Source organism: Hemitrygon akajei, unplaced genomic scaffold (assembly GCF_048418815.1).
Source record: "Hemitrygon akajei unplaced genomic scaffold, sHemAka1.3 Scf000055, whole genome shotgun sequence".
Classification (NCBI taxonomy): domain Eukaryota; kingdom Metazoa; phylum Chordata; class Chondrichthyes; order Myliobatiformes; family Dasyatidae; genus Hemitrygon; species Hemitrygon akajei.
In genome coordinates this window covers 6,647,274-6,713,536 of record NW_027331941.1, presented here as the reverse complement: position 1 = coordinate 6,713,536, position 66,263 = coordinate 6,647,274, and the positions used below count along the sequence as shown (strand labels likewise).

The 66,263-nt window shown below is 45.6% G+C and overlaps 1 protein-coding gene and 2 pseudogenes across 1 annotated transcript; all 3 read left to right on the top strand.

The window, feature by feature from the left end:
* Positions 1 to 5,993: 5,993 nt before the first annotated feature.
* Positions 5,994 to 17,915, top strand: LOC140721458 (erythroblast NAD(P)(+)--arginine ADP-ribosyltransferase-like; annotated as a pseudogene).
* A 712-nt stretch (positions 17,916 to 18,627) lies between these two features.
* LOC140721453 (erythroblast NAD(P)(+)--arginine ADP-ribosyltransferase-like) lies at positions 18,628 to 35,301 on the top strand (annotated as a pseudogene).
* A 10,348-nt stretch (positions 35,302 to 45,649) lies between these two features.
* Positions 45,650 to 56,419, top strand: LOC140721431 (erythroblast NAD(P)(+)--arginine ADP-ribosyltransferase-like). Its single transcript, XM_073036253.1, has 3 exons — positions 45,650 to 45,773; positions 54,298 to 54,470; positions 55,181 to 56,419. Exons 2-3 carry the CDS (start codon positions 54,410 to 54,412, stop codon positions 56,002 to 56,004), a joined length of 885 nt encoding a protein of 294 aa, XP_072892354.1. The 5' UTR covers positions 45,650 to 45,773; positions 54,298 to 54,409; the 3' UTR covers positions 56,005 to 56,419.
* Positions 56,420 to 66,263: the final 9,844 nt, after the last annotated feature.

Here is a 66,263-nt window from a genome sequence, read left to right as displayed (position 1 = left end):
TGACAAGGGTCCCTGCCCGACCGCCGACACTGTTTCTTCCTACAGATGCTGCCTGGCCTGCTGCGTTCCACCAGCATTTTGTGTTTGTTGCTATTCGGTGTCCGTGACTTGTCTTGGAAACAAACTCGACACCGATACCATTTAACCGCCGTGCTGAGCTGCCCTGTAGTTGGGGGTGTTTATCGTGGACGAACTGCGACCAACCCACCGGTTCACCCACACCTCTCAACATCCTCCCAATCATGCAAACCCACAAGTGATCATTGACAGTTCACCTTCTTTTTTAAACCGCGCTCCGAAACTGAGGAGTCCAGTACCTACAACGATAAGGAGTGTCCATCCAGTTGACAAGCTCCCGCCCAAATCTTCTGTTTTTATCCTCGCTCTTAAGTAATATCTTTTTGTTTAACCAACACACACAAAATTCTGTAAAAGGGAGCTCCCAGTGGTTGGAGTACGCGACCAGCGAGCGGCGGTGGAAGCATTTATTTTTTTAAATTGTCTTGTTATTTTACAACACGGGCAATACCGTCCGCGGCCCAGATTCTAACCAGCGGAGGGGAAGGTTTTACCCATCATGGACTGGGCCCTATCCACAATTCTTGCAGGAGTTTTCCTTCAAGGGCATTCGTTTTTCCATGTCAGACCGTGGTGCAGTGTACTCTCCGTTACATGGCTATAGAACCATAGAACATAGCAGCACAGAAACAGGCCTTTCGGCCGTTCTTGGCTGTGCCGAACCATTTTTCTGCCTAGTCCCACTGACCTGCACCCGGACCATATCCCTCCATACTCCTCTCATCCATGTACCTGTCCAAGTTTTTCTTAAATGTCAAAAGTGAGCTCGCATTTACCACTTAATCTGGCAGCACATTCCACACACCCACCACTCTCTGTGTGCAGAAGCTCCCCCCCTCCAATGTTCCCTTTAAACTTTTCCCCCTTCACGCTTAACCAATGTCCTCTGTTTTTTTTTTTTCTCCCCTGGTCTCAGTGGAATAATTCTGCTTGCATTCACTCTATCTAAACCCATCGTAATTTTATATACCTCTATCAAATCTCCCCTCGTTCTTCTATGCTCCAGGCAATAAAGTCCTAACCTATTCAACCATTTAGGAATTTTAGGAATCTCTTTATCAGATGAGCTGGGCAAGTGTAATTCATCTTTTCGGTATTTGTAAACTTACTGAAGAGAGATCAGCCATAGACCCATAGAACCATAGAGCATTACAGCGCAGAAACAGGACTTTCGACCCTTCTTGGCTATGCTGAACCATTTTTCTGCCTAGTCCTACTGAACTGTACCTGAGTCATATTCCTTCATACACCTCTCATTCATGTACCTGTCCAAGTTTTTCTGTAATTTTAAATGTGAGCCCGCATTTACCACATCGTATGGCAGCTCATTCCACACACCCACCACTCTCTGTGTGAAGGAGTTCCGCGTAATGTTCCCTTTAAACCTTTCCCCCTTCACCCTCAACACATGTCCTCTGTTTTTTTTTTTTGTCTCCCCTAGCCTCAGTGAGAAAAGCCTGCTTTCATTCACTCTGTGTATACCCATCATAATTTTAAACACCTCTATCAAATTAGACTTCATTCGTCTACGGTCCAGGGAATAATGTCTTAACCTATTCACCCTTTCTCTGTAACTCAGTTTCTCAAATTCCGGCTACATCCTTGTAAACCTCTGCACTCTGACAACCCTATTAATATCCTTCCTTAAGTTGGTGAGCAAAACTACACACAATATTCCAAATTCGGCCTCACCAATGCCTTACACAACCTCAGCATAACATTCCAACGCGTATACTCTGTGCTTTGATTTACAGAGGCCAATGTACCAAAAGCTCTCGTTACTACCTTATCTACCTGCGACGCCACTTTTAGGGAATTTTGGATCTGTATTCCCTTGAGCATTCAGCATCACAAAAGAGTGCAGAACGCTCTACGTCCCAATGAGACTATGCATAAGAGAACCAACCTCTTAAGAAGAAACACAGCTTCGCTTGTCGTGAGAAGGCCGCGTTTGCAGGAGAAAAAAAGTTCCAGCATCTCAATAAAACAAGCCGAGATCACTGGGTGCATTTAAACACAAGATTACAATAATGAAGGATTTGGCGGCCAAGAGGAAGGGGTCGGTACCATTCAGCAGCAGATCAGAGACAGTGAATGGGGGAGGGGGGCAGGTTCGATGGCCGAATGTCCCATTGCCTCTGCAGCCGCCACAAGAAGAGGAGGTAATGTTGCAATTGATCTGTCATACTGCACCACGGGCCAGGCTGGACGCCGACGTGCAGACCCGATTCTAGCAGCGGATCTCAGAAAGCGTTTTTCTCGAACTGAAAACAAGAAATGCAGAACAAACGATTCAAGACGAAAGCGGGCAAATCCAACAGTGTCGGTTCCTGCGTTGCTGATTTCGAAGTATTTTCTTGCAGCAGGAGTTTTGCTTGTGACAGCTCCGTGTAAGATGCCGAGAGACGCACGATTGGACCCCCAAAATATTGATAAACGCAAAGCAAAGGCGGGCTACACTGTGGAAATGTTTGCGATCGATAATCTGCTCCCCAGAGCTGTCTGCACTAGGTGCATAGCTATAATGTACACACAATTGCAATATGGACTGGAATGTTGGGGAAATGCCTGACAAAGAGTCAAATTGAAAAGAAAACATTAGTTTGACAGCGGGAGGCTGTCCTGAGAGGCAGGACTTATGAATGTTTGGAGAGCTATGATGTGATTAGGAAAAGTCAGTATGGCTTTGTCAAAGGGAGTTTGTGCCTTACCGGCCTGATTACATTTTTTGAGCAGGTGACTAAACATATTGATGAAGTTAGAGCAATAGATGTAGTGTATATGGATTTGAGCAGGGGACTTAAAAATTTACCTCATGCAAGGCTTATTGAGAAAGGAAGGAGGGATGGGATCAAAGGGGACCTTGCTTTGTGGATCCAGAAATGGCTTGCCCACAGCTGGCAAATACTGTTTGTAGACGGGACAGATTCTGTATGAAGATCGGTGACCAGTAGCGTAACTCGGGGATCTGTTCTGGCATCCCTTTTCTTCCTGACTTTTACAAATGATCTGTATGAGTAAGTGGGAGATGGGTTAGTAAATATGCTGATGGTAGACGGTAGGGGGTGTGGTGGACAGTGTGGAGAGCTTTCAGAGGTTACAGCGGAATCGATAGGTTGCCAAGCAAGTTTGAGAAGTGGTAGCCAGATACGCGTGAGGTTCCTCATTTTGCTAGGTCAGACATGATGGCAGAATATGGTCATAATGGTAAGACTCTTGGCAATCTGGAGGATCAGCGGAATCTTGGAGTCCAAGTCCACAGGACACTCAAAGCATCTGCGTAGGTTGACTGTGTGGTTAAGGAGGCCTACGGTGCATTGGCCTTCATCAATCGTGGGATTGAGTTTAACAGCCGAGAGGTAATGAGAGGTACACATAGGACCCTGGTCAGACCCCACTTGGAGTACTGTGCTCAGTTCTGGTCGCCTCACTACAGGAAGGATGTGAAAAACTATAGAAATGGTGCAGAGGTTATTTTCAAGGATGTTACCTGGATTGGGGAGCGTGCCTTATGAGAATAGTTTGAGTGAACTTGGCCCTTTCTCCTTGGAGCGACGGAGGATATGAGGTGACCTGATAAAGGCGTATAAGATAGTGAGAGGCATTGATCGTATGGATAGTCGGAGGCTTTTTCGCAGGGCTGAAATGTCGAACACGCGAGTGGGCAGTTTTAAAGTATTTGGAAGTAAGTACCAAGGAGATGTCAGGCGTAGTTTTTTTTTACGGAGAGGGTGGTGAGTGGGTGAAATGGGCTGCCGGCCACGGTGATGGAGGCGGATGCACGAGGGTCTTTTAAGAGACACTTGGATAGTTACATCGATCTTAGGAAAATAGAGGGCAATGAGTAACTCTAGTTATTTTCAAAAGGCAGTACATGTTCGGCACAGCATTGTGGGCCGAACGGTCTGTATTGTGCTGCAGGATTTCTAAGTTTCTAAAATTCCGGATTTTCATCGCAAACCCTTTATGAAGACGTATGACTGCTACGTTCTGTGTTCATGCTCTTAAATGCAGAGAGCTGTCATGCATTTTCACAGCGAGTTAATTTTTCCGAGTAAAAAGGACCATTAGGCCTGGCCGGACTATGTCGTAGGGCATTAACCCGTCTAACTGTTGACAGAGACATTCGTCGTGAAATGCTCCCGTTTACGGGTCAAACCTGAGCAGAATCTCAATGAAACCATTATAATAATTGAGGGTGTTTGGAAGCGTGTTTAGTGAGAAGCGCGATTCGAAGTACAAGCGGAACGGTTGGGATCTGGTTTGAGGCAGATCAGATATGAATAGAAGTCCAGTTTCGTGGGAGAGAGACCAAGCCTGCTCTGAAAACAGAACCAGTAAGTGAAGTGTCATGAAAATTGTTTTGACACATAACACGTCGGCATCTTGGAAACGAGGAACCGAAAGTAAAAACAGAGCAAGTTATTCAACATGAAAGTTAACAAAGCAGCCAGAGCAGAACAACACGCTGCGGCCTCGAGAGTAAGGGGCCTGAGAGAGTCAGGGAGATGCGGTGATTAAATCGCAGGGTACCTTGGTAATGGCAAGCAGAGTGTGATGGTGTGTGGATAGCTTTCCACATGCTACCCTGTGAGCGGGAACACCCCGCTGCAGCCGATTCAGGGCGCCTTGTTATTTCTTACGCACCTCGACTGTATGAATTATGAGTTTAGATTACGCTCAGTAAGGAGCCCGGTGAAAAATGGTGCCGGTTCCAACTGCGAGAACTGCCACCGCCTGTCTCAAAACAGAATGTCCCAAAATTAAAATATGTCCGAAGGTTTTTCCATTTGCTATCTTAAGAATTGTTCTTTTGCAATAAAAAAGAGAAAGTACATTAGAATTCATCGACAAGAAAACTACAGATAAACATTGAAGACACAATGTGCAAATAAAAGTAATACCCAGAAGGTCAGTTTTAAAGAGTTTCTATAAGTGATTATGTAAGTGGACGAATCAGTTCGGAGCAGAGGTGAGTGAAGCTATCCACTCTATTTCAAGAGCCTGTGCTTCCCAGCCCAAGAAGGGCTCCCGAATACAGAAATCTGGGTCTCAGGGCGCCTTTATCTCGTGGCCGATGGCAGTCGCGAGAACAGGGTGTGACTTTAACGGCGGAACCCCTGGATGATGGACGCTGCTCTCTCGGGACAGCGCTCAAAACAGATATTATCCTCTGAGAAACGAGGTCATTGTACCCCTTCTATTGTCGCCTGATTCAAAAGTCAGACATTCAGATAGCAGCGTGATCCACAGAAACTCCTGTCGGTTTAAAGGCGGGAGATGATGGCCATTGAAAGGAAAATATGGAAGAAAATATCGGACTGCAATCGGGCAAGAACAGTGAAAGCAGACAGGCCGGTTGATGTAAGCCTGAAGGAATGGGATCTGCCATTTTGTGAAGCTACCTGGCGAGATCCATTTTGCGAACTGCTGGATAAATCGGCTCTTGCTCTTGGATAACTGAAGCAGAGCGATTGAACTCGTGCTCAGGGAGTTTCTGCTATTGGTCTGATAAACCCGAGATCGATCTCGGTAAAAGGTGTATTGGGTGCAGTGGTAGATGTGCCGAAGATCGTGGCGAGCGTTCGTGGAAAGAAAAATCAGAAACCGTAACAGAAAACGACGCAAAGCAAAGTATTAAATAGTTCTCCATTCCAGAGACCTGCAGACAATGGCGGGTTTGCTGAAGTGATCTCATTATCTCGGCCCAGTGGCTTGTTGACCGGGTTTACTGGTTTGGGCGAGGTCCGACAGAACTAATCAATTCGGCAAAGGGGTGGAATGGGTTAACCTTACACCACATCCAATCGCAGAGTGTTTCAGGCTGGTCAGGTGACTTCGTACCAGCAATACTGTATTGCGTCATTTGAACTCATAAGGTGTGTTTTAAAATCAGGAAGTTCAAATGCAAAGCCCGGAGAACTCCGGAGATCACCCATCGCAAGAAGGAGCTCCCATGCCAGAGGCTGGAAAAGGAAAGGAGACGTCGTCTGGCCAACGGCAGGTTCCCTCCTTCGATGTTATAAATTGGAAGAGTGGACTGAGTGAGTACAGCGTGTTTGCCAAACTCGTTCAGTTGATGAATGAAGGGAGACAGATAAGTAAGAAGGCAGTATCTTTTTCTACTCCCCCCCCCCCACCCCGAGGGTTGACATGTCCCATCCCCGAGTTCACGCAATTAAGGTGAGAGAGTATAATTTCAAAGAGATGTGATCGGCAAGTTATTGATACAGAGTGCCTGGACTGCGCTGCCTGGGGTGGTCGTAGAGACTGAGGCATTCGGGAATTAGAAGAGCTGTTTGACAGGCACAGAAGTGTGAGCCAGTGGGAGGATGTAGACATTATGAAAGCAGAAGATGTTGATTGAGTTGGAAGTTTGATCACTAATGTCTTTCGGTTTTCTGAACATTCTGGGACGAAGGGCCTGTTCCCGTGGGGTACTGCTCGGGTATAAGCTGTCACGGAGAGGCCCGTCAAAGCGGAACGGCTTCGCAACTTAAACTGACTGTGAATTGGCTCACACGGTCCAACAGGGGAGAGAACACGAGTAAAATTAATATAGAAATGTTTGGGCGTAATTAGACATGGGCGGACAGGGTTCAAAGTCCCGGTGGAAGGGGTGAATGGATCTGCGAACTGTGAGGCAGAAATCATTCCACCACAGCGGAGGATTGAAACAACAGGAGACAGTCAGAAAAGAACTAGACACTGGACATTAGAATACGACAGCACAGTACAGGCCCTTCGGCCCTCGATGTTGTGCCGACACATATATTCCTTTAAAAAAGTACTGAACCCACATTCCCCCGTAACTCTCTGTTTTTCATTCATCCATGTGCCTGCGAAAGAGGCACATAAATACCCCTAATGTTTTAGCTTCCACCACCATCCCCGGCAAGTCATTCCAGGCACACACCACCCTCTGTGTAAAACACTTACCCCTGATGTCTTCCCTAAACTTTCCTCCCTTAACTTTGTACATATGCCCTCTGCTCGTTCCCTGGGAAACAGGTCCTGGCGATCCACTCCAGCTATGCCTCTCATAAGCTTGCTCGCTTACTCATTAACACAAAGGGATCAGATCAAACAGAGCTACAGACATTCCGACTCCCTTCGCTCACAACCTCCGGAATGAATGAATATCTGTTCTATGGCCAGTGTGTTTGAGAATGAGAGGCTGCAGCTGTCGGCTGCGCAACCGTGCCCGGCGGCTCACGGGATCGGACGGGGAGACAGTCAGACTTAGACTTCCACGGCTAGCAGGTGTTTAGGGCTTCGTGGTGTAACTTCCTGGGTAGGTTGAGAAGGGAAGTCCGAAATGATAGCGGGGGAGGCGGGGGTGAGCTGTGCAGTCAGGGCAAAGAAGAGTGGGAATGAGAGGGGCTTGTAGTAAAGGGGAACATTGATAGAAGACATTGATAGGTGCGCCAAGATAAGCAAGAGAAGGAGCAGAGATAATCAGGGAAGGGAGGCAGAAGGAACGGGGTAAGAGTGAACGGAGTGAGCGAGCAAGGAAGACAAACAGAAGAAACATAAGGCAAGTCATTGTTATAGTGATGAAGAGATACGAGATGTCTGCAGTCTTGTGCAGTTCACTTCTCCTCGCGGTATTTCGGGACCAGGGAGTTCGGGCCGACAGCCGGCTAATAATGCAAACAGGATTGCGAGGAACAGTTGATAAGTTCAAATTTCAATGTAAATTTAAGTGAACCAAAGCTCAGTGATGACACCACATACTAACCCGAGTTTCGTTATGTTGCGGGTATTCACAGTAAATAGAGAGAGAGAAAAAAAACAATCTATGAAAAACTGCTGAAAGACGGGCAAACAAAGAAGCTGAAAGAGACACCAAAGGATATAAACACAAAAATTGAAAAATAATAAAGTAACAATAATTAGATTATGTGGAAGTTGTATTCCAATAATTTGTTCCAATAAAACTCTTAAATTTGTCCGAAAAGGTTGAATTTTAGAACAAGACCAGCGCCCTTATTTACAAAAGACAGGATTAAATATATAGGTGCTCCGAAGATGAAATAATTGGTTACTTGGGGAAAGAAATAAATATATATATATACTAAAGTTATTACGAACTCCATGGAGCATGTGGGGATCTTTCAATATCCTTTTTTTTTTCTTTCTTTCTTTTTTTCTTCTTTTTTTCAATAGGAATGTTAGGGGGAGGGGTTAAGGGGAGGGGGGATGGGTAACACATATTTTCTTTTTCACACACTTTTATTCTGTAACTATTTGAAAACACAATTAAAAAAAGTTTTTTAAAAAAAGTAACAATAATTAAAATACATAGGTAATAAATTTTGATAACATGAGTTATGGAGTCCTGGGTAGTGAATTTCATCGGCGTGGTATCAATTCAGTATTGGAGTGTAAGGACGTAAGATGAAACCATAAGATATAGGAACAGAAGTAGGCCATTCGGCCCATCTAGTCTGCTCCACCATTCAATCATGAGCCGATCCAATCCTTACAGTCATTCCCACTCCCCTATGTTCTCCCCATACCCTTTAGTGCCCTGGTTAATCAAGAACCTATATATATATCTCTCTGCCTTAAAAAAATTCCCAATGACGTGGCCTTTATAGCCTCTAGTGGCAACAAATTCCATAGATTTAACACCCTCTGACTGGTAATGTCTCAGCATCTCTGCTCTAAATGGATGTTCTTCAATCATGAAGTCTTGCCCTCTTGTTCTAGACTACCCTACCATGGGGGAAAAAAAACTTTGCCATATCGAATCTGTTCAGGTCTTTTCACATTCGAAATGTTTCTATGAGATCCCCCCTCATTTTCTCGAACTCCAGGGAAAACAGCCCAAGAGCTGTCAGAGGTTCCCCATACGGTAACCCTTTCATTCCTGGAATAATTTTCGTGAATCTTCTCTGAACCCTCTCCAATGTCAGTATATCCTTTCTAAACTACGGAGCCCAAAACTGCACACAATACTCCAAGTGTGGACTCATGAGTGCCTTATAGAGCCAAAACATCACATTAACGCTCTTATATTGTATATCTCGTAAATGAACGCCAACATTGCATTCGCCTTCATCACCACCGACTCAGTCTGGAGGTTAACCTTTAGGGTATCTTACACAAGAACTCCCAAGACCCTTTTTTTCTCTACATTTTGAATTCTCTGTGCAGCTAAGTAATAGTCTGCATCTAATAGTAATAGTAATAGTAATAGTAATAGTTTTCAACTTTGTATTTCACTTGCCACTTCTTTGCCTAAACCCCTAACCATCTAATTCTCTCTGAAGACTCTCTGTTTCCTCAACACTACCCACTCGCCTAACTATCTTTGATTCATCGGCAAATTTAGCCACAAATCCATTAATCCCATAGTCCAAATAATTGACATACATCGTGAAAAGCAGCGGTCCCCACACCGACCCCTGTGGAGTTCCACTGGTAACTGGCAGCCAGCCAGAATAGAATCCCTTTATTCCCACAGTCTCTTTTCAGCAGATCAGCCAATGCTCCAGCCATGCTAGTAACTCCCCTGTAATTCTGTGTGCTCTTATCTTGCTAAGCAACGTCACGTTCGGTACCTTGTCAAAGGCGCTCTGAAAATCCAAGTATATCACATCTACTACATCTCCTTTCTCCACCCTGCTTGTAATTTCTCAAAATATTCAGTATGGTTGTCAGGCTGGATTTTCCTTTCAGGAAACTATGCTGGCTTTGGCCTACCTTGACATATGCCCCCAGGTACGCCTTAATCCCACCCCCAGCAATCGATTCCAACAAAATAGCGGAGTAACATTTGCAATTTTCCAGCCATTCGATACAACGTTGAAGATGTCGATTCTTGAAAGATCATTGTTATTGCTTTCGCAATCTCTCCTGCTACTCTCTTCAGAATCTAAGCGTGCATTCCATCAAGTCCAGGAGATTTATCCACCATTTAGCTTCCTGAACACCTTTTCAGTTACAATTGTCAGTCAAAATACTTCACTTCCCTGACGCTCATCTTTTCCTTCCGAATGACCTTCTTAGTTTTCTGCTGCAAGTTGTTCAAAGGTTCCCAATCCTCTATCTTCCCACCAGGTTTAGCCCTCTCTTTTGCTCTTTGGCTCTGACTTCACCGCCAGCCACTGTAGTGTCTTTCATCCATTCAAAAATTTCTTCTGATTTGGATTATATCTGTCTTGCACTTCCTCATTGTTTTTTATTTGCAGCAACTCCAGCCTTTGCCATTCTGCTGTCCTACCTGCTAGTGTCCCTTTCCAGTCAACTTTGGCCAGTTCCGCTCTCATGTCATTGTAATTTCCTTTAATCCACTGAAATATCGACACATTGTTTTGTAGTTTCTTCTTCTCAAAGGTCAAAGTGAACTCGATCATATCGTGATCACTGTTCCCGAAAGGATCCTTAACCTTCGGTGCTTCTATCAGCTCCTGGACATTGCACAAAGTTTGTAAAGTGAGCCTGGTGCTTTAGCAATAACAATTTTCCGTAAGCTTGCTGGTGTCGGATTTAAGGTTCATTATCTCCTTCCTAGCAGCAGGCGCGAAAATAAATTATGGCTAGGATGTTGGGGGTCATTGTTGGTGGATGCCATATTTGTCAAGGTTTATGTTCGGATACATGCGCACGAAAACATGGAGACTCGGAATGATAGAGTTAAACTTAGAGTTTAATTAGACAGATAAACTAAATCAAACATTGAATAACCCAAATGCAGGGAAAACTAAAACCGAAGCCAGAAACACTCCAATCTAAGATTACCATCGACGCATTACTCAACGGATAGCATTGCCCTTTTAAATACATCCGAGGGCTGGGAGGAATTCGCACTCAACTCCCAAATATTAGACAAAAATAAACCACAAAAAAAATTCAGGTTAATGAGGGCGTAATGCTCGGCCAGCCTGACCTCCGCTAAACGCAAACAAGACAAAGATACTATAATCTGAAAGAAAGCTGGATCTCCCAGTGGCCAGCTATTTAAATTCTGATTCCCATTCCCATTCCCCCACGTCACTCCGTGGCTTCCTTTACTGTTGCGATAAGCTCACACTCAGGCTGGAGGAGCAACACCTCATATTCCGTCTGCTTAATCTTCAACAGTCTGTTGGCATGGACATCGATTTCTTGAACTTCCTGTAAATGCCCCATCACTCCCTTACCATTCCCCATTCCAATTTCCCTCTTCACCTAATCTCCTTAACCGCCTGTCTGGTGTTCCTCTTCCTTCCCATTGTCCATGCTCTTCTGTCCTTTCCTGTCAGACTTCCAAAAGACCATCAGCCCATAAGACATAGGAGCAGAATTAGGCCATCTGGCCCATCGAGTCTGCTCCGCCATTCAATCATGGCTGATACTTTACTCCTCCTCAACACCAGTTCCCGGCCTTCTCCACGTAACCTTTGATGCCGTCTCCATCAAGAACTTATCAATCTGTGCCTTAAATACACCCAACGACCTGGCCTTCACAGCAACACCACTCTTTGGCTAAACAAATTTCTTCGCAACTCTGTTTTGAAAGGGCGCCCCTCTATCCTTTTCTCAGGCTCCTTGTCTAATCCACCTGTCGAATTCACATCTCTGTGTTTCACCCTTTTTCACCATTTACCCGCAACCTTGTGTTTCTTCCTCCCCCCGTCTCATCTTCTTACCCTCACCCCAGCTTAAGACTCTGTACTATTTCCCATTGATGCTGCCCGGCCTGTTGAGTTCATCCAGCCGTGTGTGTGTGAGTGTGTGTGTGTGTGTGTGTGTGTGTGTGTGTGTGTGTGTGTGTGTGTGTGTGTGTGTGTGTGTGTGTGTGTGTGTGTGTGTGTGTGTATATGTGTGTGTGTGTGTGTGTGTGCGTGTGCGTGTGCGTGTGCGTGCGCGTGCGCGTGCGTGTGCGCGTGCGTGTGCGTGTGCGTGTGCGTGTGCGTGTGCGTGTGTGTGTGTGTGTGTGTGTGTGTGTTGCTAGGCTTTCCAGCATATGCAGATTTCTCTTCTGCATAAGTATCGACCGGTTGTTCGTGACAAATTTCCCGTCACGGCAGACCGTGTCGATGTGCTGAATGGCGGGGAGTACTGCAACTGCACTGTGCCCACTCTAACTTCATTTATTTATTTACTGGGACACAGCGTGGTGTCGCCCCTCCCAGCCCTTCGAACAATGCCGCAGGGTAACGCTCGGATCTGAGGCCAGCATAAACAAACCAAGGCAAAGCTAGTGCGGTTACAGAGAAAGGGAAGTTCAGACTCCACTCGGCATAGGAAGCTCAGGATGTTCTTGAGGAAGTTTGTATCCAAAAGAAAAACGAATGGCATGGACAGACGGACAGACAGACAGACATATTCTATTGATCCCGAGGGAAATTGGGTTTCGTTACAGTCGCACCAACCAATAATAGTGCAGAAATATAGCAATATAAAACCATAAATAATTAAATAATAGTAAGTAAATTATGCCAAGTGGATATTACTCCAGGACCAGCTTATTGGCTCAGGCTGTCTAGCACTCGGAGGGGGGAGTTGGAAAGTTTGATGTCCACAGGCAGGAAGTACAGTAATGGCAGGTATTAGGGTGATTAAGGGGAAGCCTGGCTGGCAGATATGCCTTCCGGCGGAGGAAGCTGTGTGACGTCAAGGAGGGTGAGTATATAATATGCACAAACTCACCTCCTCTCTCGCTGTAATTATGTCTGTCCCACTTCACCTCTCTTTATCTGTCAGTCTCTCAACCCGCAGACTCTTCATGCCCCTAACTCCGGCTGGCGCTGCGCGTATTTTGAACAGATTTGTGCTTCTTATCTGCCGTTGGAAGGGCGCAGAAAATGTTTCAGGGAATGATTATGCCAGTGACTGCTCCTGCTGCGGTTTTTCTGGAATAGGACAACGGCCACACACACACACACACACACAGACACACACACACACACACACGCGCACTCACACGCACACACACAACCAGACACACACAGAGCGAGAGAGACAGAAAGCAATGTGTGTATATATATATATACACACACATAGGTGAGTAAATATGTTTCCCAGGCTTCCCCAGCTCAGCATAGAACCTCGGCCTCTGTAAGTACTTTACCTTCAGCAAACATTTCCAACACCCTCCTCTTCGAATTTCCCCTCATCTACATAAGGCTGTGCTATTAACAGTTGTGTCTGAGCCTTCTTCATGCGAGTGTTGACGTTAACTTGAAATTGCGAGCAATTTCCAACACTACATCCCTCTTAGCATCAGCCAACGGCACCGGGGTTGGTTCTGCCACCAACTAATTATCCTCAGACTTAGCAATGTTACATAAAACGAGTATATGTATCTGTATAAATAAATAAATTATAAATAAATAAATAAATTACTGTGTGTGTGTGTGTGTGTGTGTGTGTGTGTGTGTGTGTGTGTGTGTGTGTGTGTGTGTGTGTGTGTGTGTGTTTTGCTTGACTTTCCAGCATATGCAGATTTCTCCTCTGCATAAGTATCGGCCGGTTGTTCGTGACAAATCCTCTCTCTTTCTCGGAAATAGCACACACGCTGTTCGCTTCCTCTCACTCTTTTAAAGGAACAGTCCACTTTAGAATAATCCTTCAGATCTCATGACACCACTCTCCTTTTAGAAAATTTTTTGATGAACCAGCAAAACTTCTTCTTAACTATCGATGATACAGCTTGAAGCAATACATGCGTAATTATCAGGTAACATGGCACAGCATTACAATCTTTAACTTAACATCCAGACGAACAGTCTGTTATAACATTGTCTGTACCTCTCACGTTGGTTTTTGCCATGTCATACTCTTGTGAGATAAGACTCCAGTTAATCAACCTTCTATTTTTATCTATTCAGAGAGAGAAAGTAACAGCATAGAACCTCAGCCTCAGTAAGTACTTTACCTTCAGCAAACACAGTAAAGGGGATGTCGTCTTCTGTTGTGGAGTTAGCAACTCCAGACCAGGGTTAAACACACCGACCGCTCCCCACCGGTCACCCCTTTGTCCACACTGTGATCAAAAACCCCACCCTTGTCGTGGGTACACAAAGCTCACTAGAGTCCTCCTTGCCTCTGGAGTCGTGTGTCTCCTGTTCGTCTTGTGTGTCTGGTGTGTGTCTGATTAAAAAGTCAACTGACCTTGTATATATCTCAGTGCGGAACACAAACTGTCCATCATATAGCTCCGCCATTCAGTTTCGAAGGCAGCTCACAGGCTACCTGTTCCTCTCTCTCTGACATAGCACACACGCTGTTAGCTCTGTCACTCTCTCTTTTCAAGGAACAGTCCACTGTAGAATAATCCTTCAGATCTCGTTACAGGAGAAAGTGAGAGAAAGCAATAGAGACACAGAAAGAGAGATGGAAGCGAGAGAGGGGAACAGAGGGGGAGAGAAAGAGAAAGAGAGACAGATACAGGCAGAGAGACAGACAGAGGTACAGAGAGAGATAGAAAGAAGGGAAGTAACGGAGACACAGAAGAGATAGAGAGATATAAGAGAGAGAGAGAGAAGGAGGGAGGGATGGATGGGACCACGATGGGATTAGGGGCTTCAAAGGAACTGGACAACGCATTCAAATATCTACTGCGGCACACTGAACTCATTATTCTGTAGTTTCTGTGTTATCGTTATGCAGGTCTTATCTGAGAGCAAGAATCACTTTGCCAGCGGGTGTATCAAGAAGGAATAGGACAATTCCATCGTTGCTTCCGTCCTAAGCAGGGAACGAGATAATCCTTTTTCGGAGAATGGAGACAACACGACTATTTTCATGGATTCTGATCCTCGTTTCTACCACGTGCCATCTGAGTAAGTCTCTATTTTAAATTCAAGACCACGGGTAAGAATTTGTGAAATTTGCAAACGATTATGCACAGTGGCCTTACTTTACCACTGACCCTTATTCAAAAGCTGGATCCTGAAAGAGGTGTGGCCCGTATTTCCAGGTATTGCAAGGAATACGTTCCACTAAATCACAGTTAAACAGACCCCTTAATAGTTCCAGTTTTTAAGAAGCGAAATCGCAACTTTTGCAATCCAGTTGGGAACATATTTCTAAATGTTGGTAAAATCCAGGTCGGATCCATATCGTGTTCCGATACTGACTCTATCTGGGATCAGCAGAGGAAGCAGATTTCCGAACGTCATTTAGGAAGTGTCCAGACGCAGAGCTGAATCATCCAGGCATCGGTATCTACCGCTGAACTGCTAGAAGATGGGGTTGGTGCAGGTGGGGGCCCAAAATCCAATTTCCCGCGCGGTTTCCCATTAAATCGCCTTGAACCCCAAACCTTGTTCTTCATGATGCACCAGAGCTCGGGAAAGGACTGTGGGCTGTCGCGCTCTTTATGGCCCTCTTAAGTTGAGACAACTCGAGATATCACCTGTGTCTCTCCCTCCTCCCCGCCCCCCACCCCCTGCCGCCCCAACACACACACGGTCAAACGAATAACGTCCTGTCTCGTTGAACACTTCTGCATAACGCTGATCTCTGATTCCAAGGTTCTATCCGTTTCCAGGTCGGGGGAAAGCTTCGAACAGTGGGGGTGACGTCATCATACTGAGCATGATGGAGAACTCTGCCGCTTACGTCTACACCCAGAGCGACGAATCCGACATGTTGGCCATCGAATATCTCGCAAAGGAGCGTGAAATTAATAGTGTGCTTGACGAAGCGTGGACGGAGGCAGTTGAGAAACGAAAAAAACGACCCGCGGCTGAGCAGGGTCCCAGTGCCCAGGGGGCTCAAAGAAGAACACGTGGTGGCCATAATTGCCTATACGCTTGAGACCCCATTCTACAGCCAGTTCAATGCGGCACTGAGGTTGTACGGCACCAACGACACGGTGTACGCGGAGAAATTTCCCTTCAAAAGTTTCCAGTACCTTCTATCCATTGCCCTCGTGAGACTGAGAGAGGAGTTGGGTAAACCACCCCAGCCGACCTACAGAGGAATGACAATAAGGTCCATTGGTAAGGTGGGATCCAGAATGAAATTTGGCTATTTTGCTTCGTCCTCTTGCAAACAAGGGGATGGGGGATTCGGCAGAAAAACAGTGTTTACAATTTTCTCTCAGTACGGTGCCCAGATACAAAATTACTCGGCTATCCCCTATGAGGAAGAGGTTCTGATTCCGCCATATGAAGCGTTCATAATCACATGTTACCAACCGCGTGCTGACGGAGTTGATATTTCTCTCCACACGGACGGGAAGGCTGAGATCCGGGTAAGGGTGGAGAGGGGCAGTAAAGGCGAGATGATTGTTCTGCGGTGTGAGGGGACCGCCATTTTTCCAATGGCGTGGTTGTCCATCCTGGCGCTGTTGCTTCACATTTCGCTGTAATGTGCGGGCGGAATGCTCGATCCCCGGTTCGTGCTTCAGCTCAGATTACTATAGCGTATGGGGGAGGAGGGTGGGTTAATTAACAGATTCGCAAAAGAGCAGCCACCGCGTAGAGCAAAAGGTAGTCAAACATTTCCTGTCCCAGAACCATCGTCAGATTGTGTCTGAATTCCCAAAACAGGTGCCTCAGGGAAACTGGGTTGAGAAGTGGCAGTTGGAGTTCAACCCGGATAAGTGTGAGGTGGTTCATTTTGGGAGACCAAATATGATGGCAGAATATAGTATTAATAGTAAAACTCTTGGTAGTGTGGAGGATCAGAGGGATCTTGGGGTCCGAGTCCATATGACGCTCAAAGCTGCTGCTTAAGTTGACTCTGTGGTTACGAAGGCATACAGTGCATTAGCCTTCATCAGTCGTGGGATTTTTAAGAGCCGAGAGGAAATGTTGCAGCTATATCGGACGCTGCTCTGACCCTATTTGTGGGCGGAAGGGCCAGTATTGTTCTGTACGTTTCCTATGTTTCTATAAAACTCGGCTGTGTACGGTATATCTGACACATCTCCTGCCTTCTAAGGTCCGACTGCTAAGGAGAACATCTCACTTGCTGTCTTAACCACGGTAGCTACCTAAGTGTTAACTTTTAACGTCCGTGTACATCTGCAATCTGATCTACTTCCAGGAATTTGTCTCTCGCTGCTCATTGTCCTTAGTCCTCACAACCACCTCCACACAAACACGCACACACACACACACGCACACGTACACACACACACACACACGCAAACGCACACGCACACGCACACGTACACACACACACACGCACACACACACGCACACGCACACGTACACACACACACATACGCACACGTACACACACACACACACACACACACACACACACACACACACACACACACACACACACACACACACACACACACACACACACACACACACACACACACACACACACACACACACACACCCTCCTACTCTTCCCGATTACATTTCACCTGCTTTTTGCGGCGTGTCTCATTTATCGCGCAATATGGTCCTGCGGCAAAATTGGAACTCACACTGGTTTAAGGAGAGTGAACTGGACAGGCTTCAAGCTTGTTGACCCGGCCACTGCAAATGCATCACAGAGATAGAATATCCAATTGCAGTTTTATTTTTGTTTTGTTTTAAGCGTGTAACTGATGGGAAGACGATGCACTCAGTTGGCATTGTATTCCGTTCATCTTGTATCGAATAAAGAGACCATCGAGTGCATGTTTGTGTCCTCCTGCTGTGTGGCAGCCCATCCGCTGCAAAACCCGAGGTCTTTTTGCGCTCAGATTTTATTATCTCACACCACTGTTGTTTTTACGGCGCTGATGAAATGTAATCGAGAGAAGTGCAGGCGAATGTATTTTGGGAGCTCTGAGGAGGCTGGCCAATACACAGCGAGAGGCGAGGCAGAATCCTGAGACTAGATCAAAGTCCCGATGTCATTTCAGTTTCTATCGCATTTTAGCACAGACAGCCGTCGTAAATTAGATTTTCGATGTGTGTGTGTGTGTGTGTGTGTGTGTGTGTGTGTGTGTGTGTGTGTGTGTGTGTGTGTGTGTGGGGGGGGGTGTGGCGGGGGTGGGCGTGGGAAGGGCTTTCATGTGCGTCTGTGCTTTGCACAATTCTCTGCAAACACGGGAGTCCTAAAATCTCAGGGGATCAACAGGTTCTGACTTTCACAAACCATATCTTCAGGCACCAGCAATAATTTCACAATGAACGTCACTTATCTCACATTTCTTCCCCTTTCTGATGCTTGGTCTGAATAACAACTAAATCTCTCGACCATGCCTGCCATTGCTTTATTTAGGGTTAACTTGGGTATGTAGCTACATGTTTAAAGAGGACCCCGCTACCTGGAGATTATGTGCTTGCTATTTAGCAGATTTCTTAATTGCATTATGTTATCTATTATCGATTTGTCAATCTAGATCATGCTGATAAATTCAAATCGTACATACCAAGGTCTGTAAACGCTTATTCCGCTTTATCATTGTCACGAATACGGGTAGACTCTGAACATATATAAAAATAAAAAAAATATGAAGTCTCAATTTATTGCATTCCGTTTATTGAATTTGTCATTTTTATTGATCTGCCCGTCACAGGCATGTTTGTAAGTTAATATCAATTGCCGGTTTGTTTAGAGACCGAGATATCGTACCAGCTAATGGAGAACCACGGGATGACTGAACAAAACGTGATGGTAGACGGAAAGTCGCGAGCAATAGCATCCAAATTTATCGTGAGCCTATCACGAGTATTCACCCTGCGGACAGTGGACCTACCAGGGAATGCAGAATGCCTCATATCCACCCATGTACCCAGCCACGATTTATCTCAGACCGGTTATTAAGGGGACTATTCAGGTAGCGAGAAACGGGTGACAGAAATCACTTTCACGCAGATTATCAAAGAAAAGAATTTCCCTTCACGGACGTCTACTAGGGGACAAAGACAGTCCCTCATTCGCAAGAACGCTGTCCAATAACATTCTGTCTTCAAAACAAAACGGGGCACATATGCCCACGGCATAAGGGGGCGCTCATGCACACCAACATTGCCGTAAAGAGTTAGCCAATCACAAGACACAGGAGCAGGGTCTTTGCCCAGTACCGGCAAGCCGACTGGCACTATCTTCTTTACATCAGCCGATGCTAGAATAATAAAACAAAGGGGCGGGGGTGTGATCTGTACAAACTGAACAGCTGAGAGGCAGGAACTGGTGACATTTAAGGTGGCTGTCATAGGTGACGTGAATCAAGAAGGTGACAGTTGGAAGAGGTGAAGGGTTGAAGATGCAGGGAGTCTAATGGGACAGGACCGTGGATCACAAGATAAAACAAAGGAAGAGGGCAGCCAATGAAGTGTAAAGGGGAGGTGAGGTGAAAAGCAGTGGTCATCAGGTAACCAGAGTGGGGAGAAGGTGAGAGTAGACGGAGGAGTAGTCACAAGGTAACTCGTGTGGGAAATGGAGAAATAGAGGCGGGGGTGGTTGGTGGGATTATAACTGGAAAGTAGATAAATCGATATAACATCATAATTACCAGAGAGCTTGTGGATGAGGTAAATACACAGCGACACGCACAAAATGCTGGAAGAACTCAGCATCTATGGATGGGAACAAAGACTCGACGTTCCCGGCCTAGGCACGTGATAGGGACGAGAAAGAAAAGACGGAAGCCGGGAGAAAGAAGGAAGTGCAGGGATGGAGATCAATCTGGACGGGGTGAGCTGCGTCCTGGTGGAGGAGGGGGAGTTGGTGTGATGCAGATGGGTCGGGCAGCGGCGATGAAGTGAGATACTGGGTGTTAGTAGATGGAAACATTAAAAGAGGAATTTGATTGGATGACGAAGAATCGGACGTAGGAAGGGAATGGGAAAAGAAGGGAGTCACGAATCACGTCACCCAATGTTCCGATATGCACGAGTCAAATGCACCTTCATTCAAAACTGCACTAGTCTTACTTAAGTCTCATATGATCGCTTTTCTTTTCCTTTCACATAGTTAAATATGTTTTCAAGGTGACATCTTTATTGTCCTCGAAGGTGTACTCTCATAAACCACATTCGCTGATTTACGATATTATTTTTAATTAACACGGCATCACCATACTCTCTGCCTCATCTATCCTTTCGATACAATGTGTATCCTTGGACATTAAGCTCCCAGCCTTAATCTTTCAGCCATGATTCCGGGATGCCTGCAGCATCGTGCCTGCCAATCTGCAAATGCGCTGGGAATTCATTTGCCCTGTGTCCTACACCGCGCATTCTGATACAACACCTCCATCCTCCGTTCACCATTTACGATTTTGTCGCCTCATGCTCAACCTACTGATTCCTAACGTTGTATGAGATCCCATCACCATCTGCCTCAACTAACTGCTCCGACACCCTTCTTGTCATCCCCCTTGCAACTCTAGTGTAAGCAGCACCGTGCGGCATCAATAAACCTTCCCGCTGGGAAATGTGTCCCTCTCCAGTTCAGCTGCAAAACGTCCCTTCTGCACGGGTCACAACTTCACCGGAAGCGAGCCTAATACACCAAACATCTCATCCGCTCCATGCTACACCAAATCCTTAGCCACGTATTAAACCGCAAAATCGTCCTATTCCTGGGCTCAGAATCTCGCGGCACGGCGAACCAATCCTGAGATCACAACACTGGGGCCCCCGGTCTTTAACTAAGCACCAAACACCCGAAACTTCTCCACTCCAGTTAGAAACATACTTCCTAATTTCTTGCAAAATCCAGATAGGATTCATTCCATCACCACACGCCTTCAGGTCACTCTCCTAGGATTTGTCCACCCACCTGGCATCAACCCGTCCTAAACCCGGTCACGTCAAGTCTGGTCCCAGCAAACGCGGCGAGAGCGTGCGTGAATTTCACGCGGAAACGAGCGCATACGGCAGATAAGGCACCCACGCTCGCTTAGCTTGGTGTTAGACACGCCGACCCCATCTGTGACTCATCAGTTCCAAGTTTGCAGGGTGTCGCGACCTTTCTGAGCGTCAGGAGTGGGAGAGAGGCAGGTTGGATGTCCAAGCTTGCGGCAGAGTCCAGCGGTTCTACACTGTGTTAAGGATCGGAGTGTGACGGGGAAGGTTTCTGTAAACGGTTTCTGATCCATTTCCAATTCTCACTCTGATACAACGTGCCGAAATAAAGTTCCTGATCCAAATCCCACCCCCTACATCCTCAGTATGCTAGTTTCAAACTTAACTACATCAGGAACCTTCGCGTAGAAACGCATGTCCGGAATAATGATGATGATGATGATGATGATGATGATGATGATAATAATAATAATAATAATAATAATAATAATAATAATAATTATAATAATAATAATAATAATAATAATAATAATAATTGGCACGGGGGCAGTTTCTTTTTCTCGAAGTGGGTATATGTCTAGGGGCGGAGAAAAGAGATGTTGAGAGAAGGTTAAGTGGAATCGATTCCACCCGGCGTGTGTTGAGTATGTGGAATGTACTGCCGGAGAGCTTGATGGGACCAGGGTCACAGAAATCCCTAAAAAGAGTATAGACATATATGAATCTCTCGTTAATAATAGGATCACACCTTTGGAAGGATGGAATAGCACTAGGTCCAGTGGGAAGTGGACTAGTCCACCTGGTGTGGCAAGGTTCGATCCTTTGATTGCTTACCCTGAAACAAAGGAGTTGAAACATTCATGGCTGAAATATATTCAGAAAGGAATATTAATTTAGAATAGACAGCAGAACATCATTCCCCATCTCCGAAGCTGATAACATAAAGGTCAGAGATACAAGGATAGACGATTTGGAGCGATCCTGGGGGATCCATTCGTCACCTAGTGAGGAATGAGCATCTGGAACAGACTGCTGGAGAGAGCCGTGGAAGTAGATTTATTCACATCAACTAGGAAGTGTCTAGATGTTGAGTTGAATCATCCAGGCTGAACTATCTACCGGGTAACTGCTGGAAGATGGGGTTGATACAGTTGGGTACCCAAAATTCGTCTCTGTGACAACTGGAGTCAGAGAATCCTAGTGTAATACAACCGATCCTTAAGGTCAACATGCCGCACAGAGTTTGATCCCTTTCCCTCCAAAAATATCCTATCTTAGTTCATTCCTCGTTATGTGTCGTGACGTATCATGTAACCGATCATGTTCCTATGATTATGATTATTTTTGACTTATTTTCCTAACGAACTGGTTTGCCTTTGTATTCTTCTGGGCAGTACCCATACAGGCCGGGTGACCACAGCCATTACTATCCATCACCTGCTCCCATGGTTTTACATGACCCTGATCGGAGAGTTAAGCAGGTGCTTCTCCTTTCCCCCTGGGAATCTGAAGGCTAGCGAAGGGATGGGGAACTTTATACCTGTTTTGTTAGTGGCCAATCTTTCAAATATCCTCAGTGCCGATGCCCCATCCAGTTCAGCTGGCAACTTATTCAACGTGGTGTAATTACTTCATTTCCTATTAATTCGCCGACAACCCCAAGCGCTCGAGTTTTTGATACACCAAAAATGGAGCAAGGATTATGTGCAGTGACGCTGTTTATGTGCCTCATAATTTTATACAACTCTATATATCACACTCCGTCTGTACGGTCAACCGAATGGCGCCCTGCCTCGTTGAACCCTTCTGTATGACGTAGCCGTCTGATTCCAAGTTTCTATCCGTTTCCAGATCGGGAGCATGCAGACACTTGGAGCAGTGGGGATGACGTCATCATACTGAGCATGATGAATGACTCTGCCACTTACACCTACACCCAGAGCGAAGAGTCCGACAGCCTGGCCACCGAATATCTCGCAAAGGAGCGTGAAATTAATAGTGTGCTTGACGAAGCGTGGCACTTGACAAACGAGAAAACGACACGCGGCTGAGCAAGGTCCCAGTGCCCCGGGGGCTCAGAGAACAACACGTGATGGCCATAATTGCCTACACGGTTGAGAGTCCATTCTATAGCCAGTTCAATGCGGCGCTGAGGATGTACGGGGCTAACGACTCCGTCTACACGGAGAAATTTCCTTTCAAAGGATTCCAGTATCTTCTCTCCGTTGCTATCGAGAGACTGAGAGAGGACTTGGATAAACCACCCCAGCCGACCTACAGAAGAATGAAAATAAGGTCCACTGGTAAGGAGGGAGATAGAATAAAATTTGGCTATTTTGCTTCGTCCTCTCGCAAGGGCACAAGGTATTCGGCAGTAAAACAATATTTATAATTTTCTCTCAGTACGGTGCCCCGATACAAAATTACTCGGTTTCCCCTCATGAGGAAGTGGTTCTGATTCCGCCAAATGAAGAGTTCAAAATCACGAGTTACCGACCGCGTCCTGACGGAGTTGATATTTCTCTCCAAACGGACGGGGTGGCTGGGATCCCGGTAAGGATAGAGAGGGGCAGTGATGGCGAGATGAGGGTGCTGCGGTATGAGGAGACCTCCATGTCCCTATTTGCGGGGTTGTCCATTCTGACGCCGTTGGATCTATTTCTGCGAAGATATAGATAGCGTATGGGGGAAGAGGGTTGGTGAAATATCAAGTTCGATAAAGAGCAGCTTCCACGTACGGCAAATATTAGTCTAACATTTCCTGTCCCAGACTTTTCGTCAGATTTTTTTCTGAATTTCCAAAAACGGGTGACTCGGTTAGAAGATTCTTCCACACTCGCAGCAAACTGGTCCTGTCGTCTTTCTCTCTTCTTTCCTATGTGCAGCTTGCTTTGATGTGGCGCCGACGGGCCAGGCTCACTTCTCTCTCTGTGCCCCTCATAATTCTCCTTATTAGTCCATCTCCAGCCTGTTCAAAGGGAAAATTCGTGGCTGTGTGCGAGAGATCTGAACCTTCACCCGCCCTCTGAGACGCGGCTGCAAAAGAGAGCATCTCGTTTGCATTTTTAACCGCACTAGGTACCTCTTCGTTAACCTTCAGTGTCCATGTACACCTGCAGTCTGATCTACTCCCAGGAACTCGCCACTCGCTGTGTTTTGTCCAGCCTTCCCAGTCCACTCACACACACACACACACACACACACACACACACACACACACACACACACACACACACACACACACACACACACACACACACACACACACACACACACACACACACCTTTCCATTTTTCCTGATTGCTTTTCATTTGTTCTCTCGCAGCCTATCTCAGTCACTGGACAATATCGCCCCGCGGGCTTTGGCGGCACTTTCAACAGCAACTCTATTCTTGCTTCCTGGGCGATGTTATTATTGACGACCATTCCCTACTTAAATACATATCCAAACCCATGGGGTGTAAATGTTTTCTGGATATTTCAAATTTCAAAACTGGACTTCAGACTGGTTTAAGGAAAGTGAACTGGACAGGCTCCAAGCTTGTCGACCCGGCCAATGCAAATACATCACGGATTTGGAATCTCCAGTTGCGGGCATTTTAGCGTAACTCAGGAGAAGACGATGCACTCGGTTGACTCTATATTTTGCTCCTCTTGTGTCAAATTAAGAGAGCACCGAGAGTATGTCTGTGGTCTTCTGCCGTGCGGCATCCTCTCCGCTGCAAAGCCCGACTGACTTTGCGTTCCTATCTTATCTTCTCACACCACTATTGTTTGTACCGCGCTGATGACATCTGATCGAGGGAGGTGCAGACGAATGAGCTTTGGGAGCTCGAAGGAGGCTGGACAATGCACAGCGACTGGCAAATTCCTGAGACCAGATCAAAGTACAGATGCTGTTTCAGTTGCGGTCGCATTTTAGCACACACAGCCGCCGCAAAAATGGATGGTTAATGTGGTTGTCTGTGCGTGTTGTGGTGGGGGGGGGGGGGGGAGGTGTTCATGTGTTTCTATGTTTTCCACAATATCCTGTGAATACTGGAGTCTTAAAATCTCAGGCGATAAACAGGTTTTGGCATACCCAATCCTCTCTACAGATACCGACAATAATTCCACAATGAAAGTCGCTTTGCTCACGTATCTTCCCCTTTCTGATGCTTGCTCTGAATATCAACTGAATCTCTGGACCATGTTTGCCAGTAGTCACGCTCTGAATTGTTCCCTCATGATTGGCTGCTTAGATATTCGTGCATGAACTAGCAGGTAGAGAGTTGTATCAAAAATGTGGCAACCTAGTGCATGAATAGAAACGTCTTCACACCAATACCAGGTAATTTCTGAGACGCAATGGTGTTAGATTGCTTTATTTAGGGTTAAATTGGATATGTAGGTCCATGTTTAAAGAGGACCCCGCTACCTGGAGATTATGTGCTTGCCATTTGGCAGATTTTTAATTGTATTATGTTATCTATTATCGATTTGTCAATCTAGATCCTGCTGATAAATTCCAATCGTAGATTCCAAGATCTGTAAACGTTTATTCCGCTCCATTACTGTCACGAAGGCGGGTATACTCTGAACATATTATTGAAATAAAAATATAAAGTCTCAATTATGTATCATACATTACTGCATACATCTTGTTTTTATATTGATTAATCCTAAACTGCCCCTCTAAAACATATTTTTTCCGTTAGTATCAATTGTCAGTTTGTTTAGGTTCCTAGATCATTCGAGCGAATAGAGGACCACGGGGTGACTGAACAAAAAGTGATGATAGCCGGACAGTCGCAAGCAATAGCATCCAAATTTATCGTGAGGATATCACGAGTGTTCACCCTGTGGACAGTGGACGTACCAAGAAATATAGAATGCCTCATATCTACCCATGTACCCAGCCACGATTTATCTCAAACCGGTTATTCAGGGGGCTATTCAGGTAGCGAGAAACGGGTGACAGTAATCACTTTCAACCAGATTATCAAAGAAAAGCATTTCCCTTCACGGATGTCTACTAGGGACAAAGACAGTCCCTCATTCGCGGAACGGCATCCCAATAACCTTGTGTCTGAAAAAGAAAGCGGGTCGCTTGTTCCTAGGCCAGCGGAGGGCGCTCGTGCACAGCAACATTGCCGCAGAGAGTCGAACAATCACAAGACACAGGAGCAGGGTCTTTGTCCAGTATCCGCAAGCGGACTGTCACTATCTTCTTTACACCAGCACCTCCACAGTCACTTATGCCTCGATGGTCCATGTTCTGATTATATATATATATATATATATATATATATTGGAAGTGTGTTCCTAGGGTAGTCAACTCTAAATTTCAGATTCTTCAACTGTGCGTCTGTTCTGATCATCTACGGTGTTCGCTGCTCCCGGTGTGACCTCTTGTGTATCGGTGAGACCCAATGTAGAATAGGAGACAGCTTCGCCCAGCACCTGCACCGACTGTACCTACAACTGGAGACCGTCAGAAATAAAATCGGTTTCTCCCAGTGGCTAAAGATATAAATTCGACTTCCCATTCCAACATGTCAATCCATGGCCTGCGCTCCTGTCGAGATGAGGCCACACGCAGGTTGGAAGAGCGAAACCTTTTATTCCGTCTGGGGAGCCTTCAACATCTATTTCTCGAACTTCCGATAATGCCCCCTCTTGTTCACCTTTCCCTAACCCCTTTTCCCTCTCTATCTTCTCACATGTCGATTGTCTCGCACTGTTGTTCCTCCCTCTTTCTTTTCATCCATGGACTACTGTCTTCTCCTGTTAGATTCCCCCTTCTACAATCCACTTCACAACACTTTTCTTCAACACTCACCCTCTCCCTGTTTCCCATATCACGTTAAGGTTTTCCCTGACCTCCGGCTAACTTCTATCCCCGACTCCTCATCTACGTACTCTAGTCCTGCTGAAGGGTCTCGGACTGAAACGTTGACTGTTCACTCTTATTCGCCCGTCCAGCTGAGTTCCTTCAGCATTTTGTGTGTGATGATTTGTATTACAAAAATGTGCTCTCTGTCAGCAGGATCCCAGCGACAGGGAGGAACAGAGTTAAACCTGTATCGAGCCAGTCATATTCGACCCATCCGTGTTCAGTAAAAAGAAAGTTCATGAATTCACAGAAACACGGGACATTGTCGATGATCATGCAGGGTTCCTATGTGAAATGAATTAATAATTATTGTCTTTTATATTGTGTTTCAAGTAGAGAAATATAACAATGATAATGATACAAATAGATCGGGATTACATTAATAACGTTAAATGTATACAGAAACAGACTCCGAGTAACATGTGTAATCTAAGCCTCCCAAACTCTTAGTAACTAAACACGAGGGAAAAGTCCCCTAAAAAGTCCCCCTAAAATAACAAAATATAAACAAAACTAAACAAAAGCCGGGCCTCCAGGTTTCATCGGTTAAAATCATAATTTGTCATTAACTTCGCTCCTGTATACACGAAGAGAAAGTAATTGAGAAGGATTCGGTAAACGTCAGCTTACATCATATGAAGTTGTTGAATAAATGGTCTCCAAGCTTCTTCAAATTTAACCCAAGGGTCGAAAGTGCCACTCCCATTTTCTCCCATTTCTCTATTGGTAAAGAAACCTGAAGTTCTCTTTCCCATTCATTCTTAATTTTATCAAATGTACCTAGAAGTTTTGACGTCATCAGATCATAAATAATTGCTATTAAACTCTTCTGATAGGGGTTTAAAACTATATATTTTTTCTGTAATTTCTGTTTGATGTGATACCGGAAAATGCAGGTCATATATTATTCAAAAAGTGTCTAATCAGTTAATATCTGAAAAAACTGATATAGGCGAAATATATTAGACAACTATTCAAAAGATATGAGACAGTTATCCATGAATAAATCACGAAAACATTGTATTCCCTTCGTTCTCCATAAAAAGAAAAGCCTGATCAGCTCTGGATGGTTGGAAGAAAGAAATAGATATAATAGGACTTGATAGGATAAATTAATACAATCCAAAAAAAATTACGAAATTGAAACCATATTTGCATTGTATGTTTAATATTGGATAAGTCATATTTCTATTCAGTTTAGTAAGTGCGAAGGGAAGCGAGGCCCCTAAGATAGAAGCCAAAGAGAACCCCTGTGCAGACTCGCGCTCGAGGTTCACCCATCGTGGACATTGGATTTCATCCAGATCTTATGTCCAGAACGTTAAATATCGAATATTAATTGCCCAGTAATAGAATCTTAAATTCGGTATTGCCGAACCGCCATCTTTTTTTTTAAATTTCTGTAAATATTTCTTACTTAACCTAGGATTTTTTTATCTGCCATATCTATGAAGAAATTTTACAGTCAATAATATCAATAAAGGATTTAGAAATGAAAATATGTACCCCCTGAAATAGATACACAAATTTAGGTGAAATAATCATCTTCATAGTATTAATTCTACCAATCCAAAGGAGAAGGGGGACCGTTTCATAAGTAGTTGTTTAACGTGATCGATTAAGCTAAAAAGATAACTTTTAATAGATCCTTATGCTTCTTAGTAATTTTATCACCCAAGTAAGTAATCAGTAACCAGTCTGAATGGTGATTGTCTATAGAATGGAGCTTCCATATTTAAAGTGAAAAGCTCACTCTTATTAAGATTCAATTTATAACCAGCATAACTACCAAACTGAGTAAATAGTGATATTATTGCAAGAATGGATTTCTCTAGCTTAGAGATATATAGTAACAGGTCATCTGCATACAGTGATACCTTATGTAACCCATTCACACGAATAATGCCGAATATATTGGGTGAACCACGAAGAGCGATTGGCAAGAGTTCCAAGCCAATATCAAATAGTCAGGGACTTAATAGTCAGCCCTGTCTAGTACCTCGAAAAAGCCTGAAAAAAGGGGGATCACCGATTATTGGTAAGTACAGAAGCCAAAGGTGTATGATATATCAATTTAATCCAAGCTGGCTAACTTTGAGGACATGCGAAAGGATTTAGAAGGAGTGGATTGGGACAATTCCTTTTCTGGGGAGGATGTAATACAGAAATGGAGGTTATTTAAAGGTGAAATTTTAATGGTACAGAATATTTATGTTCCTGTTAGATAGAAAGGAAAGGTTAAAAGTTTGAGCCAGGCATGGTTTTCAAGGGATATTGGAAACTTGGTTAGGAAACGTTCGCACTTCAGGTCCCGTTGATTCTTTTCCCTCTCAGCCGATATCTGTGGTATCTAGGTTTGGCAAGACTGTTACCGCCCACCCCGCGTCTATTTGTCTCATACTTTTCTGCATTTCAATAAAGCCGTAACTCTCTTTCCTCTGTTCCAAGGACTGAACACCCAGCTCCTCCAGCCGATTCCGATAGCTGAGCTCTTCTAGTACAGGCAAGGCGCTTGACAATATTTCGGCGTTCTTTACACCCGTCTTTTCTGCAACGAGGTGATCATTAACTGCGGCGCCAGCACCGTCTTATACAGGGAGCAACAGCATGTCCCGACTCCGGCGTTCAATCCCCTGAGTGGTCATCTCCACCGGGGCATTGGCTCGGATATCTGCCAGTCACCGCGGATGCCCGGCAACTTACCCCACCAATCGTGTGCAATTCAGCCGAGATTTGTTGCCCCCGAGCGCCGTTTTTTTTTTTGCATTCCGAAGCCCGTGACCGACGTGGTGCATTCAGGCCCTCCGGCAGTTTGGCGATAGGCTCACTGCCAACAATCAATTCACTAAGCCCGTTAACGAAGGAAACAAGATTAATGATTTTGCAGCTAATAGGAACAGAAATAAAAAGAGCAATGAGCTCCCTCGATGAACGTCGCCCCTCTTTCCTTTCCGAAATATCGGAGCTGACCCGCTGAGTTTTCTGTTACAGTGTGAGCGCCGATTCTACGTCAGAACTCTAATGGTAAGTTGGAATGATTGGAGAGTCTCTGAGGGATTTAGGCAAGTTGACAGGACAAAAATATAACGAGGGAATAATTTGTCTGTGGAACAGAGCAAGCGAGGTGCAGAAACCCAACGGTGCCACATGGTGGCAGCACAGTGGGTTAGAACCTGTATTATGGAACATGAAAGACTGCCAACACACACAGGTACTCCGACTCGTCATGCCCCAGAGAAGAATTCTCCTCTCAAATCTCAGTGAAAGGTAGATTTCCTCCATCACAGCCTAAGGCGCTGCGACGCAGATATGCCTTCCCTTCTCGAGATTAAAGATGGGGAAAATGGGAAGTCTTTGACTACCATAACAGTAACAGCAGCAGATTGGGAAAGGATGTGCCGTCATTATAAAGGGTTCAGAGGAGACTTACAAGGACGATCTCGTAAACTGAGAAAAAGGGAATTTTTGATTCTTTGACGCGGGTTACAGTAAGACTGAAAGTCAAAGTAGCAATACTTATTTCGTTTTGACTCTGCTATGCCCATTCAAAGAATCGCCCCGGACATCTCTGTAAACTTATAAGTAACCTGAACGCGTTCACGTTTCATTTTTTTTGGGGGTGTTGGGGTGCGGTGGTGAAGACGACGCTGATAATGCCCGGGTGGGGGATGATTCTTATTTCCGTTGACTGCGATTCTGGGGAGGGGGAAGCTTTTCACAGAATGGGAAAAGAAGTTGAAAGGCCGGAAAGGTAAATCAGTTTGCTGGTTAAATATTCCCTTTTAATCGAAGTGTTTTAGAGCAGTAATAAAACGTTTGGGAACCCTGCAGAATTTTCTGTATTTCTGCATAATTATAACGTAAAATACGGTGAGATCTTCATGTCTCCTAAAACTAGATGAAGAGAACCAAATTAAATTAGTAACATAAGAACATTGCACTTGTTCATTTATTTATTGAGAAAAATGTTCAAATATTACAGGTATTGGTTGGAAAACATATGTAATCCTTTGCTTTCAGTAACTGGCCCGATCTCCTTGTACAGCAATAACGTCAACCAAACGTTTCCGGTAACGGTTGATCAGTCCTGCACATCGGCCTTTTGCAATGTTACCCTTATTCCTCCTCACAAATTCTGGGATATTGGCGGGCTTCCATATACGAACTGATTGCTTCAGGTCTTCGACAGGATTAAGATTTGTACTTTGACCCGGACATTCCCAAACGCATATTTTTAGACTAATTTGTTTAATCTGTTGTTGATTTACCCTTTTCTTTCCCGTCATTGACTTTTTGCATTATCCAACTTCTATCAAGCTTCACGTGATGGACGGCTACACGACAATCTCCTGTAAAATGTCTTGATACGAGTTTGAATTCATTGCTCCCTCAAGATCTGCAAGCTGACCAGGCCCTGAGGCAGCAAAGCAGCCCCAAACCATGACGCTCCTTCCAACATGCTTCATCGTTGGAATGAGGTTTTGGTGTTGGTGTACATTCCCTCTTTTCACCAGACAAAGCGGTGTGCATTTCTGCCCAAACGTTCAGCCTTTCTCTCATATGTGCACAGAGTATCCAGGTGGTCCTTTGCAATCTTGAGACGTGCAGCAAAGTTTTTTTTCCTTGGAGAGCAGTGGTTTTCTGTGAGGTGTCCTTCAATGAACATCTTTGTTGTTCGCTGTTTCTCTTGTAGTGGACACAGGAACAGAGACTTTAGCAAGTTCCGGATATTTCTGCATGCCTTTTGCTGCCACCCTTGGGACCTTACTCACCCCCTTCAGCATTGTGTGTGCTTGGTGTAATCTTTGCAGGACGCCCATTCCTAGGGAGAGTAGCAACAGCACTAAGCAATTTGATTTACTGTGGACTGATGAACAATCAGGTCTTCAGAAATGCTTTGCAACCTTTTCCAGTTTCATGCAACTCTACAATTCTTCCTCTAAGGTCCTCTGAAAGTTATTTTGACCGAGTCATGGTGCACAGGAGCGGAGTTTTCTTGAGAGCAGCGGCTCTGTGAGTGACTTGAGTTTGTGTGTGTCTTTTTGTAGGGCAGCGCACCTCAGCAGCACTCACCTCCAATTTCATCTAATTGATTGGAAAACCTGACCCCAAATAGCTTTGTAGGAGGCCCTACCCCAGGTGTTCACAATCATTTTCCAACGAATACATGCAATATTGGATCATTTTTCTCAGTAACTAAACGAACAAGCGTAACTTACTTGTGTTATTTATTTAATTGCAATTTAATAATAATCATACAAACTCTTCTCCCTCCTGCCATCTGAGAAAAGGCACCGAAGCATTCGGGCTCTCACGACCAGACTATGTAACAGTTTCTTCCCCCAAGCCATCAGACTCCTCAAGACCCAGAGCCTGGACTGACACCAACTTACTGCCCTCTACTGTGCCTATTGTCTTGTTTATTATTTATTGTAATGCCTGCACTGTTTTGTGCACTTTATGCAGTTCTGAGTAGGTCTGTAGTTTAGTCTAGTTCTTTTTCTGTGTTGTTGTTACGTAGTTCAGTCTAGTTTTTGTCCTGTGTCTTGTAACACCATGGTCCTGAAAAACGTTGTCTCGTGTTTACTGTGTACAATAGCAGCAGTTATTATCGGAATAACAATAAAAAGTGACTTGACTTGACTTCGTTTCTCTTTGTCTCGTGTTAGGATTTTCGTTAGGTTCCATTTATGCAGAATTAGAGGAAGTTCTACAGGGTGCACAAACTGTCCAGCACCACAGTTCACCATCCCGTTATCTTCTCCAAAGCCGTTCGTTTCAGATAATTTATCCGGCTCCTTCCGGATGTTATTTGCTCTTTTTCTTTATCTCTAGGTACAGCGCGGACCGGGCCCTTCCGGGACAAGCAGCCTCGTTCTCCAGCCGCCCAGCTATTTGACAGTACTGTATTCACAGGACTTCCATCCACTCCATAATGTGCTGGTTAGGCACAGGAGTACATTTAGCCAGAGACTCATTCCACCGAGATGTAACACTGAGCTTCGTAAAATGTAATTCCTACCTGTGGCCATCAAACTTTACAACTCCTCCCTCGGAGTGTCAGACACCTTGAGCAAATAGCCTGGTCCTGGACTTATTTCCACTTGGCATGAATAACTTATTATTATTTAATTATTTATGGTTTTATATTGCTATATTTCTTCACTATTCTTGGTGGTTCGGCTGTAACGAAACCCAATTTCCCTCGGGATCAATAAAGTATGTCTGTCTGTCAGTCTGAAACATTTACTTACAAACTCTTGGACTGTGTGCAGGGTATCCCCGAGCACCCGGAAGAAACTCAAGCGGTTCACAGGGAGAAAATCCAAAAGCCCTTGGAGACTGCGTGGAACTGGACTCCGAACTCCAACGCCACGAGTTGTGACGGCGTCGCACTCACACAACCCGCCACCCCACCCCCCCGCCGGCTTCCGGTGTCCCTGCCCTGGAATCTTACCTGGAAAGATCATCCGGATTGCAAAAACCTTTTGTACAAAGGACCTCTGTCCAGTTTTGAAAATACTCACGCCCTCATTACATAAAACGTGCAGGTTCCCAGTTGGTTGCAGAGGGTTGCCGACTGACTGAACCATCTCTATTAAGGACACATCACAACGCACCATCAATTTATCTTCAAGAGGAGGTGCCTCAACAGGGCGGAGTCTACCAGTAAGGACTCTTGCCATCAGATCATGGACTCTACCAGTTCCCACCATAAGAAAGCCAGGACCTTAGTTTGAGGAACCGCATCCAGCGATGCAAGAGCTGTTTCTTGGCACGTCCGCACTTCCATGAACCCGTGAATACTGTCTCGCCATTCCTTTTTATTGGACTATTCCTTTTTGTAATGTACAGAAAGTTAATATCCTGGAAAATTGTGGTCATATGACAGCGGTAATAATGTGTATGAATTCAGATCGCATTCTAATACGGGAGAAGCCCCTTCTGCCAATGGAGGCACCCTTTCTCTATCTCCCTATCTGATCCACGGTGGGTCCAATCAACTCTCCTTGCGCTTTACTGTCCCGGTTTCTGCGACTCTATGCGATTCGCTGGTCGTTGTTTTGTTTGGTGGAATGTGCCGGTAGGATAAAGAAATGGCGGGGGATCGGGGCGGGAGCTGTGAAAGAAAAGCGGCATCCATCATCAGATACCCCCAACATCTGGTCTCTTCCCACTCTCGAAACAGTCTGGATAACTTCACGTATCTCAACTCTGAACTGATTCTGCTATTTATGGACAGTTTCAAGGTCTCTACAATTCATGTTCTCATTATAATCAATTATGTATCTATCTATCTATCTATCTATCTATCTATCTATCTATCTATCTATCTATCTATCTATCTATCGATCTATCTATTTATTTATCTATCTCTTTCTCTCTCTCTATCTATCAATCTGTCTACCTGTCTATGAATATCTCTCTCTCTCTCTCTCTCTCTCTCTCTCCCTCTCTCTCTCTCTCTCTCTCTCTCTCTCTCTCTCTCTCTCTCCTCTCTCTCTCTCTCTCTCCCTCTCTCTCTCTCCTCTCTCTCTCTCTCTCTCTCTCTCTCTCTCTCTCCTCTCTCTCTCTCTCTCTCTCTCTCTCCATCCATGTATCTTCCCCCAGGAACGAATCCCCGTCCCTCTATAGGACGTCCGGGAAGATTTATTTATTTTTTTGTCTCTCAGCCTGTCGAGGGCAACGGACAGAAGGGAATGGGCTCTCTTCAACGGGAGAGACGCGTATATCCTGTCGCTGCTTCCGGACCCGTATTGAACGCGTGTTAAGAGTCCGCCGCAATCACTGAAACAACCATAGAACCATAGAACACTACAACACAGTACAGGCCCTTCAGACCTCCATGTTGACGGTGGTGTCTGAAAAGAGGATGCTCTCCAAGTTGCATGCCATCTTGGACAATGACTCCCATCCATTCCCTCATGTACTGGTTTGGCACAGGAATACATTCAGTCAGAGACTCATTCCACCGAGATGTAACACTGAGCGTCATGGGAAGTCATTCCTACCTGTGGCCATCAAACTTTACAGCTCCTCCCTCGGAGTGTCAGACACCCTGAGCCATTAGACTGGTCCTGGACATATTTCCACTTTGCATGATTAACTTATTATCCTTTAATTATTTATGATTTCATATTGCTATATTTCTTCGCTATTCTTGTTTGGTGCGGCTGTAACGAAACCCAATTTCCCTCGGATTCAATAAAGTATGTCTGTCTGTCTGTCTGTTGCGCCGACCCATATCATCCTTAAAAAAAGTACTAAACCCAAACTACCCCATAACCCTCCATTTTTGTTTCATTCACGTGCCTTTCCAAGAGGCTCTTAAATACCCCTAATCTTTTAGCTTCCACCACCATCACTGGAAAGTCATTCTAGGGACTCACAACCTTGTGTGTAAATAACTTACTCCGGATCTCTCCCCGAACCTTTCCTTCCTTAATTTTGTACCTATGCCCTCTGGTGTTTGCTACTCGTGCCCTGGAAACATTAACTGACTGCCCACCCTATCTATGCTTCTCATCATCTTGTAGGCCTCTATCAAGTCCCCTCTGATCGTGCAAGCAATGGCGGCCAGTGGAGCTCCTCCCTCAGGCGGCGGGGAACGGCAAGGGTCTTTAGATGTGTTTCAGTAGTCCGGTTTGCCACTGCACATTACCACGTGTCTCGGAATGTTGCAATCATCTCTCGATCCTTCGGCGGGTATTTGATGACCAGCTCATCCGGACAATCTGCTCCGGGTGAACCTGTCAGCGGCCGAGCTCAGCTCCACGCCGAGGTAGATGACACTCCCTCCACTCGCCCAGACGCCGACGCGGACGCGTTCCCAATCTGTCCGAGGGAAAATTGTAGGGAATCAGTGTGGTTTCGACAGTCTCGGGGAATATTGAAATTAATGGAGTTGAAATCCACAGGTTCCAGAGGGAACCCGAGAAGCGCCCTTTCCAAACAGCGCCTAAATTAAAACCTACTGATCGGGGATCCAGTACACGTGACAGTGATGGAGCGCTGCTGCATAAGGTCAGCTATAAGAAAACCTATAGACACGCACACACACAGACACACACACACACACACACACACACACACACACGCACACGCACACGCCACACACACACACACACACACACACACACACACACACACACACATGCACATACACACACACACACATGCACATACACACACACACACACTCTGACACACACACACACACACACACACACACACACACACACACACACACACACACACACACACACACACATATACATACACATATATATGTATTTGTACTTGTGACGTACTTATAGGAGTAACTTGTACTGCTATATTCCCTTGTTCCTCAGTGTGCATCAGCGACCCGTCATTCATTGTCCGTGAACACGAGGAAATCTGCAGGTGCTGGAAAGTCAAGCAACACACACCAAAAGCTGGTAGAACGCAGCAGGACAGGCAGCATCTATAGGAAGAAGCGCAGCCGACGTTTCCGGCCTAAAGCCTTTGTCAAGACTAACTGACGTTTCGGGCCGAGACCCGTCCTTTGTCCTGACAAGGGTCTCTGCCCGACAGTCGACAGTGCTTCTTCCTCTAGATGCTGCCTGTCCTGCTGCGTTCCACCAGCATTTTGTGTTTGTTGCTATTCGGTGTCCGTGGCTTGTCTTGGAAAGAAACTCGACACCGATACCATTTAACCGCCGTGCTGAGCTGCCCTGTAGTTGGGGGTGTTTATCGTGGACCAAATGCGACCAACCCACCGGTTCACCCACACCTCTCAACATCCTCCCAATCATGCAAACCCACAAGTGATCATTGACAGTTCACCTTCTTTTTTAAACCGCGCTCCGAAACTGCGGAGTCCAGTACCTACAACGATAAGGAGTGTCCATCCAGTTGACAAGCTCCCGCTCAAATCTTCTGATTTTATCCTCGCTCTTAAGTAATATCTTTTTGTTTAACCAACACACACAAAATTCTGTAAAAGGGAGCTCCCAGTGGTTGGAGTACGCGACCAGCGAGCGGCGGTGGAAGCATTTATTTTTTTAAATTGTCTTGTTATTTTACAACACAGGCAATACCGTCCGCCGCCCAGATTCTAACCAGCGGAGGGGAAGGTTTTACCCATCATGGACTGGGCCCTATCCACAATTCTTGCAGGATTTTTCCTTCAAGGGCATTCGTTTTTCCATGTCAGACCGTGGTGCAGTGTACTCTCCGTTACATGGCTATAGAACCATAGAACATAGCAGCGCAGAAACAGGCCCTTCGGCCCTTCTTGGCTGTGCCGAATCATTTTTCTGCCTAGTCCCACTGACCTGCACCCGGACCATATCCCTCCATACACCTCTCATCCATGTACCTGTCCAAGATTTTCTGTAATGTTAAAAGTGAGCCAGCATTTACCACTTCGTCTAGCATCTCATTCCACACTCCCACCACTCTCTGTGTGAGAAGCTCCCTGTAATGTTCCCTTTAAACCTTTCCCCCTTCACCCTTAACACATGTCCTCTGTTTTTTTGTCTCCCATAGCCTCAGTGAGAAAAGCCTGCTTGCATTCACTCTGTGTATACCCATCATAATTTTATACACCTCTATCAAATTAGCCCTCAGTCTTCTACGGTCCAGGGGATAATGTCTTAACCTATTCACCCTTTCTCTGTAACTCAGTTTCTCAAATTCCGCCTACATCCTTGTAAACCTCTGCACTCTTTCATCCCTATTAATATCCTTCCTTAAGTTGGTGAGCAAAACTTCACATAATATCCCAAATTCGGCCTCACCAATGCCTTACACAACCTCAGCATAACATTCCAACGCTTATACTCTGTGCTTTGATTTACAGAGGCCAATGTACCAAAAGCTCTCGTTACTACCCTATTTACCTGCGACGCCACTTTTAGGGAATTTTGGATCTGTTTTCCCTTGAGCATTCAGCATCACAAAAGAGTGCAGAACGCTCTACGTCCCAGTGAGACTGTGAATAACATAACCAACCTCTTAAGAAGAAACACAGCTTCGCTTGTCGTGAGATGGCCGCGTCTGCAGGAGAAAAAAAGTTCCAGCATCTCAATAAAACAAGCCGAGATCACTGGGTGCAATTAAACACAAGATTACAATAATGAAGGATTTGGCGGCCAAGAGGAAGGGGTCGGATCCATTCAGCAGCAGATCAGAGATAGTGAATGGGGGAGGGGGGCTTATTTTTTTTTCCACTTGGCATGATTAACTTATAATTATTTAATTATTTATGCTTTTATACTGCTATATTTCTTCACTATTCTTGGTTGGTGCGTCTGTAACGAAACCAAATTTCCCTCGGGATCAATAAAGTATGTCTTTCTGTCTGTCTGTCTGTCCGTCTGAAACATTAACTTACGAACTCTTGGACTGTGTGCGGGGTACCCCCGAACACCCGGAAGAAACTCAAGCAGCTCACCGGGAGAATATCCAAAACCCCTTGGGGACTGCGTCGAACTGGGCTCCGAACTCCAACGCCCCGAGTTGTAACGGCGTCGCACTCACCCAAGGGCTTCCGTTGCTCCTGCACTGGAATCTTACCTGGAAAGATTCCGGATTGCAACGATCTTTTATACAAAGGACTTCTGTCCAGTTTTGAAATCACTCACGCCCTCATTACATAAAATGTGCAGGTTCCCAGTTGTTTGCAGATGGTTGCCAACTAAACCATCTCTATTAAGGACACATCACAACGCAACATCAATTTATCTTCAAGAGGAGATGTTTCAGGAAGGTGGAGTCTACCAGTAAGGACTCTTGCCATCAGATCATGGCCTATTCCTGTTCCCACCATAAGAAAGCAAGGACCTTAGTATGAGGAACCGCATCCAGGGATACAACAGCAGGTTCTTGGCACGCCCGCTCTTCCATGAACCCATGACTACGGTCTTGCCATTCCTTTTTATTGGACTATTCCTTTTTGTAATGTACAGAAAGTTAATATCCTGGAAAGTTGTGGTCATATGACAGCGGTAATAATCTGTATGGATTCAGATCGCATTCTAATACGGGGAGAAACCCCTTCTGCCAATGGAGGCACCCTTTCTCTATCTCCCTATCTGATCCACGGTGGGTCTAATCAACTCTCCTTGAGCTATACTGTCCCGGTTTCTGCGACTCTATGCGATTCGCTGGTCGTTGTTTTGTTTAGTGGAATGTGCCGGTAGGATAAAGAAATTGCGGGGGAGGGGGACGGGAGATGTAAAAGGAAAGCGGCGTCGATCATCAGGTACCTCCAACATCTGGTCTCTTCCCACTCTCGAAACAGTCGGGATAACTTCACGTATCTCAACTCTGAACTGATTCTGCTATTTATGGACAGATTCAAGGTCTCTACAATTGATGTTCACATTATAATCAATGATGTCGCTATCTATCTATTAATCTATCTCTTTTTCTCTCTCTATCAATCTGCCTGTCTGTCTATGAATCTCTCTCTCTCTCTCTCTCTCTCTCTCTCTCTCTCTCTCTCTCTCTCTCTCTCTCTCTCTCTCTCTCTCTCTCTCTCTCTCTCTCTCCTCTCTCTCTCTCTCTCTCTCTCTCTCTCTCTCTCTCTCTCTCTCTCTCTCCATCCATGTATCTTCCCCCAGGAACGAGTTTCCGTCCCTCTATAGAATATCAGGGAAGATTTATTTATTTATTTTTATCTCAGCCTGTCGAGGGAAACGGACAGAAGGTAATGGAAGCTCCTCAACGGGAGAGACACGTATTTCCTGTCGCTGCTTCCGGACCCGTATTGAACGCGTGTTAAGAGTCCGCCACAATCACTGATAGAACCATAGAACCATAGAACACTACAACACAGTACAGGCCCCTCAGCCCTCCATGTTGACGGTGATGTCTGAAAAGAGGATGCTCTCCAAGTTGCATGTAATCTTGGAAAATGACTCCCATCCATTCCCTAATGTACTGGTTAGGCACAGGAGTACATTCAGCCAGAGACTCATTCCACCGAGACGCAACACTGAGCGTCATAGGAATTCATTCCTACCTGTGGCCATCAAACTTTACAGCTTCTCCCTCGGAGTATCAGACACCCTGAGCCATTAGACTGGTCCTGGACATATTTCCACTTGGCATGATTAACTTATTATCATTTAATTATTTATGGTTTTATACTGCTTTATTTCTTCACTATTCTTGGTTGGTGCGGCTGTAACGAAAAACAATTTCCCTCGGATTCAATAAAGCATGTGTGTGCCGACCCATATAATCCTTAAAAAAAAGTACTAAACCCACACTACCCCATAACTTCTTTAGTCCTGACAATGGTCTCTGCCCGACCGTCGACACTGTTTCTTCCTGTAGATGCTGCCTGGCCTGCTGCGTGTTGCTATTAAATGTCCGTGGCTTGTCTTGGAAACAAACTCGACACCGATACCATTTAACCGCCGTGCTGGGTTGCCCTGTAGTGGGGGGTGTATATCGTGGACGAACTGCGACCAACCCACCGGTTCACCCACACCTCTCAACATCCTCCCAATCATGCAAGCCCACAAGTGATCATTGACAGTTCTCCTTCTTTTTTAAACCAGGTTCCTAAACTGAGCTGTCCAGTACCTACAACGATAAGGAGTGCCCATCCAGTTGACAAGCTCCCGCCCAAATCTTCTGTTTTTATCCTCACTTTTAAGTGATATCTTTTTGTTTAACCATCACACACAAAATGCTGATGGAACGTCTCAGGCCGGGCAGCATCTACAGGAAGAAGCACAGTCGACGTTTTTTCGGGCCTTCGTTAGTCAGTCCTGACTTCGTTAGTCCTGACGAAGGGCCGAGGTCTGAAACGTCAGCAGCGCTTCTTCCTATAGATGCCGCCTGGCCTGCTGTGTTCCACAAGAATTTTGTGTGTGTTGCTTGAATTTCAAGCATCTGCAGATTTCCTCGTGTCTGATATCTTTTTTGTTGCTTTTTTTTCCAATTCCATGCTTATTTTTAAGTTTCATTCTCATATTTGCACTACATGGTCTGTGTGAAAAATGCTCAGTAAATAAACTTATTATTCTTGTTGTTGTTTTTATTATTTCTATTGTTAAATGCATTCCCTCACACTTCGCTGCAGGAAATCCCACTTGCCTTGCTTTGTGCAGCTGACCGGTCTGCATTGTTCTCTCTCTTCATGCACTCTCCACTTTACTGTCACCCTCTCGTCCCAGCCTCCTTTTTATTTTCAATCCATGACTCGTACCATCTTGTACACCTCTGACAAATCCCCTCCCATGCTGATTCTCTCGATGGGCAGCGGCCCCAGATCGCTCAGCCTGCCATATTATCAGAGTAACGAGCCAGAGATTTAGCCGCAGGTTGCATGAATCACCTTTACTAGACTTATATTTGGATGTAACTCAGTGATGCGCACTCCAACAATGATGACCATGGACGGAGCTCACTGGGTCCTCGCTGTCAGACACACCGCCCTGCATCCCTGTTCTCCTCTGAGCCATTGGCAAATGAAATCCCCTCAATCACAGGAACTCAAGTTATCTCAACTTCTTAACTTGACAAAAGGCTTTGCTAATATCCTTCCCCTCGGCCCAACTGGATGATGCAGACCAAGCCTTTTGTGAAAACGCGTCCCATTCGCTGTCGTTTCCTATGCACGGCCCTGCCGAAGCAGATTTTAAATGCTTTTCCTCTGGAAGCTCTATACATGAATCGACATCATCCAAATAGTGAAGAGAACCCTCTCGGGCCACATCTGGGCGAAGCTGTTGCACATCGGGCCCGTTTTAGGTCTTTCCCTTCTCACCTGAAACTCTTGTGTTGATTGCCTACCCTGTGAATAAATATTGCGCGCATCGACACTAGTTATGTCTGTCGTGATATTTTAGAGCGGCTGGTGCGGCACAAAGCCTCCCTTCATATCTACTGAGGGCATGACTCTATAGAAAGCAATGGATGTTTAGTGTGTCATGTTGTGGCAGGGTCTTTCATCGACTAGAACATCTGTAATTTTAGGAAACTCTTTATCAGATGAGCAGGAATACTGTGACCTCTCTTCTGTATCTGTATTCTTACTGAAGAGAGATCAGCCATAGATGCATAGAATATTACAGCACAGAAACAGGCCTTTCGGCCCTTCTTGGCTGTGCCGAACAATTCAGCAGCAGATCAGAGATAGTGAATGGGGGGAGGGGGGCAGGTTCGATGGCCGAATGACCCATTGCCTCTGCAGCCAGCACAAGAAGAGGAGGTAATGTTGCAATTGATCTGTCAGATTGCACCACAGGCCAGGCTGGACGCCGACGTGCAGACCCGATTCTCGCAGCGGATCTCAGAATGCGATTTCCTCGAACTGAAAACAAGAAATGCAGAACAAACGATTCAAGACGAAAGCGGGCAAAGCCAACAGTGTCGGTTCCTGCGTTGCTGATTCCGAAGTATTTGCTTGCAGCAGGAGTTTTGATTGTGACATGATCAGTGTAAGAGGCCGAGAGACGCACGATTAAACCCCCAAAATATTGGTAAACGCAAAGCAAAGGCTGGTTACACTGTGGAAATATTTGCGATCGATAATCTTTACCCCACAGCTGTCTGCACTGGGTGCATACCTATAATATAGAAATACTGACAATATGGACTGGAACGTTGGGGAAATGCCTGACAAGGAGTCAAATTGAAAACAAAACATTAGTTTGACAGCGGGAGGCTGTCCTGAGAGGCAGGATTTATGAATGTTTGGAGAGCTATGATATGATTAGGAATAGTCAGTATGGCATTGTCAAAGGCAGGTCGTGCCTTACCTGCCTGATTACATTTTTTAAGGATGTGACTAAACATATTGATGAAGTTAGAGCAATAGATGTAGTGTATATGGATTTGAGCAAGGGACTTAATAAGTTACCTCATTCAAGGCTGATTGAGAAAGGAAGGAGGGATGGGATCAAAGGGGACCTTGCTTTGTGGATCCAGAAATGGCTTGCCTACAGAAGGCAAAGAGTGTTTGTAGACAGGACAGATTCTGTGTAAAGATCGGTGACCAGTAGTGTGCCTCGGGGATCTGTTCTGCGGCCCCTTTTCTTCGTGATTTTTACATATGACCAGTATGAGTAAGTGGGAGATGGGTTAGTAAATCTGCTGATGGCAGACGGTAGGGGGTGTGGTGGACAGTGTGGAAAGCTTTCAGAGGTTACAGCGGGAGATCGATAGGTTGCCAAGCAAGTTTGAAAAGTGGCAGCCAAATACGCGTGAGGTGGCTCATTTTGATAGGTCAAACATAACGGCAGAATATGATCTTAATGGTAAGACTCTTGGCAATGTGGAATTTTGCGGGATTCAGCGGCATTTTGGGGTCCGAGTCTATCGGACACTCAAAGCTGCTGCGTAGGTTGACTGTGTGCTTCAGGGCGCACACGGTGGATTGGCCTTCATAAATCGTGGCATTGAGTTTAAGAGCCGAGAGTTAATGTTACAGCCTCATAGGACCCTGGTCAGACCCCACTTGGAGTACTGTGCTCCGTTCTGGTCGCCTCACTACAGGAAGGATGTGAAAAACTATAGAAATGGTGCACAGGTTATTTTCAAGGATGTTACCTGGATTTTGGAGCGGGCCTTATGAGAATAGTTTGAGTGAACTTGGCCCTTTCTCCTTGCAGCGACGGAGGATGTGAGGTGACCTGATAAAGGCGTATAAGATAGTGAGAGGCATTGATCGTATGGATAGTCGGAGTCTTTTTCCCAGGGCTGAAATGTCGAACACGCGAGTGGGCAGTTTTAAAGTATTTGAAAGTAAGCACCAAGGAGATGTCAGGCGTAGATTTTTTTTTTTACGGAGAGGGTGGTGAGTGGGTGGAATGGGATGCCGGCCACGGTGATGGAGGCGGATGCAACAGGGTCTTTTAAGAGACCTTTGGATAGTTACATCGATCTTAGGAAAATAGAGGGCAATGAGTAACTCTAGTTATTTTCAAAAGGCAGTACATTTTCGGCACAGCATTGTGGGCCGAACGGTCTGTATTGTGCTGCAGGATTTCTAAGTTTCTAAAATTCCGGATTTTCATCGCAGACCCTTTATGAAGACGTATGACTGATACTTTCTGTGTTCATGATCTTAAATGCAGAGAGCTGTCATGCATTTTCACAGCGAGTTAATTTTTCCGAGTAAAAAGGACCATTAGGCCTGGCGGGACTATGTCGTAGGGCATTAACCCGTTTAACTGTTGACAGAGACATTCGTCGTGAAATGTTCCCGTTTATGGGTCAAACCTGAGCAGAATCTCAATGAAACCATTATAATAATTGAGTGTGTTTGGTGTGTTTAGTGAGAAGCGCTATTCGAAGTACAAGCGGAAGGGTTGGGATCTGGTTTGAAGCAGATCAGATATGAATAGAAGTCCAGTTTCGTGGGAGAGAGACCAAGCCTGCTCTGAAAACAGAACCAGTAAGTGAAGTGTCATGAAAATTGTTTCGACACATAACACACAGGCATCTTGGAAACGAGGAACCGAAAGAAAAAACAGAGCAAGTTATTCAACATGAAAGTTAACAAAGCAGCAGGAGTAGAACAACACGCTGCGGCCTCGAGAGAAAGGGCCTGAGAGAGTCAGAGAGATGCGGAGATTAAATCGCAGGGTACCTTGGTAATGGCAAGCAGAGAGTGATGGTGTGTGGATAGCTTTCCACATGCTACCCTGTGAGCGGGAACACCCCGCTGCAGCCGATTCAGGCAGCCTTGTTATTTCTTACGCAACTCGACTGTATGAATTATCAGTTTAGATTACTCTCAGTAAGGAACCCGGTGAAAAATGATGCCGGTTCCAACTGCGAGAACTGCCACCGCCTGTCTCAAAACAGAATGTCCCAAAATTAAAATATGTCCGAAGGTTTTTCCATTTGCTATCTTAAGAATTGTTCTTTTGCAAGAGAAAAGAGAAAGTACATTAGAATTCATCGACAAGAAAACTATAAATAAACATTGAAGACACAATGTGCAAATTAAAGTAATACTCAGAAGGTCAGTTTTAAAGAGTTTCTATAAGTGATTATGTAAGTGGACGAATCAGTTCGGAGCAGAGGTGAGTGAAGCTATCCACTCTATTTCAAGAACCTGTGCTTCCCAGCCCAAGAACGGCTCACGAATACAGAAATCTGGGTCTCAGGGCGCCTTTATCTCGTGGCCGATGGCAGTCGCGAGAACAAGGTGTGACTTTAGTGGCGGAACCCCTGGATGATGGACGCTGCTCCCTCGGGACAGAGCTCAAAACAGATATTATCCTCTGAGAAACGAGGTCATTGTACCCCTTCTATTGTCGCCTGATTCAGAAGACAGTCATTCAGATAGCAGCGTGATCCACAGAAACTCCTGTCGGTTTAAAGGCGGGAGATGATGGCCATTGAAAGGAAAATATGGAAGAAAATATCGGACTGCAATCGAGCAAGAACAGTGAAAGCAGTCAGGCCGGTTGATGTACGCCTGAAGGAATGGGGTCTGCCGTTTTGTGAAGCTACCTGGAGAGATCCATTTTGCGAACTGTTGGATAAATCGGCTCTTGCTCTTGGATAACTCAAGCAGAGCAATTCAGCGCGTGCTCAGGGAGTTTCTGCTATTGGTCTGATAAACCCGGGATCAATCTCGGTAAACAGTGTATTGGGTGCAGTGTCAGATGTGCAGAAGATCTTAGCGAGCGTTCGTGGAAAGCAAAATCAGAAACCGTAACAGAAACTGTCTCAGCAGAAGCAAAGTATTAATTAGTTCTCCATTCCAGAGACCTGAGGACAATGGCGGGTTTGCTGAAGTGATCTCATTATCTCGGCTCAGTGGCTTGTTGACCGGGTTTACTGGTTTGGGCGAGGTTCAACGGAGCTAATCAATTCAGCAAAGGGGTGGAATGGGTTAACGTCCCACCGCATCCAATCGGAGAGTGTTTCAGGCTGGTCAGGTGACTTCGTACCAGCAATACTGAATTGCGTCATTTGAACTCATAAGGAGTGTTTTAAAATCAGGAAGTTCGAATGCAAAGCCCGGAGAACTCCGGAGATCACCCATCGCAAGAAGGAGCTCCCATGCCAGAGGCTGGAAAAGGAAAGGAGACGTCGTCTGGCCAACGGCAGGTTCCCTCCTTCGATGTTATAAATTGGAAGAGTGGACTGAGTGAGTACAGCGTGTTTGCCAAACTCGTACAGTTGATGAATGAAGGGAGACAGATAAGTAAGAAGGCAGTATCTTTTTCTACTCCCCCCCCCCACCCCGAGGGTTGACATGTCCCATCCCCGAGTTCACGCAATTAAGGTGAGAGAGTATAATTTCAAAGAGATGTGATCGGCAAGTTATTGATACAGAGTGCCTGGACTGCGCTGCCTGGGGTGGTCGTAGAGACTGAGGCATTCGGGAATTAGAAGAGCTGTTTGACAGGCACAGAAGTGTGAGCCAGTGGGAGGATGTAGACATTATGAAAGCAGAAGATGTTGATTGAGTTGGAAGTTTGATCACTAATGTCTTTCGGTTTTCTGAACATTCTGGGACGAAGGGCCTGTTCCCGTGGGGTACTGCTCGGGTATAAGCTGTCACGGAGAGGCCCGTCAAAGCGGAACGGCTTCGCAACTTAAACTGACTGTGAATTGGCTCACACGGTCCAACAGGGGAGAGAACACGAGTAAAATTAATATAGAAATGTTTGGGCGTAATTAGACATGGGCGGACAGGGTTCAAAGTCCCGGTGGAAGGGGTGAATGGATCTGCGAACTGTGAGGCAGAAATCATTCCACCACAGCGGAGGATTGAAACAACAGGAGACAGTCAGAAAAGAACTAGACACTGGACATTAGAATACGACAGCACAGTACAGGCCCTTCGGCCCTCGATGTTGTGCCGACACATATATTCCTTTAAAAAAGTACTGAACCCACATTCCCCCGTAACTCTCTGTTTTTCATTCATCCATGTGCCTGCGAAAGAGGCACATAAATACCCCTAATGTTTTAGCTTCCACCACCATCCCCGGCAAGTCATTCCAGGCACACACCACCCTCTGTGTAAAACACTTACCCCTGATGTCTTCCCTAAACTTTCCTCCCTTAACTTTGTACATATGCCCTCTGCTCGTTCCCTGGGAAACAGGTCCTGGCGATCCACTCCAGCTATGCCTCTCATAAGCTTGCTCGCTTACTCATTAACACAAAGGGATCAGATCAAACAGAGCTACAGACATTCCGACTCCCTTCGCTCACAACCTCCGGAATGAATGAATATCTGTTCTATGGCCAGTGTGTTTGAGAATGAGAGGCTGCAGCTGTCGGCTGCGCAACCGTGCCCGGCGGCTCACGGGATCGGACGGGGAGACAGTCAGACTTAGACTTCCACGGCTAGCAGGTGTTTAGGGCTTCGTGGTGTAACTTCCTGGGTAGGTTGAGAAGGGAAGTCCGAAATGATAGCGGGGGAGGCGGGGGTGAGCTGTGCAGTCAGGGCAAAGAAGAGTGGGAATGAGAGGGGCTTGTAGTAAAGGGGAACATTGATAGAAGACATTGATAGGTGCGCCAAGATAAGCAAGAGAAGGAGCAGAGATAATCAGGGAAGGGAGGCAGAAGGAACGGGGTAAGAGTGAACGGAGTGAGCGAGCAAGGAAGACAAACAGAAGAAACATAAGGCAAGTCATTGTTATAGTGATGAAGAGATACGAGATGTCTGCAGTCTTGTGCAGTTCACTTCTCCTCGCGGTATTTCGGGACCAGGGAGTTCGGGCCGACAGCCGGCTAATAATGCAAACAGGATTGCGAGGAACAGTTGATAAGTTCAAATTTCAATGTAAATTTAAGTGAACCAAAGCTCAGTGATGACACCACATACTAACCCGAGTTTCGTTATGTTGCGGGTATTCACAGTAAATAGAGAGAGAGAAAAAAAACAATCTATGAAAAACTGCTGAAAGACGGGCAAACAAAGAAGCTGAAAGAGACACCAAAGGATATAAACACAAAAATTGAAAAATAATAAAGTAACAATAATTAGATTATGTGGAAGTTGTATTCCAATAATTTGTTCCAATAAAACTCTTAAATTTGTCCGAAAAGGTTGAATTTTAGAACAAGACCAGCGCCCTTATTTACAAAAGACAGGATTAAATATATAGGTGCTCCGAAGATGAAATAATTGGTTACTTGGGGAAAGAAATAAATATATATATATACTAAAGTTATTACGAACTCCATGGAGCATGTGGGGATCTTTCAATATCCTTTTTTTTTTTCTTTCTTTCTTTTTTTCTTCTTTTTTTCAATAGGAATGTTAGGGGGAGGGGTTAAGGGGAGGGGGGATGGGTAACACATATTTTCTTTTTCACACACTTTTATTCTGTAACTATTTGAAAACACAATTAAAAAAAGTTTTTTAAAAAAAGTAACAATAATTAAAATACATAGGTAATAAATTTTGATAACATGAGTTATGGAGTCCTGGGCAGTGAATTTCATCGGCGTGGTATCAATTCAGTATTGGAGTGTAAGGACGTAAGATGAAACCATAAGATATAGGAACAGAAGTAGGCCATTCGGCCCATCTAGTCTGCTCCACCATTCAATCATGAGCCGATCCAATCCTTACAGTCATTCCCACTCCCCTATGTTCTCCCCATACCCTTTAGTGCCCTGGTTAATCAAGAACCTATATATATATATCTCTGCCTTAAAAAAATTCCCAATGACGTGGCCTTTATAGCCTCTAGTGGCAACAAATTCCATAGATTTAACACCCTCTGACTGGTAATGTCTCAGCATCTCTGCTCTAAATGGATGTTCTTCAATCATGAAGTCTTGCCCTCTTGTTCTAGACTACCCTACCATGGGGAAAAAAAACTTTGCCATATCGAATCTGTTCAGGTCTTTTCACATTCGAAATGTTTCTATGAGATCCCCCCTCATTTTCTCGAACTCCAGGGAAAACAGCCCAAGAGCTGTCAGAGGTTCCCCATACGGTAACCCTTTCATTCCTGGAATAATTTTCGTGAATCTTCTCTGAACCCTCTCCAATGTCAGTATATCCTTTCTAAACTACGGAGCCCAAAACTGCACACAATACTCCAAGTGTGGACTCATGAGTGCCTTATAGAGCCAAAACATCACATTAACGCTCTTATATTGTATATCTCGTAAATGAACGCCAACATTGCATTCGCCTTCATCACCACCGACTCAGTCTGGAGGTTAACCTTTAGGGTATCTTACACAAGAACTCCCAAGACCCTTTTTTTCTCTACATTTTGAATTCTCTGTGCAGCTAAGTAATAGTCTGCATCTAATAGTAATAGTAATAGTTTTCAACTTTGTATTTCACTTGCCACTTCTTTGCCTAAACCCCTAACCATCTAATTCTCTCTGAAGACTCTCTGTTTCCTCAACACTACCCACTCGCCTAACTATCTTTGATTCATCGGCAAATTTAGCCACAAATCCATTAATCCCATAGTCCAAATAATTGACATACATCGTGAAAAGCAGCGGTCCCCACACCGACCCCTGTGGAGTTCCACTGGTAACTGGCAGCCAGCCAGAATAGAATCCCTTTATTCCCACAGTCTCTTTTCAGCAGATCAGCCAATGCTCCAGCCATGCTAGTAACTCCCCTGTAATTCTGTGGGCTTTTATCTTGCTAAGCAACGTCACGTTCGGTACCTTGTCAAAGGCGCTCTGAAAATCCAAGTATATCACATCTACTACATCTCCTTTCTCTACCCTGCTTGTAATTTCCTCAAAATATTCAGTATGGTTGTCAGGCTGGATTTTCCTTTCAGTAAACTATGCTGGCTTTGGCCTACCATGACGTATGCCCCCAGGTACGCCTTAATCCCACCCCCAGCAATCGATTCCAACAAAATAGCGGAGTAACATTTGCAAATTTCCAGCCATTCGATACAACGTTGAAGATGTCGATTCTTGAAAGATCATTGTTATTGCTTTCGCAATCTCTCCTGCTACTCTCTTCAGAATGTAAGCGTGCATTCCATCAAGTACAGGAGATTTATCCACCATTTAGCTTCCTGAACACCTTTTCAGTTACAATTGTCAGTCAAAATACTTCACTTCCCTGACGCTCATCTTTTCCTTCCGAATGACCTTCTTAGTTTTCTGCTGCAAGTTGTTCAAAGGTTCCCAATCCTCTATCTTCCCACCAGGTTTAGCCCTCTCTTTTGCTCTTTGGCTCTGACTTCACCGCCAGCCACTGTAGTGTCTTTCATCCATTCAAAAATTTCTTCTGATTTGGATTATATCTGTCTTGCACTTCCTCATTGTTTTTTATTTGCAGCAACTCCAGCCTTTGCCATTCTGCTGTCCTACCTGCTAGTGTCCCTTTCCAGTCAACTTTGGCCAGTTCCGCTCTCATGTCATTGTAATTTCCTTTAATCCACTGAAATATCGACACACTGTTTTGTAGTTTCTTCTTCTCAAAGGTCAAAGTGAACTCGATCATATCGTGATCACTGTTCCCGAAAGGATCCTTAACCTTCGGTGCTACTATCAGCTCCTGGACATTGCACAAAGTTTGTAAAGTGAGCCTGGTGCTTTAGCAATAACAATTTTCCGTAAGCTTGCTGGTGTCGGATTTAAGGTTCATTATCTCCTTCCTAGCAGCAGGCGCGAAAATAAATTATGGCTAGGATGTTGGGGGTCATTGTTGGTGGATGCCATATTTGTCAAGGTTTATGTTCGGATACATGCGCACGAAAACATGGAGACTCGGAATGATAGAGTTAAACTTAGAGTTTAATTAGACAGATAAACTAAATCAAACATTGAATAACCCAAATGCAGGGAAAACTAAAACCGAAGCCAGAAACACTCCAATCTAAGATTACCATCGACGCATTACTCAACGGATAGCATTGCCCTTTTAAATACATCCGAGGGCTGGGAGGAATTCGCACTCAACTCCCAAATATTAGACAAAAATAAACCACAAAAAAAATTCAGGTTAATGAGGGCGTAATGCTCGGCCAGCCTGACCTCCGCTAAACGCAAACAAGACAAAGATACTATAATCTGAAAGAAAGCTGGATCTCCCAGTGGCCAGCTATTTAAATTCTGATTCCCATTCCCATTCCCCCACGTCACTCCGTGGCTTCCTTTACTGTTGCGATAAGCTCACACTCAGGCTGGAGGAGCAACACCTCATATTCCGTCTGCTTAATCTTCAACAGTCTGTTGGCATGGACATCGATTTCTTGAACTTCCTGTAAATGCCCCATCACTCCCTTACCATTCCCCATTCCAATTTCCCTCTTCACCTAATCTCCTTAACCGCCTGTCTGGTGTTCCTCTTCCTTCCCATTGTCCATGCTCTTCTGTCCTTTCCTGTCAGACTTCCAAAAGACCATCAGCCCATAAGACATAGGAGCAGAATTAGGCCATCTGGCCCATCGAGTCTGCTCCGCCATTCAATCATGGCTGATACTTTACTCCTCCTCAACACCAGTTCCCGGCCTTCTCCACGTAACCTTTGATGCCGTCTCCATCAAGAACTTATCAATCTGTGCCTTAAATACACCCAACGACCTGGCCTTCACAGCAACACCACTCTTTGGCTAAACAAATTTCTTCGCAACTCTGTTTTGAAAGGGCGCCCCTCTATCCTTTTCTCAGGCTCCTTGTCTAATCCACCTGTCGAATTCACATCTCTGTGTTTCACCCCTTTTCACCATTTACCCGCAACCTTGTGTTTCTTCCTCCCCCCGTCTCATCTTCTTACCCTCACCCCAGCTTAAGACTCTGTACTATTTCCCATTGATGCTGCCCGGCCTGTTGAGTTCATCCAGGTGTGTGTGTGTGTGTGTGTGTGTGTGTGTGTGTGTGTGTGTGTGTGTGTGTGTGTGTGTGTGTGTGTGTGTGTGTGTGTGTGTGTGTGTGTGTGTGTGTGTGTGTGTATATGTGTGTGTGTGTGTGTGTGTGCGTGTGCGTGTGCGTGTGCGTGCGCGTGCGCGTGCGTGTGCGCGTGCGTGTGCGTGTGCGTGTGCGTGTGCGTGTGCGTGTGTGTGTGTGTGTGTGTGTGTGTGTTGCTAGGCTTTCCAGCATATGCAGATTTCTCTTCTGCATAAGTATCGACCGGTTGTTCGTGACAAATTTCCCGTCACGGCAGACCGTGTCGATGTGCTGAAAGGCGGGGAGTACTGCAACTGCACTGTGCCCACTCTAACTTCATTTATTTATTTACTGGGACACAGCGTGGTGTCGCCCCTCCCAGCCCTTCGAACAATGCCGCAGGGTAACGCTCGGATCTGAGGCCAGCATAAACAAACCAAGGCAAAGCTAGTGCGGTTACAGAGAAAGGGAAGTTCAGACTCCGCTCGGCATAGGAAGCTCAGGATGTTCTTGAGGAAGTTTGTATCCAAAAGAAAAACGAATGGCATGGACAGACGGACAGACAGACAGACATATTCTATTGATCCCGAGGGAAATTGGGTTTCGTTACAGTCGCACCAACCAATAATAGTGCAGAAATATAGCAATATAAAACCATAAATAATTAAATAATAGTAAGTAAATTATGCCAAGTGGATATTACTCCAGGACCAGCTTATTGGCTCAGGCTGTCTAGCACTCGGAGGGGGGAGTTGGAAAGTTTGATGTCCACAGGCAGGAAGTACAGTAATGGCAGGTATTAGGGTGATTAAGGGGAAGCCTGGCTGGCAGACATGCCTTCCGGCGGAGGAAGCTGTGTGACGTCAAGGAGGGTGAGTATATAATATGCACAAACTCACCTCCTCTCTCGCTGTAATTATGTCTGTCCCACTTCACCTCTCTTTATCTGTCAGTCTCTCAACCCGCAGACTCTTCATGCCCCTAACTCCGGCTGGCGCTGCGCGTATTTTGAACAGATTTGTGCTTCTTATCTGCCGTTGGAAGGGCGCAGAAAATGTTTCAGGGAATGATTATGCCAGTGACTGCTCCTGCTGCGGTTTTTCTGGAATAGGACAACGGCCACACACACACACACACACACAGACACACACACACACACACACACACACGCACTCACACGCACACACACAACCAGACACACACAGAGCGAGAGAGACAGAAAGCAATGTGTGTATATATATATATATATACACACACATAGGTGAGTAAATATGTTTCCCAGGCTTCCCCAGCTCAGCATAGAACCTCGGCCTCTGTAAGTACTTTACCTTCAGCAAACATTTCCAACACCCTCCTCTTCGAATTTCCCCTCATCTACATAAGGCTGTGCTATTAACAGTTGTGTCTGAGCCTTCTTCATGCGAGTGTTGACGTTAACTTGAAATTGCGAGCAATTTCCAACACTACATCCCTCTTAGCATCAGCCAACGGCACCGGGGTTGGTTCTGCCACCAACTAATTATCCTCAGACTTAGCAATGTTACATAAAACGAGTATATGTATCTGTATAAATAAATAAATTATAAATAAATAAATAAATTACTCTGTGTGTGTGTGTGTGTGTGTGTGTGTGTGTGTTTTGCTTGGCTTTCCAGCATATGCAGATTTCTCCTCTGCATAAGTATCGGCCGGTTGTTCGTGACAAATCCTCTCTCTTTCTCGGAAATAGCACACACGCTGTTCGCTTCCTCTCACTCTTTTAAAGGAACAGTCCACTTTAGAATAATCCTTCAGATCTCATGACACCACTCTCCTTTTAGAAAATTTTTTGATGAACCAGCAAAACTTCGTCTTAACTATCGATTATACAGCTTGAAGCAATACATGCGTAATTATCAGGTAACATGGCACAGCATTACAATCTTTAACTTAACATCCAGACGAACAGTCTGTTATAACATTGTCTGTACCTCTCACGTTGGTTTTTGCCATGTCATACTCTTGTGAGATAAGACTCCAGTTAATCAACCTTCTATTTTTATCTATTCAGAGAGAGAAAGTAACAGCATAGAAACTCAGCCTCAGTAAGTACTTTACCTTCAGCAAACACAGTAAAGGGGATGTCGTCTTCTGTTGTGGAGTTAGCAACTCCAGACCAGGGTTAAACACACCGACCGCTCCCCACCGGTCACCCCTTTGTCCACACTGTGATCAAAAATCCCACCCTTGTCGTGGGCACACAAAGCTCACTAGAGTCCTCCTTGCCTCTGGAGTCGTGTGTCTCCTGTTCGTCTTGTGTGTCTGGTGTGTGTCTGATTAAAAAGTCAACTGACCTTGTATATATCTCAGTGCGGAACACAAACTGTCCATCATATAGCTCCGCCATTCAGTTTCGAAGGCAGCTCACAGGCTACCTGTTCCTCTCTCTCTGACATAGCACACACGCTGTTAGCTCTGTCTCTCTCTCTTTTCAAGGAACAGTCCACTGTAGAATAATCCTTCAGATCTCGTTACAGGAGAAAGTGAGAGAAAGCAATAGAGACACAGAAAGAGAGATGGAAGCGAGAGAGGGGAACAGAGGGGGAGAGAAAGAGAAAGAGAGACAGATACAGGCAGAGAGACAGACAGAGGTACAGAGAGAGATAGAAAGAAGGGAAGTAACGGAGACACAGAAGAGATAGACAGATATAAGAGAGAGAGAGAGAAGGAGGGAGGGATGGATGGGACCACGATGGGATTAGGGGCTTCAAAGGAACTGGACAACGCATTCAAATATCTACTGCGGCACACTGAACTCATTATTCTGTAGTTTCTGTGTTATCGTTATGCAGGTCTTATCTGAGAGCAAGAATCACTTTGCCAGCGGGTGTATCAAGAAGGAATAGGACAATTCCATCGTTGCTTCCGTCCTAAGCAGGGAACGAGATAATCCTTTTTCGGAGAATGGAGACAACACGACTATTTTCATGGATTCTGATCCTCGTTTCTACCACGTGCCATCTGAGTAAGTCTCTATTTTAAATTAAAGACCACGGGTAAGAATTTGTGAAATTTGCAAACGATTATGCACAGTGGCCTTACTTTACCACTGACCCTTATTCAAAAGCTGGATCCTGAAAGAGGTGTGGCCCGTATTTCCAGGTATTGCAAGGAATACGTTCCACTAAATCACAGTTAAACAGACCCCTTAATAGTTCCAGTTTTTAAGAAGCGAAATCGCAACTTTTGCAATCCAGTTGGGAACATATTTCTAAATGTTGGTAAAATCCAGGTCGGATCCATATCGTGTTCCGATACTGACTATATCTGGGATCAGCAGAGGAAGCAGATTTCCGAACATCATTCAGGAAGTGTCCAGACGCAGAGCTGAATCATCCAGGCATCGGTATCTACCGCTGAACTGCTAGAAGATGGGGTTGGTGCAGGTGGGGGCCCAAAATCCAATTTCCCGCGCGGTTTCCCATTAAATCGCCTTCAACCCCAAACCTTGTTCTTCATGATGCACCAGAGCTCGGGAAAGGACTGTGGGCTGTCGCGCTCTTTATGGCCCTCTTAAGTTGAGAAAACTCGAGATATCACCTGTGTCTCTCCCTCCTCCCCGCCCCCCACCCCCTGCCGCCCCAATACACACACGGTCAAACGAATAACGTCCTGTCTCGTTGAACACTTCTGCATAACGCTGATCTCTGATTCCAAGTTTCTATCCGTTTCCAGGTCGGGGGAAAGCTTCGAACAGTGGGGGTGACGTCATCATACTGAGCATGATGGAGAACTCTGCCGCTTACGTCTACACCCAGAGCGACGAATCCGACATGTTGGCCATCGAATATCTCGCAAAGGAGCGTGAAATTAATAGTGTGCTTGACGAAGCGTGGACGGAGGCAGTTAAGAAACGAAAAAACGACCCGCGGCTGAGCAAGGTCCCAGTGCCCAGGGGGCTCAAAGAACAACACGTGGTGGCCATAATTGCCTATACGCTTGAGACCCCATTCTACAGCCAGTTCAATGCGGCACTGAGGTTGTACGGCACCAACGACACGGTGTACGCGGAGAAATTTCCCTTCAAAAGTTTCCAGTACCTTCTATCCATTGCCCTCGAGAGACTGAGAGAGGAGTTGGGTAAACCACCCCAGCCGACCTACAGAGGAATGAAAATAAGGTCCATTGGTAAGGTGGGATCCAGAATGAAATTTGGCTATTTTGCTTCGTCCTCTTGCAAACAAGGGGAGGGGGGATTCGGCAGAAAAACAGTGTTTACAATTTTCTCTCAGTACGGTGCCCAGATACAAAATTACTCGGCTATCCCCTATGAGGAAGAGGTTCTGATTCCGCCATATGAAGCGTTCATAATCACATGTTACCAACCGCGTGCTGACGGAGTTGATATTTCTCTCCACACGGACGGGAAGGCTGAGATCCGGGTAAGGGTGGAGAGGGGCAGTAAAGGCGAGATGATTGTTCTGCGGTGTGAGGGGACCGCCATTTTTCCAATGGCGTGGTTGTCCATCCTGGCGCTGTTGCTTCACATTTCGCTGTAATGTGCGGGCGGAATGCTCGATCCCCGGTTCGTGCTTCAGCTCAGATTACTATAGCGTATGGGGGAGGAGGGTGGGTTAATTAACAGATTCGCAAAAGAGCAGCCACCGCGTAGAGCAAAAGGTAGTCAAACATTTCCTGTCCCAGAACCATCGTCAGATTGTGTCTGAATTCCCAAAACAGGTGCCTCAGGGAAACTGGGTTGAGAAGTGGCAGTTGGAGTTCAACCCGGATAAGTGTGAGGTGGTTCATTTTGGGAGGCCAAATATGATGGCAGAATATAGTATTAATAGTAAAACTCTTGGTAGTGTGGAGGATCAGAGGGATCTTGGGGTCCGAGTCCATATGACGCTCAAAGCTGCTGCTTAAGTTGACTCTGTGGTTACGAAGGCATACAGTGCATTAGCCTTCATCAGTCGTGGGATTTTTGAGCCGAGAGGAAATGTTGCAGCTATATCGGACGCTGCTCTGACCCTATTTGGAGTACTGTGCTCAGTTCTGGTCGCCTCACTACAGGAAGGCCGTGGAAACCATAGAAAGTGTGCAGAGTAGATTTACAAGAATGTTGCCTGGATTGGGGAGCATGTATTCGGAAGACAGTTTGAGTGAACTCGGCCTTTTCTCCTTGGAGCGGCGGAGGATGAGAGGTGACCTGATAGACGTGAATAAGATGATGAGAGGCATTGACCGTGTGGATAGTCAGAGGCTGAAATGGTTGCCACAAGAGAACACAGGTTTACGGTGCTGAGGAGTAGGTACAGAGGAGTTGTCAGGGGTAAGTTTTTTACTCAGAGTGCGGTGAGAGAAGTAGAGAGCTACTGGACAGCCTGGTAATTTCTAAGGTAAGGACGTGCTCGGCACAGCTTTTTGGGCTCAAGGGCCTGTATTGTGCTGTAGGTTTTCTATGTTTCTGTGTTTCTGTAAACCGGTGAGGACATCCTTATAAGATGATGACAGGAATTGGTTATGTGGATAGTCAGAGGCAACTTCCCTGGGCTGAAATGGCTAGAACGTGAGGACATAGTTTAAAGGTGCTTGGAAGCAGGTACAGAGGAGATCTCAGGGTTTGTTTGATTCTTTACGCAGAGAGTGGTGAGTGCGTGAAATGGGCTGCCGGCGGCAGTGGGGGAGGTGCAAACGATAGGGATTTTCAAGCTGACTCCAGGATGGCTAATGGAAACAAAGAGGGCTAAGGGTAAGACCAGGTAGTTCTAAGGTTCGGCACAGATTTGTGGGCGGAAGGGCCAGTATTGTTCTGTACGTTTCCTATGTTTCTATAAAACTCGGCTGTGTACGGTATATCTGACACATCTCCTGCCTTCTAAGGTCCGACTGCTAAGGAGAACATCTCACTTGCTGTCTTAACCACGGTAGCTACCTAAGTGTTAACTTTTAACGTCCGTGTACATCTGCAATCTGATCTACTTCCAGGAATTTGTCTCTCGCTGCTTATTGTCCTCAGTCCTCACAACCACCTCCACACACACACACGCACACACACACACGCACACGCACACGCACACACACACACACATACGCACACGTACACACACACACACACACACACACACACACACACACACACACACACACACACACACACACACACACACACACACACACACACACACACACACTCCTACTCTTCCCGATTACATTTCACCTGCTTTTTGCGGCGTGTCTCATTTATCGCGCAATATCGTCCTGCGGCAAAATTGGAACTCACACTGGTTTAAGGAGAGTGAACTGGACAGGCTTCAAGCTTGTTGACTCGGCCACTGCAAATGCATCACAGAGATAGAATATCCAATTGCAGTTTTATTTTTGTTTTGTTTTAAGCGTGTAACTGATGGGAAGACGATGCACTCAGTTGGCATTGTATTCCGTTCATCTTGTATCGAATAAAGAGACCATCGAGTGCATGTTTGTGTCCTCCTGCTGTGTGGCAGCCCATCCGCTGCAAAACCCGAGGTCTTTTTGCGCTCAGATTTTATTATCTCACACCACTGTTGTTTTTACGGCGCTGATGAAATGTAATCGAGAGAAGTGCAGGCGAATGTATTTTGGGAGCTCTGAGGAGGCTGGTCAATACACAGCGAGAGGCGAGGCAGAATCCTGAGACTAGATCAAAGTCCCGATGTTATTTCAGTTTCTATCGCATTTTAGCACAGACAGCCGTCGTAAATTAGATTTTCGATGTGTGTGTGTGTGTGTGTGTGTGTGTGTGTGTGTGTGTGTGTGTGTGTGTGTGTGTGTCTGTGTGTCTGTGTGTGTGTGTGTGTGTGTGTGTGTGTGTGTGTGTGTGTGTGTGTGTGTGTGTGTGTGAGTGTGTGTGTGTGTGTGTGTGTGTGTGTGTGTGTGAGTGTGTGTGTGTGTGTGTGTGTGTGTGTGTGTGTGTGTGTGTGTGTGTGTGTGTGGCGGGGTGGGCTTTCATGTGCGTCTGTGCTTTGCACAATTTTCTGCAACCACGGGAGTCCTAAAATCTCAGGGGATCAACAGGTTCTGACTTACACAAACCATATCTTCAGGCACCAGCAATAATTTCACAATGAAAGTCACTTATCTCACATTTCTTCCCCTTTCTGATGCTTGGTCTGAATAACAACTGAATCTCTCGACCATGCCTGCCATTGCTTTATTTAGGGTTAACTTGGGTATGTAGCTACATGTTTAAAGAGGACGCCGCTACCTGGAGATTAATGTGCTTGCTATTTGGCAGATTTTTAATTGCCATTTTTAATGTTATCTATTATCGATTTGACAATCTAGAACATGCTGATAAATTCGAATCGTACATTCCAAGGTCTGTAAAAGCTTATTCCGCTTTAACATTGTCACGAATACGGGTAGACTCTGAACATATATAAAAATAAGAAATATAAAGTCTCAATTAATTGCCATCCGTTTACTGAATTTGTCTTTTTTTTATCTGCCCGTCACAAGCATGTTTGTAAGTTAATATCAATTGCCGGTTTGTTTAGAGACCGAGGTTTCGTACCAGCTAATAGAGAACCACGGGGTGAGTGAACAAAAAGTGATGGTAGACGGTCAGTCGCGAGCAATAGCATCCAAATCTATCGTGAGCCTATCACGAGTATTCACCCTGCGGACAGTGGACCTACCAGGAAAAGTAGAATGCCTCATATCTACCCATGTACCCAGCCACGATTTATCTCAGACCGGTTATTCAGGGGACTATTCAGGTGACGGGAGACGGGTGACAGTAATCACTTTCAACCGGATTATCCAAGAAAAACATTTCCCTTCACGGACGTCTACTTGGGGACAAAGACAGTCCCTCATTCGCAAGAACGCTGTCCAATAAATTTCTGTGTTCAAAACAAAACGGGGCACATATGGCCACGGCAGCAGAGGGCGCTCGTGCACACCAACTTTGCCGTAAAGAGTCAACAAATCACAATACACAGCAGCAGGGTCTTTGCCCAGTACCCGCAAGCCGACTGGCACTATCTACTTCACACCACCCGATGCAAGAAAACAAAGGGGCGGGGGTGTGATCTGTACAAACTGAACAGTTGAGAGGCAGGAACTGGTGACATTTAAGGTGGCTGTCATAGGTGACGTAAATCAAGAAGGTGACAGTTGGAAGAGGTGAAGGGTTGAAGATGCAGGGAGTCTAATGGGACAGGGCCGTGGATCACAAGATAAAACAAAGGAAGAGGGCAGCCAATGAAGTGTAAAGGGGAGGTGAGGTGAAAAGCAGTGGTCATCGGGTAACCAGAGTGGGGAGAAGGTGAGAGTAGACGAGGAGTAGTCACAAGGTAACTCGTGTGGGAAATGGAGAAATAGAGGCGGGGGTGGTTGGTGGGATTATAACTGGAAAGTAGATAAATCGATATAACATCATAATTACCAGAGAGCTTGTGGATGAGGTAAATACACAGCGACACGCACAAAATGCTGGAAGAACTCAGCATCTATGGAAGGGAACAAAGACTCGACGTTCCCGGCCCAGGCACGTCATAGGGACGAGAAAGAAAAGACGGAAGCCGTGAGAAAGAAGGAAGTGCAGAGATGGAGATCAATCTGGACGGTGTGAGGTGCGTCCTGGTGGAGGAGGGAGAGTTAGTGTGATGCAGATGGGCCGGGCAGCGACGATGAAGTGAGATACTGGGAGTTAGTAGATGGAAACATTAAAGGTCGAATTTGATTGGATGACGAAGAAGGGGACGTAGGAAGGGAATGGGAAAAGAAGGGAGTCACGAATCACGTCACCCAATGTTCCGATATGCACGAGTCAAATGCACCTTCATTCAAAACTGCACTAGTCTTACTTAAGTCTCATATGATCGCTTTTCTTTTCCTTTCACATAGTTAAATATGTTTTCAAGGTGACATCTTTATTGTCCTCGAAGGTGTACACTCATAAACAACATTCGGTGATTTACGATATTATTTTTAATTAACACGGCATCACCATACTCTCTGCCTTATCTATCCTTTCGATACAATGTGTATCCTTGGACATTAAACTCCCAGCCTTAATCTTTCAGCCATGATTCCGGGATGCCTGCAGCATCGTGCCTGCCAATCTGCAAATGCGCTGGGAATTCATTTGCCCTGTGTCCTACACCGCGCACATTCAGATACAACACCTCCAGTCCTCCGTTCACCATTTACGATTTTGTCGCCTCATGCTCAACCTACTGATTCCTAACGTTGTATGAGATCCCATCACCATCTGCCTCAACTAACTGCTCCGACACCCCTCTTGTCATCCCCCTTGCAACTCTAGTGTAAGCAACACCGTGCGGCATCAATAAACCTTCCCGCTGGGAAATGTGTCCCTCTCCATTTCAGCTGCAAAACGTCCCTCTGCACGGGTCACAACTTCACCGGAAGCGAGCCTAATACACCAAACATCTCATCCGCTCCATGCTACACCAAATCCTTAGCCACGTATTAAACCGCAAAATCGTCCTATTCCTGGGCTCAGAATCTCGCGGCACGGCGAACCAGTCCTGAGATCACAACACTGGATCCCACGCTCTTTAACTTAGCACCTAACTCCCTGAATATACTTGGCAGAATCTCGACACTCGTCCTACCCATGTTCCCCCTCCCTCTTCAGCATGCCGAGAGCTCGATCCGAGTAATCGCGGACCGTGACACCCGGGAGACAACACACCACTCGCGAATCTCGTCCTCGCCCACAGAGCCTCCTGTAACTAATGAATCCCCGGTCGTCGCTGCTTGTCTGTTCTTCCCGTCTGAGTCCCAGAGGCAGTCTGAGCGCCAGATACACAACCACTGTGACTTTCCTCTGTTAGGTCACTCCCCGAACCACCCGTACACCGACAGTATCCAAAGTGATATACCTGTTGTTCAGGGTGGAACAGCGAGGTACTCTGCACTGGCTCCTTAACCCCTTCCGTCTTCCTGACTGGCACACAGTATCCTGTGACCTCCACCTTGGATGTAACTAACTCTTCTATGCATCCTATCTACCACACCTTCATCCCCCCGAATAATCGGGAGTTAATCCAGTTCCAGCTCCAGCTCCTTAACGAGGCTAATTTGAAGCTGCTGCTGTCTGCGCATCTCGCAGTTGTGATGGTTAGAGATATTGCAGGTTGTCCAGCCTTCCTACATCCCCCAAGGTGAGCATTGAACTGTGCTGCGTGTCGGCCCAACACGGCTGAGCTGACATGAAGAAGAAGAGGAAATAAACTTGCGCTTTTCTTTCCTCTGGCGTCTCTGAGTGAATCCTCTCCTTTCTGAAGCCAGCAAGACGCTGAAGAACATCCCCCTGTCTCTGTCCGCTCAGAATGCGACAGTGGCCGCTGCGCTTTTGAGTAAAGAGCAAAATCCTTGAAATTGCTCTTACAAATTAATCCCAAACGCCGGTGGCCGCTGGTCAAAGCTCCATGACGCTGCCGAGAAATGCCACTGCCTTTTATCCTCGTGAACTGGAACCGATCGAAGTCCCCTGCTGGGGGCAGAGAGAGAGAAAGAGAGAGGTGCAGGGAGGGACGCGTTGGGGAACACAGTGATATAGAACAACCGGACGCTCATCAAAATATTTACTGCCGCACATTGATCTCGATATTCTTTAGTTTCTGTGTTAGTGTAAAGCAGGGCTTATCTGAAAAAAAAAGCAACTATCGTCAGTGGGCACTTGAAGAAGGAAAAGAAAGCATCGCTGCTCCCTCAGTACAAGGAACGAGCTCTTGCTTTTTGAGAGAATGGAGGCAACGCGACTATTTCCATGGACACTGATCCTCGTTGCTACCACGTGCCGTCGATGTCAGTCTCTTTTTTGAATTAAAGACCACGGGAAAATACTTGTGAAATGTTAAAACGATTTTGCGCAGAGACCTTATTTCATCACTGATCCTTATTCATGACGTAGATCCTGAAAGAGGAGGGGCCGGTGTTTCCGGTTATTACAAGGAACACGCTCCCGGATCCATTCCTTCCCTGTTCAGAAGATTCAGTAAAACCAGAAATTGCACTTTCACTAGAACTCCAAATTCCAGACGCGAAATCGCAACTTCTCCACTCCAGTTGGGAACATACTTCCTAAATTTTTTTTACAAAATCCAGATAGGGTTCATTCCATCACCACATGCCTTCAAGTCACTCTCCTGGGATTTGTCCACCCACCTGGCATCAACCCGTCCTAAACCCGGTCACGTCAAGTCTGGTCCCAGCCAACGCGGCGAGAGCGTGCGTGAATTTAATACGGAAACGAGCGCATACGGCAGATAAGGCACCCACGCTCACTTAGCCTGGTGTTAGACACGCCGTCCCCATCTGTGACTCATCAGTTCCAAGTTTGCAGGGCGTCGCGACCTTTCTGAGCGTCAGGAGAGGGAGAGAGGCAGGTTGGATGTCCAAGCTTGCGACAGAGTCCAGCGGTTCTACACTCTGTTAAGGATCGGAGTGTGATGCGGAAGGTTTCTGTAAACTGTTTCTTATCCATTTCCAATTCTTACTGTGATACAACGTGCCGAAATAAAGTTCCTGATCCAAATCCCACCCCCTACAGCCTCAGTATGCTAGTTTCAAACTTAACTACATCAGGAACCTTCGCGTAGAAACGCATGTCCGGAATAATGATGATAATAATAATAATAATAATAATAATAATAATAATAATAATAATAATAATAATAATAATAATAATAATAATAATAATAATAATAATTGGCACGGAGGCAGTTTCTTTTTCTCGAAGTGGGTATATGTCTAGGGGCGGAGAAAAGAGATGTTGAGAGAAGGTTAAGTGGAATCGATTCCACCCGGCGTGTGTTGAGTATGTGGAATGTACTGCCGGAGAGCTTGATGGGACCAGAGTCACAGAAATCCCTAAAAAGAGTATAGACATATATGAATCTCTCGTTAATAATAGGATCACACCTTTGGAAGGATGGAATAGCTCTAGGTCCAGTGGGAAGTGGACTAGTCCACCTGGTGTGGCAAGGTTCGATCCATTGATTGCTTAACCTGAAACAAAGGAGTTGAAACATTCATGGCTGAAATATATTCAGAAAGGAATATTAATTTAGAATAGACAGCAGAACATCATTCCCCATCTCCGAAGCTGATAACATAAAGGTCAGAGATACAAGGATAGACGATTTGGAGCGATCCTGGGGAATCCATTCGTCACCTAGTGAGGAATGAGCATCTGGAACAGACTGCTGGAGAGAGCCGTGGAAGTAGATTTATTCACATCAACTAGGAAGTGTCTGGATGTTGAGTTGAATCATCCAGGCTGAACTATCTACCGGGTAACTGCTGGAAGATGGGGTTGATACAGTTGGGTACCCAAAATTCGTCTCTGTGACAACTGGAGTCAGAGAATCCTAGTGTAATACAACGGATCCTTAAGGTCAACATGCCGCACAGAGTTTGATCCCTTTCCCTCCAAAAATATCCTATCTTAGTTCATTCCTCGTTATGTGTCGTGACGTATCATGTAACCGATCATGTTCCTATGATTATGATTATTTTTGACTTATTTTCCTAACGAACTGATTTGCCTTTGTATTCTTCTGGGCAGTACCCATACAGGTCGGGTGACCACAGCCATTACTATCCATCACCTGCTCCCATGGTTTGACATGACCCTGATCGGAGAGTTAAGCAGGTGCTTCTCCTTTCCCCCTGGGAATCTGAAGGCTAGCAAAGGGATGGGGAACTGTATACCTGTTTTGTTAGTGGCCAATCTTTCAAATACCCTCAGTGCCGATGCCCCATCCAGTTCAGCTGGCAACTTATTCAACGTGGTGTAATTACTTCATTTCCTATTAATTCGCCGACAACCCCAAGCGCTCGAGTTTTTGATACACCAAAAATGGAGCAAGGATTATGTGCAGTGACGCTGTTTATGTGCCTCATAATTTTATACAACTCTATATATCACACTCCGTCTGTACGGTCAACCGAATGGCGCCCTGCCTCGTTGAACCCTTCTGTATGACGTAGCCGTCTGATTCCAAGTTTCTATCCGTTTCCAGATCGGGAGCATGCAGACACTTGGAGCAGTGGGGATGACGTCATCATACTGAGCATGATGAATGACTCTGCCACTTACACCTACACCCAGAGCGAAGAGTCCGACAGCCTGGCCACCGAATATCTCGCAAAGGAGCGTGAAATTAATAGTGTGCTTGACGAAGCGTGTCACTTGACAAACGAGAAAACGACACGCGGCTGAGCAAGGTCCCAGTGCCCCGGGGGCTCAGAGAACAACACGTGATGGCCATAATTGCCTACACGGTTGAGAGTCCATTCTATAGCCAGTTCAATGCGGCGCTGAGGATGTACGGGGCTAACGACTCCGTCTACACGGAGAAATTTCCTTTGAAAGGATTCCAGTATCTTCTCTCCGTTGCTATCGAGAGACTGAGAGAGGACTTGGATAAACCACCCCAGCCGACCTACAGAAGAATGAAAATAAGGTCCACTGGTAAGGAGGGAGATAGAATAAAATTTGGCTATTTTGCTTCGTCCTCTCGCAAGGGCACAAGGTATTCGGCAGTAAAACAATATTTATAATTTTCTCTCAGTACGGTGCCCCGATACAAAATTACTCGGTTTCCCCTCATGAGGAAGTGGTTCTGATTCTGCCAAATGAAGCGTTCAAAATCACGAGATACCGACCGCGCCCTGACGGAGTTGATATTTCTCTCCAAACGGACGGGGTGGCTGGGATCCCGGTAAGGATAGAGAGGGGCAGTGATGGCGAGATGAGGGTGCTGCGGTATGAGGAGACCTCCATGTCCCTATTTGCGGGGTTGTCCATTCTGACGCCGTTGGATCTATTTCTGCGAAGATATAGATAGCGTATGGGGGAAGAGGGTTGGTGAAATATCAAGTTCGATAAAGAGCAGCTTCCACGTACGGCAAATATTAGTCTAACATTTCCTGTCCCAGACTTTTCGTCAGATTTTTTTCTGAATTTCCAAAAACGTGTGACTCGGTTACAAGATTCTTCCACACTCGCAGCTAACTGGTCCTATCGTCTTTCTTTCTTCTTTCCTATGTGCAGCTTGCTTTGATGTGACGCCGACGGGCCAGGCTCACTTCTCTCTCTGTGCCCCTCATAATTCTCCTTATTAGTCCATCTCCAGCCTGTTCAAAGGGAAAATTCGTGGCTGTGTGCGAGAGATCTGAACCTTCACCTGCCCTCTGAGATGCGGCTGCAAAAGAGAGCATCTCGTTTGCATTTTTAACCGCCCTAGGTACCTCTTCGTTAACCTTCAGTGTCCATGTACACCTGCAGTCTGATCTACTCCCAGGAACTAGCCACTCGCTGTGTGTTGTCCAGCTTTCCCAGTCCACACACACACACACACACACACACACACACACACACACACACACACACACACACACACACACACACACACACACACACACACACACACACACACCTTTCCATTTTTCCTGATTGCTTTTCATTTGTTCTCTCGCAGCCTATCTCAGTCACTGGACTATATCGCCCCGCGGGCATAGGCGTCACTTGCAACCGCAACACTATTCTTGCTTCCTGGGCGATGTTATTATTGACGACCATTCCCTACTTAAATACATATCCAAACCCATGGGGTGTAAATGGTTTCTGGATATTTCAAATTTCAAAACTGGACTTCAGACTGGTTTAAGGAAAGTGAACTGGAAAGGCTCCAAGCTTGTCGACCCGGCCAATGCAAATACATCACGGATTTGCAATCTCCAGTTGCGGGCATTTTAGCGTAACTCAGGGGAAGACGATGCACTCGGTTGACTC

Excerpts from the sequence above, each read along its gene's own strand:
- LOC140721431 (XM_073036253.1), top strand. The coding sequence starts at position 54,410 with ATGGAGACAACACGACTATTTTCATGGATTCTGATCCTCGTTTCTACC. Across the intron at positions 54,471-55,180 it reads TTCTACCACGTGCCATCTGA|GTCGGGGGAAAGCTTCGAAC; the intron begins GTAAGTCTCTAT and ends ATCCGTTTCCAG.